The 72089-nt window shown below is 41.3% G+C and overlaps 3 protein-coding genes across 4 annotated transcripts in view; 1 reads left to right on the forward strand and 2 right to left on the reverse strand.

Annotated features, from left to right (window-relative positions):
* The window catches only part of LOC129864889 (uncharacterized), a 14689-nt gene extending 11786 nt beyond the window's left edge, over positions 1–2903 (reverse strand). The window contains exons 1-8 of one of the 2 annotated variants that reach the window (XM_055937194.1): positions 2720–2903; positions 2278–2316; positions 2111–2172; positions 1362–1504; positions 1044–1172; positions 783–894; positions 573–639; positions 429–475 (exon numbers count right to left, since the gene is read on the reverse strand). In XM_055937194.1, coding sequence (XP_055793169.1) covers positions 429–475; positions 573–639; positions 783–894; positions 1044–1172; positions 1362–1504; positions 2111–2172; positions 2278–2306 — 589 coding nt within the window. In that variant the 5' untranslated portion in view covers positions 2307–2316; positions 2720–2903. The remainder of the gene's footprint in view (positions 1–428; positions 476–572; positions 640–782; positions 895–1043; positions 1173–1361; positions 1505–2110; positions 2173–2277; positions 2317–2719) is intronic. The other variant, XM_055937195.1, reaches the window with a different exon arrangement.
* Positions 2904–28495: 25592 nt separating this feature from the next.
* Positions 28496–60300, reverse strand: LOC129864890 (globoside alpha-1,3-N-acetylgalactosaminyltransferase 1-like). Its single transcript, XM_055937196.1, has 7 exons — positions 58450–60300; positions 56551–56589; positions 56414–56473; positions 50679–50732; positions 46113–46145; positions 45706–45840; positions 28496–29582 (listed from the first exon to the last, which is right to left on the reverse strand). The coding sequence occupies exons 1-7, from the start codon at positions 58515–58517 to the stop codon at positions 28892–28894; spliced, it is 1080 nt and encodes a 359-aa protein (XP_055793171.1). The 5' UTR covers positions 58518–60300; the 3' UTR covers positions 28496–28891.
* An 11390-nt stretch (positions 60301–71690) lies between these two features.
* Positions 71691–72089, forward strand: part of LOC129864898 (transmembrane protein 178B) — a 241551-nt gene continuing 241152 nt past the window's right edge. The window contains exon 1 of the mRNA XM_055937212.1: positions 71691–72061. The gene's annotated coding sequence lies outside the window, so the exon portion shown is untranslated. The remainder of the gene's footprint in view (positions 72062–72089) is intronic.

Here is a 72089-nt window from a genome sequence, read left to right on the forward strand (position 1 = left end):
CTATAATGACCCAACACACCTCCAGGCTGTGTAAGGGCTATTTAACCAAGAAGGAGAGTGATGGAGTGCTGCATCAGATGACCGGGCCTCCACAATCACCTGACCTCAACCCAATTTAGATGATTTGGGATGAGTTTGACATTGCTTTTGGGCCTGAGCTACAGGCAGTTAGATTTGTGTATGTCATTACAGGCGAAATTGAAAAAAAGGGGAGAATCCAAGAGGATGAGGTTTTCTAGGAGGACAAAAAGCTTAATTCCAGACCGGTCAACATGTTTTAAATTTTGAAATGGCATAGCGTTCGCAAGTGCCACCATCATCAGACAGCTGTCTTCTTCTAAATATCAGAGTCCCATTCAACAAGAAGCTGCACCTGTAACAACATTAACTTATTGTCTAGTCGAGGCAATGGGCCAAAACGTTCCTACCTCTCTCGTGTGTTTGATTATGACTTGGCATGGCTGCTGAACCAGATCTACAAGAAAATGGAATAAAAATACATGAATGTAATTAGGTGTTAATATGGTCTCTGTATAAACATGTCCAGATACAAGACAGTGTTAGCCTGCTACCTGGTCTCCATAGAACACACATAGAACCTCAGCTCTCCACAAGACACGTCATTCCAGCCCCGACCACCTGTTGTCAAGGCAACAACAATCACACTTCAGTTATTTCAATGTGCTCAGAGTGTGTGTGTGTGTGTGTGTGTGTGTGTGTGTGTGTGTGTGTGTGTGTGTGTGTGTGTGTGTGTGTGTGTGTGTGTGCGCGTGTGTGTGTACCTCCAGTGTGTAGCTCCATACAGTTCTCCCCCTGTCCAGAGTTACTGGGCTCCTCCTCCTCCCAGTAAAAACCATCAATAGCTGAGCCGTCACTCCACAGCCACATCCCCTCCTTTTCACAGAAAAACATTCATTAATGGATTGAAAACACTTCATTGTTTTTAAACAGAAAGTACGTTGAGCTTTTGCCTCTGTAACCTGTAGACATTTGACAGATTGATTGACAGACTGACTGACTGATGAATTATTGACCCAGTTCACCTCAGCTGCATCGTAGCCTCCTATCCAGACCGGCTGGTCTGTGTGTCTCCTCACCAGATCCTGGACAAACACCTGTTGACCCGGGCTGTGAACCGACACCAGGTTCCCTCTGTGCTGGGAGCAGTACAACTAGAGGGACAGCCAGAGAACACTGTTAGCCCGCTGAGCTAAAGCCCAGTACCTCAGGGAGAAAATATCAATGCTAGCTAGAAATGGACATTTCCTGAAGTAAATGTCTGCTTGCTAGTCTTGAAGTATCAATGGTTGTGAAATAGTAGTAGTAATTAGTAATTAGTCTCTCCCAATTGCAAGTGTTACCTCTGCAGTGGCCCAGGTGGCCCAGACGGGGTAGAAGGAGAAGCAGCGATGCTCATTCTGATGCCACCCGGCTGGGCATGGTGACTGGGAGTCCACCCCTTCATCCTCTGTAGTGTTCACCAGCCCCGAGGCAGCATCCAGCCCTGGAACAACACACCGACAGTATGTACTGTTCAAGAGCTGTGCTTGACTTAGTTTACCTGGTACATTGGAAGCAATTAATGGAATAATCCCGAAAGTGCAAACTAAGCTGGATCAAGTAGCACCTCAAATACGTTATAGCATTTTGAGCTGTGTTTGAGCAGATACAATGCAATTTTACAGTAAACAAATTGACGACAGACTTTCAGCACGCTTATTGGGAAGGACATTCAAAAAGCACGGCACTAACACAAATGATAGATTTTTGGCAGAGTGAAATTGATAATAAAAAGATTGTTGGAGCTGTTTTGTTAGACTTCAGTGCGGCTTTTGACATTATCAATCGTAGTCTGATGCTGGAAAAACCTATGTGTTATGGCTTTACACCACCTGCTATATTGTTGATAAAGAGATACCTGTCATGCCATTAAGATTACTTTATTTTATTACAGAACACAGAGGGTGTTCTTTATCATTGAATTAAACTATTTACATAATATAAAGAGATACCTGTCTAACAAAGCAAAGATGGAATTCTTTAATCGGTTTGACAAATCATTGAATTCAACTGTTTACAAACACAGTTTGATTTCAAGTTTCATATTTACCTGTTGCGAGGTGCAGAGCCATCACTGCCCAACAAAGCAGCAGAGACATTCTGCCAACCGATCTACGGAGGTAACCATGACATTACATAACATAACTTCGTAATGAATAACTTTTAATAAAGTGTTGAAGGGATCATGAGAGATTCTGGCATCCTGGTTCTACTTACTCAGAGTCAGATGAACTGCTGGATGCCATTTTAATGTCTCTGCAGTATGAAGGAAGGAAGTGGTTATTTTGTGAGCCAATGCTAACTAGTATTAGCGCAATGACTGGAAGTCTACAGGTACGGTAGCATTGCTAATGTAGCTGTAGACTTCAAGTCATTGTGCTAGAATCTTAAATGATTCCTTCAACATAACTTCATTTAAAATGACATTGCGTAATAAAAAAACAAATTAACTTTTAAGTGACATAAGTTAACATGACATAACATGACGTAACATGACGTAACATGACGTAACATGACATGACATAACATAACATGACATAACATGACATATTATGACATAACATGACGTAATATGGCATAACATAACATGACATGACATAACATAACATTACATAACATGACATAACAGAGCAGCTCCATCTATAACGTAGTACATTACCTGTACGTGAATCAGAGAATGTTGAGAGTACCTGAGCTGGCTAGTAACACAGTGACAGTAGTAGTAGCTTGGTCTTGGTAGGATAGCTCAAAACGTCTGCTCTTTTCTACCTGCTTCTGGCTTGGATTAGTCACTGTTGAGGAGGAGGAGTGAAATGAGATGCAGTGAGGGGAAGAAATGAGGAAATGATAAGGTACTGCAGCACAGCAACCAGCCCATATCATCCTCTCTACACTAGTGGGTGTGTCCTAAAGGCCTCAGCCCTGCCCACTCTCATTATCAGTCAGATGAGAATCACATCAACAAACTGCTAGTTCAAACAACACATCTCCTGTTCTGACAGACTAGAATCACATCAACAACACATCTCCTGTACTGACAGACTAGAATCACATCAACAACACATCTCCTGTTCTGACAGACTAGAATCACATCAACAACACATCTCCTGCTCTGACAGACTAGAATCACATCAACAACACATCTCCTGTTCTGACAGACTAGAATCACATCAACAACACATCTCCTGTTCTGACAGACTAGAATCACATCAACAACACATCTGCTGCTCTGACAGACTAGAATCACATCAACAACACATCTCCTGTTCTGACAGACTAGAATCACATCAACAACACATCTCCTGTTCTGACAGACTAGAATCACATCAACAACACATCTCCTGTTCTGACAGACTAGAATCACATCAACAACACATCTCCTGTTCTGACAGACTAGAATCACATCAACAACACATCTCCTGTTCTGACAGACTAGAATCCCATCATCAACACATCTCCTGCTCTGACAGACTAGAATCACATCAACAACACATCTCCTGTTCTGACAGACTAGAATCACATCAACAACACATCTCCTGCTCTGACAGACTAGAATCACATCAACAACACATCTCCTGTTCTGACAGACTAGAATCACATCAACAACACATCTCCTGTTCTGACAGACTAGAATCACATCAACAACACATCTCCTGTTCTGACAGACTAGAATCACATCAACAACACATCTGCTGCTCTGACAGACTAGAATCACATCAACAACCTGCTAGTTCTAACAACACATCTCCTGTTCTGACAGACTAGAATCACATCAACAACACATCTCCTGTTCTGACAGACTAGAATCACATCAACTACCTGCTAGTTCTAACAACACATCTCCTGTTCTGACAGACTAGAATCACATCAACAACACATCTCCTGCTCTGACAGACTAGAATCACATCAACAACACATCTCCTGTTCTGACAGACTAGAATCACATCAACAACACATCTCCTGCTCTGACAGACTAGAATCACATCAACAACACATCTCCTGTTCTGACAGACTAGAATCACATCAACAACACATCTCCTGTTCTGACAGACTAGAATCACATCAACAAAACATCTCCTGTTCTGACAGACTAGAATCACATCAACAACACATCTCCTGTTCTGACAGACTAGAATCACATCAACAACACATCTCCTGTTCTGACAGACTAGAATCACATCAACAACACATCTCCTGTTCTGACAGACTAGAATCACATCAACAACACATCTCCTGTTCTGACAGACTAGAATCACATCAACAACACATCTCCTGTTCTGACAGACTAGAATCACATCAACAACACATCTCCTGCTCTGACAGTGTCAGGATCGTGTGGCGGATTAACGGACCAAAATGCAGCTTTTGGAAAATAAGCCATCTTCTTTTATTATACAACACGAAGATGAACACGACACAAAAACACTTTAACAAAACAACCGTGAAGCTACAAACGTTGTGCACAAACATACAGGCTACTAACGTTCTTACATAGACAATTACCCACACCCAATGAGAGCCTATGGCTACCCTAAATAAGGCTCCCAATCAGAGACAACCGAAATCAGCTGTCTCTAATTGGGAACTCATTCAGGTAACCATAGACTCTCCTAGATAACTAACCAACATAGACAACGCTAGACATATACACTCAACACAAAACCATCTACTACACCCCATAACCCCTTTACCAAATAAACACCCAAAACCAACAGAACATAAACATTCCCCATGTCACACCCTGACCTAACTAAAATAATAAAGAAAACAAAGAATAATAAGGCCAGGGCGTGACAGACAGACTAGAATCACATCAACAACACATCTCCTGCTCTGACAGACTAGAATCACATCAACAACACATCTCCTGTTCTGACAGACTAGAATCACATCAACAACACATCTCCTGTTCTGACAGACTAGAATCACATCAACAACACATCTCCTGTTCTGACAGACTAGAATCACATCAACAACACATCTCCTGTTCTGACAGACTAGAATCACATCAACAACACATCTCCTGTTCTGACAGACTAGAATCACATCAACAACACATCTCCTGTTCTGACAGACTAGAATCACATCAACAACACATCTCCTGTTCTGACAGACTAGAATCACATCAACAACACATCTCCTGTTCTGACAGACTAGAATCACATCAACAACACATCTCCTGTTCTGACAGACTAGAATCACATCAACAACACATCTCCTGTTCTGACAGACTAGAATCACATCAACAACACATCTCCTGTTCTGACAGACTAGAATCACATCAACAACACATCTCCTGCTCTGACAGACTAGAATCACATCAACAACACATCTCCTGTTCTGACAGACTAGAATCACATCAACAACACATCTCCTGTTCTGACAGACTAGAATCACATCAACAACACATCTCCTGTTCTGACAGACTAGAATCACATCAACAACACATCTCCTGTTCTGACAGACTAGAATCACATCAACAACACATCTCCTGTTCTGCCAGACTAGAATCACATCAACAACACATCTCCTGTTCTGACAGACTAGAGTCACATCAACAACACATCTCCTGTTCTGACAGACTAGAATCACATCAACAACACATCTCCTGTTCTGACAGACTAGAATCACATCAACAACACATCTCCTGTTCTGACAGACTAGAATCACATCAACAACACATCTCCTGTTCTGACAGACTAGAATCACATCAACAACACATCTCCTGTTCTGACAGACTAGAATCACATCAACAACACATCTCCTGCTCTGACAGACTAGAATCACATCAACAACACATCTCCTGTTCTGCCAGACTAGAATCACATCAACAACACATCTCCTGTTCTGACAGACTAGAATCACATCAACAACACATCTCCTGTTCTGACAGACTAGAGTCACATCAACAACACATCTCCTGTTCTGACAGACTAGAATCACATCAACAACACATCTCCTGCTCTGACAGACTAGAATCACATCAACTACCTGCTAGTTCTAACAACACATCTCCTGTTCTGACAGACTAGAATCACATCAACAACACATCTCCTGTTCTGACAGACTAGAATCACATCAACAACACATCTCCTGTTCTGCCAGACTAGAATCACATCAACAACACATCTCCTGTTCTGACAGACTAGAATCACATCAACAACACATCTCCTGTTCTGACAGACTAGAATCACATCAACAACACATCTCCTGTTCTGACAGACTAGAATCACATCAACAACACATCTCCTGCTCTGACAGACTAGAATCACATCAACAACACATCTCCTGTTCTGACAGACTAGAATCACATCAACAACACATCTCCTGCTCTGACAGACTAGAATCACATCAACAACACATCTCCTGCTCTGACAGACTAGAATCACATCAACAACACATCTCCTGTTCTGACAGACTAGAATCACATCAACAACACATCTCCTGTTCTGACAGACTAGAACCACATCAACAACACATCTCCTGTTCTGACAGACTAGAATCACATCAACAACACATCTCCTGTTCTGACAGACTAGAACCACATCAACAACACATCTCCTGTTCTGGCAGACTAGAATCACATCAACCTGCTAGTTCAAACAACACATCTCCTGTTCTGACAGACTAGAATCACATCAACAACACATCTCCTGTTCTGACAGACTAGAATCACATCAACAACACATCTCCTGCTCTGAAAGACTAGAATCACATCAACAACACATCTCCTGTTCTGACAGACTAGAATCACATCAACAACACATCTCCTGTTCTGACAGACTAGAATCACATCAACAACACATCTCCTGCTCTGACAGACTAGAATCACATCAACAACACATCTCCTGCTCTGACAGACTAGAATCACATCAACAACACATCTCCTGTTCTGCCAGACTAGAATCACATCAACAACACATCTCCTGTTCTGACAGACTAGAACCACATCAACAACACATCTCCTGTTCTGACAGACTAGAATCACATCAACAACACATCTCCTGTTCTGACAGACTAGAATCACATCAACAACACATCTCCTGTTCTGACAGACTAGAATCACATCAACAACACATCTCCTGTTCTGACAGACTAGAATCACATCAACAACCTGCTAGTTCAAACAACACATCTCCTGTTCTGACAGACTAGAATCACATCAACAACACATCTCCTGTTCTGACAGACTAGAATCACATCAACAACACATCTCCTGTTCTGAAAGACTAGAATCACATCAACAACACATCTCCTGTTCTGACAGACTAGAATCACATCAACAACACATCTCCTGTTCTGACAGACTAGAATCACATCAACAACACATCTCCTGTTCTGAAAGACTAGAATCACATCAACAACACATCTCCTGTTCTGACAGACTAGAATCACATCAACAACACATCTCCTGTTCTGACAGTCTAGAATCACATCAACAACACATCTCCTGTTCTGACAGACTAGAATCACATCAACAACACATCTCCTGTTCTGACAGACTAGAATCACATCAACAACACATCTCCTGTTCTGACAGACTAGAATCACATCAACAACACATCTCCTGCTCTGACAGACTAGAATCACATCAACAACACATCTCCTGTTCTGACAGACTAGAATCACATCAACAACCTGCTAGTTCTAACAACACATCTCCTGTTCTGACAGAAGACACAGAGCATACCCCTCAGTTTCTTGGCAATTTCTCGCATGGAACAGCCTTCATTTCTCAGAACAAGAAAAGACTGACGAGTTTCAGAAGAAAGTTCTTTGTTTCTGGCCATTTTGAGCCTGTAATCCATCCCACAAATGCTGATGCTCCAGATACTCAACTAGTCTAAAGAAGGCCAGTTTTATTTCTTCTTTAATCAACACAACAGTTTTTCAGCTGTGCTAACATAATTACAAAAGTGTTTTCTAATGATCAATTAGCCTTTTAAAACTATAAACTTGGATTAGCTAACACAACATGCCATCACAGGAGTGATCGTTGCAGATAATAGGCCTCAGTTCGCCTATGTAGATATTCCATAAAAAATAACCTATTTCCATCTACAATAGTCATTTACAACATTAACAATGTCTACACTGTATTTCTGATCAATTTCATGTAATTTTAATCGACAAAACATTTGCTTTTCTTCCAAAAACAAGGACATTTTTTAAGTGACCCCAAACTTTTGAATGGTAGTGTATATGAAAATAAAGGTAAATACATATATTAATTTCCAAATGTAGAAAGTTATGATTTACCAACAATTCATTAATTTAGTAACACCATCCTCATAAATTATACAATTAAATATATTCTGCACCGTAAACCTAAGTAAGCTGCCTATTTACATTGCAATTGTCCAGTAATGCAACAACACCAATGAATAACAGATCCCTCCAAGATTGTTGAGTGTTTTTAGCTGAAACACCGAGCTAACATATTCTTATTTTGTTCCAGATACTGTGTGAGGGCTTGGCTCCTCTAATACCTCACAGAGGTGGACCCATTAAAAAGAGGGTGCAGTCCTCCCTGAGGCAGGAGAGTTTCAGGCGAGTGGCGGACCGGTTCAAGCTGCTGCAGCTGAGCTAACATCCCAAAAATCTCCTCCCGAAATTTAGCGCAGATTTACCCCCGGGCCATCGATCAGTTTCACCCTTTCTCCCTCCTCTTGCGTGTAAATCATCTTGCTTCGTATTCAGGCCCAGCTATGAATAAAAACACAATTAGACGAACACTGTTAGCTTGCTAGCCAGTAGGATCCAAGCCTCAGGTCAAGTTGGAGCAGTCCCAGCCAGAGGGGCTAATTGTGACACGAGCTTGTAAAATGGTATGGATAATCCAAACGAAGAAATAAAAGCGCTGTAGATTAGGCTAAACACAGACTAAAACAAGCTAAGAATTCACATGCCAAACGTATAAAAAAACAACAGCAACACACTAATGTGACGTATTATACTAGAAGTGTTTGAGAACTCTATCACACAGGGTTTTCCAAGTGGTCTGAGCCTGGCAGTCAGTAAAACGTGAAGACACTTGCCAGCTGGTCTGTGCATGCTCTGAGAACGTGCCCTGTTCATCCATCTGGCCCAAAAGCCCTGCGAGTGATAACCATTCCCACGGGGGGACCAGGATGAATATGTATGAACTTTCCAATTTGTAAGTCGCTCTGGATAAGAGCGTCTGCTAAATGACTTAAATGTAAAAAATAACCTGTTTAAAAGTCTTACTCACGTCAGCCACATAGAGCAAGACACAGTTGTCTGGAACAGCAGGGGCTCTCATATATAGCTCAGTGTTCACCTCGGAGCGAGCATAGAAGGCATTTAGCTCATCAGGGTAGTCTGTGTCACTGGGCAACTCACGGCTAGGTCTCCATTTGTAATCCGTAATAGTCTGCAAGCCCTGCCACACCTGACTAGCGTCAGACCCGTTGTAGTTGGATTCCATCTTAATCCTACACTGAGAAAAACAAAACATTAAGAACACCTGCTCTTTCTATGACATAGACTGACCAGATGAATCCAGGTGAAAGCTATGATCCCATATTGATGTCACTTCAACCAGTGTAGGTAAAAGGGAGGAAACAGGTTAAAGAAAGATTTTTCTTGTGACAACAGGTCACAAATCTTGATGCTGTCATGGCACACCATGGTATTTCACCCAGTAGATATGGGAGTTTATCAAAATTGGGTTTGTTTTCAAATTCTTTGTGGATCTGTGTAATCTGATGGAAATGTGTCTCTCTAATATGGTCATACATTTGTCAGGAGGTTAGGAAGTGCAGCTCAATTCCCACCAAATTTTGAGGGCAGTGTCCACATAGCCTGTCTTCTCTTGAGAACCAGGTCTGCCTACGTCTGCATTTCTCAATAACAAGGCTCTCATCTCTCTGTAGGTGATGGCTTTGTTATGGAAGGTTTTATGAATCGCTTCCTTTAACCTTAATATTATTTGATCATGTATATTTTTCTGCTGTTTGTTCTTTGTTATAGGGCCAAAAAGACAGGAGAAGTGTTTTTTAAAAATTTCACGTTGAGTACTAAGGCAAACATTTCTTAAAACCTGTTTTCTTTGTCATTGTGCGGTATTGTGTGTAGATTGATGAGGGGGGAAAACATGATTTAATCCTTTTTAGAAAAAGGCTGTAACATAACAACATTTGGAAAAAGTCAAGGGATCTGAAAACTTTCCCAATGCACTATATATAGTGTATTTGTATTTATTACAGATCCCCAATAGTTCCTGCCAAGGCAGCAGGTACTCTTCCTGGTGTTTATTATGGATCCCCATTACTTCCTGCCAAGGCAGCAGCTGCTCTTCCTGGTGTTTATTATGGATCCTCATTAGTTCCTGCCAAGGCAGCAGCTACTCTTCATGGGGTCCAGCAAATGTCAGGCAGTTTATACAATTTAAAAACATTACCATACATCCACAGACTGTGTGCCCCTACTCCATCACTACCACATATTTACAGTACAAATACATTATGTACATGTGTGTATAGTGTGTATGTTAACGTGTGTGTGTGTGTGTGTGTCTGTACCTATGTTTGTGTTGCTTCACAGCCCCCGCTGTTCCATAAGGTGTTTTTTTATCCGATTTTTTAAATCTAATTTTACTGCTTGCTTTTTACTTGATGTGCAATAGAGGTCCGTGTAGTCATGGCTCTATGTAGTACTGTGTGCCTCCCATAGTCTGTTCTGTACTTGGGGACTGTGAAGAGACCTCTTGTGGCAGGTCTTGTGGGGTTCACATGGGTGTCCGAGCTGTGAGCCAGTAGTTTAGACAGACCACTCGGTGAATTCAACATGTACCTCTCATCAATAAAAGCAGTGATGAAGTCAATCTCTCCTCCACTTTCAGCCAGGAGAGATTGACGTGCATGTTATTAATATTAGCTCTCTGTGTACATCCAAGGGCCAGTCGTGCTGCCCTGTTCTGAATGAATTGCAATTTTGTGTCCTTTTTTTTTTTTCCTTTTTTGTGGCACCTGACCATAAGACTGAACAGAAGTCCAGGTACGACAAAACTAGAGCCTGTAGGACCTGCCTTGTTGATAGTGTTGTTAAGGTGCCTTGCTCAGGGGCACAACGGCAGTATCAGGCACCTGGGATTCTGATGCCAGCAATCCTTCTGTAACTGTATGGTCCTTCTCATAGGACTGTATATTACATTCTCAACAGTTTCTGACCAGAAATTACAGTCTACCAGAAAATATACAAAGCAGTACAGTTATTCAAATCTTAGCCAAGCCATGAATCACGACATCGTGATATTGTATTACCGGGTGCCTATTGTTTGTTGAAGAAAAAAATCTTTGTCCAAGCTGAGGTGAGTGATCGCTGTCCTGATTTCCAGACGCTCTTTTTTTGCCCTAAGATACGGTTGCAGAAACATTATGGACAAAATAAGTTACAAATAACACACAAAAAACACATAACAGCACAACTGGTTGGGCGCCTGTAAAACTGCTGCCATTTCTTCCGGCGCCATTTTCTACAGATCCACAGATGATGCAATCTCTATTGCAGTCCACACTGCCCTTTCCCACCTGGACAAAAGGAACACTTACGTGAGAATGCTGTTCATTGACTACAGCTCAGCGTTCAACACCATAGTGCCCTCAAAGCACATCACTAAGCTAAGGACCCTGGGACTAAACACCTCCCTCTGCAACTGGATCCTGGACTTCCTGACGGGCCGCCCCCAGGTGGTGAGGGTAGGTAGCAACACATCTGCCACGCTGATCCTCAACACTGGAGCCCACCAGGGGTGGGTGCTCAGTCCCTGTTCACCCACGACTGCATGGCCAGGCACGACTCCAACACCATCCTTAAGTTTGCAGACGACACAACAGTGGTTGGCCTGATCACCGACAACGACGAGACAGTCTATAGGGAGGAAGTCAGAGACCTGGCAGGGTGGTGCCAGAATAACAACATAAAGACTAAGGAGATTACTGTGGACTACAGGAAAAGGAGGATCGAGCACGCCCCAATTCTCATCGACGGGGCTGTAGCGGAGCAGGTTGAGAGCTTCAAGTTCCTTGGTGTCCACATCACCAACAAACTAACATGGTCCAAACACACCAAGACAGTCGTGAAGAGGGCACGACAAATCCTATTCCCCCTCAGGAAACTAAAAAGATTTGGCATGGGTCCTGAGATCCTCAAAAGGTTCCACAGCTGCAACATCGAGAGCATCCTGACTGGTTGCCTCACTGCCTGGTATGACAACTGCTCGGCCTCTGACCGCCAGGCACTACAGAGGGTAGTGCATACGGCCCAATACGCACTACCCTCTCGTTGGTTATTACTCGTTGGTTATTACTGCATTGTCGGAACTAGAAGCACAAGCATTTCGCTACACTCACATTAACATCTGCTAAGCATGTGCATGTGACAAATAAAACATTTATTTGATTTGATCACTGAGGCTAAGCTGCCTGCCATCCAGGACCTCTACACCAGGCGGTGTCAGAGGAAGGCCCTAAAAATTGTCAAAGACCCCAACCACCCCAGTCATAGACTGTTCTTTCTACTACTGCATGGCAAGCGGTAGCAGAATGCCAAGTCTAGGACAAAAAGGCTTCTCAACAGTTTTTACCCCCAAGCCAAAAGACTCCTGAACAGGTAATCAAATGGCTACCTGGACTATTTGCATTGTGTGCCCCCCCCAACCCCTCATTTACACTGCTGCTACTCTGTTTATCATATATGCATAGTCACTTTAACTATACATTCATGTACATAACTACCTATATTGGGCCGACCAACCAGTGCCCCCGCACATTGTCTAACCGGGCTATCTGCATTGTGTCCCGCCACCCACCACCCACCAACCCCTCTTTTACGCTACTGGTACTCTCTGTTCATCATATCTGCACAGTCACTTTAACCATATCTACATGCAAATACTACCTCAATCAGCCTGACTAACCGGTGTCTGTATGTAGCCTCTCTACTGTATATAGCCTCTCTACTGTATATAGCCTCTCTACTGTATATAGCCGCTCTACTGTATATAGCCTGTCTACTGTATATAGCCTCTCTACTGTATGTAGCCTCTACTGTATATAGCCTCTCTACTGTATGTAGCCTCTCTACTGTATATAGCCTCTCTACTGTATATAGCCTCTCTAGTGTATATAGCCTCTCTACTGTATATAGTCTCTCTACTGTATATAACCTCACTACTGTATATAGCCTCTCTACTGTATATAGCCTCTCTACTGTATGTAGCCTCTCTACTGTATATAGCCTCTCTACTGTATGTAGCCTCTCTACTGTATATAGCCTCTCTACTGTATATAGCCTCTCTACTGTATGTAGCCTCTCTACTGTATATAGCCTCTCTACTGTATATAGCCTCTCTACTGTATATAGCCTCTCTACTGTATATAGCCTCTCTACTGTATATAACCTCTCTACTGTATATAGCCTCCTTATAGCCTGTCTTTTTACTGTTGTTTATATTTCTTTACTTACATATTGTTCACCTAATACCTTTTTTGCACTATTGGTTAGAGCCTGTAAGTAAAGCATTTCACTGTAAAGTCTACTACACCTGTTGTATTCAGCATTTCACTGTACGGTCTACTACACCTGTTGTATTCAGCATTTCACTGTAAGGTCTACTACACCTGTTGTATTCAGCATGTCACTGTAAGGTCTACTACACCTGTTGTATTCAGCATTTCACTGTAAGGTCTACTACACCTGTTGTATTCAGCATTTCACTGTAAGGTCTAGCTACACCTGTTGTATTCAGCATTTCACTGTAAGGTCAACTACACCTGTTGTATTCAGCATTTCACTGTAAGGTCTACCTACACCTGTTGTATTCAGCATTTCAATGTAAGGTCTACTACACCTGTTGTAGTCAGCATTTCACTTTGAGGTCTACTACACCTGTTGTATTCAGCATTTCACTGTAAGGTCTACTACACCTGTTGTATTCAGCATTTCATTGTAAGGTCTACTACACCTGTTGTATTCAGCATTTCATTGTAAGGTCTACTACACCTGTTGTATTCAGCATTTCACTGTAAGGTCTACTACACCTGTTGTATTCAGCATTTCACTGTAAGGTCTACTACACCTGTTGTATTCAGCATTTCACTGTAAGGTCTACTACACCTGTTGCATTCAGCATTTCAATGTAAGGTCTACTACACCTGTTGTATTCAGCATTTCACTATAAGGTCTACTACACCTGTAGTTTTCAGCATTTCACTGTAAGGTCTACTTCACCTGTTGTATTCAGCATTTCACTGTAAGGTCTACTACACCTGTTGTATTCAGCATTTTACTGTAAGGTCTACTACACCTGTTGCATTCAGCATTTCAATGTAAGGTCTACTACACCTGTTGTATTCAGCATTTCACTATAAGGTCTACTACACCTGTAGTATTCAGCATTTCACTGTAAGGTCTACTTCACCTGTTGTATTCAGCATTTCACTGTAAGGTCTACACCTGCTGTATTCAGCATTTCACTGTAAGGTCAACTACACCTGTTGTAGTCAGCATTTCACTGTAAGGTCTACTACACCTGTTGTATTCAGCATTTCACTGTAAGGTCAACTACACCTGTTGTATTCAGCATTTCACTGTAAGGTCTACCTACACCTGTTGTATTCAGCATTTCAATGTAAGGTCTACTACACCTGTTGTAGTCAGCATTTCACTTTGAGGTCTACTACACCTGTTGTATTCAGCATTTCACTGTAAGGTCTACTACACCTGTTGTATTCAGCATTTCATTGTAAGGTCTACTACACCTGTTGTATTCAGCATTTCATTGTAAGGTCTACTACACCTGTTGTATTCAGCATTTCACTGTAAGGTCTACTACACCTGTTGTATTCAGCATTTCACTGTAAGGTCTACTACACCTGTTGTATTCAGCATTTCACTGTAAGGTCTACTACACCTGTTGCATTCAGCATTTCAATGTAAGGTCTACTACACCTGTTGTATTCAGCATTTCACTATAAGGTCTACTACACCTGTAGTTTTCAGCATTTCACTGTAAGGTCTACTTCACCTGTTGTATTCAGCATTTCACTGTAAGGTCTACTACACCTGTTGTATTCAGCATTTTACTGTAAGGTCTACTACACCTGTTGCATTCAGCATTTCAATGTAAGGTCTACTACACCTGTTGTATTCAGCATTTCACTATAAGGTCTACTACACCTGTAGTATTCAGCATTTCACTGTAAGGTCTACTTCACCTGTTGTATTCAGCATTTCACTGTAAGGTCTACACCTGCTGTATTCAGCATTTCACTGTAAGGTCAACTACACCTGTTGTAGTCAGCATTTCACTGTAAGGTCTACTACACCTGTTGTATTCAGCATTTCACTGTAAGGTCTACTACACCTGTTGTATTCAGCATTTCACTGTAAGGTCTACTACACCTGTTGTATTCAGCATTTCATTGTAAGGTCCACTACACCTGTTGTATTCAGCATTTCACTGTAAGGTCTACTACACCTGTTGTATTCAGCATTTCACTGTAAGGTCTACTACACCTGTTGTACTCAGCATTTCACTGTAAGGTCTACCTACACCTGTTGTATTCAGCATTTCACTGTAAGGTCTACTACACCTGTTGTATTCAGCATTTCACTGTAAGGTCTACTACACCTGTTGTATTCAGCATTTCACTGTAAGGTCTACACCTGCTGTATTCAGCATTTCACTGTAAGGTCAACTACACCTGTTGTAGTCAGCATTTCACTGTAAGGTCTACTACACCTGTTATATTCAGCATTTCACTGTAAGGTCTACTACACCTGTTGTATTCAGCATTTCACTGTAAGGTGTACACCTGCTGTATTCAGCATTTCACTGTAAGGTCAACTACACCTGTTGTATTCAGCATTTCACTGTAAGGTCTACTACACCTGTTGTATTCAGCATTTCAATGTAAGGTCTACACCTGTTGTATTCAGCATTTCAATGTAAGGTCTTCTACACCTGTTGTATTCAGCATTTCACTGTAAGGTCTACTACACCTGTTGTATTCATCATTTCACTTTAAGGTCTACTACACCTGTTGTATTCAGCATTTCACTGTAAGGTCTACTACACCCATTGTATTCAGCATTTCACTGTAAGGTCTACACCTGTTGTATTCAGCATTTCACTGTAAGGTCTACTACACCTGTTGTATTCAGCATTTCACTGTAAGGTCTACTACACCTGTTGTATTCATCATTTCACTGTAAGGTCTACACCTGCTGTATTCAGCATTTCACTGTAAGCTCAACTACACCTGTTGTAGTCAGCATTTCACTGTAAGGTCTACTACACCTGTTGTATTCAGCATTTCACTGTAAGGTCTACTACACCTGTAGTATTCAGCATTTCACTGTAAGGTCTACTTCACCTGTTGTATTCAGCATTTCACTGTAAGGTCTACACCTGCTGTATTCAGCATTTCACTGTAAGGTCAACTACACCTGTTGTAGTCAGCATTTCACTGTAAGGTCTACTACACCTGTTGTATTCAGCATTTCACTGTAAGGTCTACTACACCTGTTGTATTCAGCATTTCACTGTAAGGTCTACTACACCTGTTGTATTCAGCATTTCATTGTAAGGTCCACTACACCTGTTGTATTCAGCATTTCACTGTAAGGTCTACTACACCTGTTGTATTCAGCATTTCACTGTAAGGTCTACTACACCTGTTGTACTCAGCATTTCACTGTAAGGTCTACCTACACCTGTTGTATTCAGCATTTCACTGTAAGGTCTACTACACCTGTTGTATTCAGCATTTCACTGTAAGGTCTACTACACCTGTTGTATTCAGCATTTCACTGTAAGGTCTACACCTGCTGTATTCAGCATTTCACTGTAAGGTCAACTACACCTGTTGTAGTCAGCATTTCACTGTAAGGTCTACTACACCTGTTATATTCAGCATTTCACTGTAAGGTCTACTACACCTGTTGTATTCAGCATTTCACTGTAAGGTCTACACCTGCTGTATTCAGCATTTCACTGTAAGGTCAACTACACCTGTTGTATTCAGCATTTCACTGTAAGGTCTACTACACCTGTTGTATTCAGCATTTCAATGTAAGGTCTACACCTGTTGTATTCAGCATTTCAATGTAAGGTCTTCTACACCTGTTGTATTCAGCATTTCACTGTAAGGTCTACTACACCTGTTGTATTCATCATTTCACTTTAAGGTCTACTACACCTGTTGTATTCAGCATTTCACTGTAAGGTCTACTACACCCATTGTATTCAGCATTTCACTGTAAGGTCTACACCTGTTGTATTCAGCATTTCACTGTAAGGTCTACTACACCTGTTGTATTCAGCATTTCACTGTAAGGTCTACTACACCTGTTGTATTCATCATTTCACTGTAAGGTCTACACCTGCTGTATTCAGCATTTCACTGTAAGCTCAACTACACCTGTTGTAGTCAGCATTTCACTGTAAGGTCTACTACACCTGTTGTATTCAGCATTTCACTGTAAGGTCTACTACACCTGTTGTATTCAGCATTTCACTGTAAGGTCTACTACACCTGTTGTACTCAGCATTTCACTGTAAGGTCTACCTACACCTGTTGTATTCAGCATTTCACTGTAAGGTCTACTACACCTGTTGTATTCAGCATTTCACTGTAAGGTCTACTACACCTGTTGTATTCAGCATTTCATTGTAAGGTCTACTACACCTGTTGTATTCAGCATTTCACTGTAAGGTCTACTACACCTGTTGTATTCAGCATTTCACTGTAAGGTCTACTACACCTGTTGTATTCAGCATTTCACTGTAAGGTCTACTACACCTGTTGTATTCAGCATTTCACTGTAAGGTCTACACCTGCTGTATTCAGCATTTCACTGTAAGGTCAACTACACCTGTTGTAGTCAGCATTTCACTGTAAGGTCTACTACACCTGTTATATTCAGCATTTCACTGTAAGGTCTACTACACCTGTTGTATTCAGCATTTCACTGTAAGGTCTACACCTGCTGTATTCAGCATTTCACTGTAAGGTCAACTACACCTGTTGTATTCAGCATTTCACTGTAAGGTCTACTACACCTGTTGTATTCAGCATTTCACTGTAAGGTCTACTACACCTGTTGTATTCAGCATTTCATTGTAAGGTCTACTACACCTGTTGTATTCAGCATTTCACTGTAAGGTCTACTACACCTGTTGTATTCAGCATTTCACTGTAAGGTCTACTACACCTGTTGTATTCAGCATTTCACTGTAAGGTCTACTACACCTGTTGTATTCAGCATTTCACTGTAAGGTCTACACCTGCTGTATTCAGCATTTCACTGTAAGGTCAACTACACCTGTTGTAGTCAGCATTTCACTGTAAGGTCTACTACACCTGTTATATTCAGCATTTCACTGTAAGGTCTACTACACCTGTTGTATTCAGCATTTCACTGTAAGGTCTACACCTGCTGTATTCAGCATTTCACTGTAAGGTCAACTACACCTGTTGTATTCAGCATTTCACTGTAAGGTCTACTACACCTGTTGTATTCAGCATTTCAATGTAAGGTCTACACCTGTTGTATTCAGCATTTCAATGTAAGGTCTTCTACACCTGTTGTATTCAGCATTTCACTGTAAGGTCTACTACACCTGTTGTATTCATCATTTCACTTTAAGGTCTACTACACCTGTTGTATTCAGCATTTCACTGTAAGGTCTACTACACCCATTGTATTCAGCATTTCACTGTAAGGTCTACACCTGTTGTATTCAGCATTTCACTGTAAGGTCTACTACACCTGTTGTATTCAGCATTTCACTGTAAGGTCTACTACACCTGTTGTATTCATCATTTCACTGTAAGGTCTACACCTGCTGTATTCAGCATTTCACTGTAAGCTCAACTACACCTGTTGTAGTCAGCATTTCACTGTAAGGTCTACTACACCTGTTGTATTCAGCATTTCACTGTAAGGTCTACTACACCTGTTGTATTCAGCATTTCACTGTAAGGTCTACTACACCTGTTGTACTCAGCATTTCACTGTAAGGTCTACCTACACCTGTTGTATTCAGCATTTCACTGTAAGGTCTACTACACCTGTTGTATTCAGCATTTCACTGTAAGGTCTACTACACCTGTTGTATTCAGCATTTCATTGTAAGGTCTACTACACCTGTTGTATTCAGCATTTCACTGTAAGGTCTACTACACCTGTTGTATTCAGCATTTCACTGTAAGGTCTACACCTGCTGTATTCAGCATTTCACTGTAAGGTCAACTACACCTGTTGTAGTCAGCATTTCACTGTAAGGTCTACTACACCTGTTATATTCAGCATTTCACTGTAAGGTCTACTACACCTGTTGTATTCAGCATTTCACTGTAAGGTCTACACCTGCTGTATTCAGCATTTCACTGTAAGGTCAACTACACCTGTTGTAGTCAGCATTTCACTGTAAGGTCTACTACACCTGTTATATTCAGCATTTCACTTTAAGGTCTACTACACCTGTTGTATTCAGCATTTCACTGTAAGGTCTACTACACCTGTTGCATTCAGCATTTCAATGTAAGGTCTACTACAACTGTTGTATTCAGCATTTCACTATAAGGTCTACTACACCTGTAGTATTCAGCATTTCACTGTAAGGTCTACTTCACCTGTTGTATTCAGCATTTCACTGTAAGGTCTACTACACCTGTTGTATTCAGCATTTTACTGTAAGGTCTACTTCACCTGTTGTATTCAGCATTTCACTGTAAGGTCTACACCTGCTGTATTCAGCATTTCACTGTAAGGTCAACTACACCTGTTGTAGTCAGCATTTCACTGTAAGGTCTACTACACCTGTTATATTCAGCATTTCACTGTAAGGTCTACTACACCTGTTGTATTCAGCATTTCACTGTAAGGTCTACACCTGCTGTATTCAGCATTTCACTGTAAGGTCAACTACACCTGTTGTAGTCAGCATTTCACTGTAAGGTCTACTACACCTGTTATATTCAGCATTTCACTGTAAGGTCTACACCTGCTGTATTCAGCATTTCACTGTAAGCTCAACTACACCTGTTGTAGTCAGCATTTCACTGTAAGGTCTACTACACCTTTTGTATTCAGCATTTCACTGTAAGGTCTACTACACCTGTTGTATTCAGCATTTCACTGTAAGGTCTACTACACCTGTTGTACTCAGCATTTCACTGTAAGGTCTACCTACACCTGTTGTATTCAGCATTTCACTGTAAGGTCTACTACACCTGTTGTATTCAGCATTTCACTGTAAGGTCTACTACACCTGTTGTATTCAGCATTTCATTGTAAGGTCTACTACACCTGTTGTATTCAGCATTTCACTGTAAGGTCTACTACACCTGTTGTATTCAGCATTTCACTGTAAGGTCTACACCTGCTGTATTCAGCATTTCACTGTAAGGTCAACTACACCTGTTGTAGTCAGCATTTCACTGTAAGGTCTACTACACCTGTTATATTCAGCATTTCACTGTAAGGTCTACTACACCTGTTGTATTCAGCATTTCACTGTAAGGTCTACACCTGCTGTATTCAGCATTTCACTGTAAGGTCAACTACACCTGTTGTAGTCAGCATTTCACTGTAAGGTCTACTACACCTGTTATATTCAGCATTTCACTGTAAGGTCTACTACACCTGTTGTATTCAGCATTTCACTGTAAGGTCTACTACACCTGTTGTATTCAGCATTTCACTGTAAGGTCTACACCTGCTGTATTAAGCATTTCACTGTAAGGTCAACTACACCTGTTGTAGTCAGCATTTCACTGTAAGGTCTACTACACCTGCTGTATTCAGCATTTCACTGTAAGGTCAACTACACCTGTTGTAGTCAGCATTTCACTGTAAGGTCTACTACACCTGCTGTATTCAGCATTTCACTGTTAGGTCAACTACACCTGCTGTATTCAGCATTTCACTGTTAGGTCAACTACACCTGTTGTAGTCAGCATTTCACTGTAAGGTCTACACCTGCTGTATTCAGTGCATGTGACAAATAAACTTTGATTTGATTTGATTTAATTTTTCCTGCCATGTGACATCAGCTGTTTATGTCCTTACACACTGAGTGTTTTTTTTGTCTTGCCCATTCACCATCGGAATGGCACACATCCATGTCTTAAATGTGTCGAGGTCTAACAATCCTTCTTTAACCCGTCTCCTTCCCTTTGTCTACAACTGATGGAAGTGGATTTAACAAGTGACATCAATAAGGGATCATAGCTTCCTGGATTCACCTGGTCAGTCTGTTATGGAGAAAGCAGGTGTTCATACTGTTTTGTACACTCAGTGTAGTTTTAATGTTGTGAAAGTATTGATAGTTTAACTTCCCTTTTTAACATTTGGCAAAAGTTGTAGGCTACTCACTTTCCAACGGCAAACACTGTGGTTGCTATGGTGAGGTTCATGGACTTGTAGATTATGTCGAGGAGGTCAGGGTCAAAGGTTCCTTCCCAGACGATGGGTGCCAACCATGGGGTGACTGCCATCACATCAGTACGACTAAAGAAACAAAACAAGATCAAGCCTGGCTGTATTGTACTGATTATTACCTCAATGTTTACAGATATACAGATCAAGCCTGGCTGTATTGTACTGATTATTACCTCAATAGTTTTGCAATTTAAGGTCCATGAAAAGACGTGTGGTGTACCAGGCTACACGCTGATGTGAAAGATAACAACGATATGTAACTAACATAAGATAACAACACTACTCACCCCACCAAGACACTGGGCTGCTTGTACAATAGCCTGGGAGAACAAAATGCAATTCATTAGTTAAAACCTCTCTAGGGTATGTGGGACAGTAGCGTCCCACCTCGTCAACAGCCAGTGAAACTGCAGTGCGCCAAATTCAAAACAACAGAAATCCCATAATTTAAATTCCTCAAACATACAAGTATTTTACACCATTTTAAAGATACACTTATTGTAAATCCAGCCAAAGTGTCCGATTTCAAAAAAGTTTTACGACAAAAGCACACAAAACGATTATGTTAGTTATGCGCCAGAAAAACACAGCCATTTTTCCAGCCAAAGAGAGCAGTAACAAAAAGCAGAAATAGAGATAAAATGAATCACTAACCTTTGATGATCTTCATCAGATGACACTCATAGGACTTCATGTTACACAATACATATATGTTTTGTTCGTTAAAGTTCATATTTATATACAAAAATCTGAGTTTAGGAGGGACGCTACTGTCTCACTTGGCAAAAAGCCAGAGAAAATGCAGAGTGCCAAATTCAAATGAATTACTATGAAAATTACTATAAAAATCGAACTTTCATTAAATCACACATGAAAGATACCAAATTAAAGCTACACTGGTTGTGAATTCAGCAAACATGTCAGAATTCAAAAAGGCTTTTCGGTGAAAGCAAACGATGCTATTATCTGAGGATAGCACAATAGTAAACAAAGACAGAGAAGCATATTTCAACCCTGCAGGCGCGACACTGTGAAAAGTGAAAATGAAAATATAATTCATGCCTTACCTTTGACGAGCTTCTGTTGTTGGCACTCCAATATGTCTCATAAACATCACAAATTGTCCTTTTGTTCGATTAATTCCGTCAATATATATCCAAAATGTCAATTTATTTGGCGCGTTTAATCCAGAAAAACACCGGTTCCAACTTGCTCAAACGTGACTACAAAATATCCCAAAAAATGTCAAGCTACTTTTTTATTACAACTTTAGGTATTTTTTAACGTTAATAATCGATAAAATTGAAGACGGGATGATCTGTGTTCAATACAGGATTAAAACCAACAATAGCTAGCATTCTGGTCACGCGCTTCTATCTAACAGGACACTTCAAGTGACTCTCGTTCAAGATGGCCGTACTTCTTCATTACACAAAGGAATAACCTCAACCAATTTCTCAAGACTGTTGACATCCAGTGGAAGCGGTAGGAACTGCAAGCAGGTCCCTTAGAAATCTGGTTCCCCAATGAAAATAATTGTAAAGAGAGTGACCTCAAAAAAAAAAACCTGAATGGTTTGTCCTCGGTGTTTCGCTTGCTAAATAAGTTATGTTATACTCACAGACAGGATTCAAACAGTTTTAGAAACTTCAGAGTGTTTTCTATCCAGATCTACTAATAATATGCATATCTTATCTTCTGGCGATGAGTAGCTTGCAGTTTAATTTGGGCATGCTTTTCATCCAAGATTCCGAATGCTGCCCCCTACCCTAGAGAAGTTAATCAACATCCACATCATCGGCACCCGTGGAACAGTGGGTTAACTGCCTTGCTCAGGAGCAGAACGACAGACAGGTTAACTTGGCGTTCTAGGGTACGGGGATTATGGTGGTCTGCTTGAAACATCTGGATATTACAGACTGGGCCAGGGAGAGGTTGAAAATGTCAGTGAAGATACTTGCTAGCTGGTCAGCGCATGCTCTGAGTACACGTCATGGTAATCCATCCCGGCCCTGCAGCCTTGTGAATGTTAACCTGTTTAAAGGTCTTACTCACAATGGCTACAGAGAGTGTGATCACACAGTCGTCTGGGAACAGCTGGTGCTCTCATGCATGGTTCAGTGTTGCTTGCCTCGACGCGAGCATGAAGGCATTTAGCTCGTCTGGTAGGCTCGCGTCACTGGTGCAGCTTGCGGCTGGGTTTCCCTTTGTAATCCGTAATAGTTAGCAAGCCCTGCCACATCTGACGAGCATCAGAGCCGGTGTAGTAGGATTCAATCTTAATCCTGTAATAATGCTTTGCCTGTTTGATGGTTCGTTGGAGGGCTTCGTGAGACTTCTTATAGGTGTCTACATTTTTGTTCTGCTCCTTGAAAGCGGCAGCTCTAGCCTTTAGCTCAGTGCAGATGTTGCCTGTAATTCATGGCTTTCGTTTAGGATATGTACGTACAGTCACTGTGGGGACTACGTCGTCGATGCATATTCCAATCGGTGCTAGCAAAACAGTCCTGAAACTTAGTGTCTGCTTCATCGGCACATTTCCGTATTGAGCGCATCGCTAGTACTTCCTGTTTTGAGTTTTTGCTTGTCTGTTGATAAATGTATTTTGTCTGCTTGAGATTGGATTGGAGTATGCGGTTTGATGGCTGGTCTGGTGGAATAGTTAACTGTTTGTCTGTGTCCTTGTGTTGGGGAAGGGGAAGTGTCTGGTGGAATAGTTAACTGTTTGTCTGTGTCCTTGTGTTGGGGAAGGGGAAGGGTCTGGTGGAATAGGTAACTGTTTGTCTGAGTCCTTGTGTTGGGGAAGGGGAAGGGTCTGGTGGAATAGTTAACTGTTTGTCTGTGTCCTTGTGTTGGGGAAGGGGAAGGGTCTGGTGGAATAGGTAACTGTTTGTCTGAGTCCTTGTGTTGGGGAAGGGGTTGGGTCTGGTGGAATAGTTAACTGTTTGTGTACTTGTGTAGGGGAAGGGGAAGGGGTTGGGTTTGGTGGAATAGTTAACTGTTTGTGTACTTGTGTTGGGGAAGGGGAAGGGGTTGGGTTTGGTGGAATAGTTAACTGTTTGTCTGTGTACTTGTGTTGGGGAAGGGGAAGGGGTTGGGTTTGGTGGAATAGTTAACTGTTTGTCTGTGTTCTTGTGTTGGGGAAGGGGAAGGGTCTGGTGGAATAGTTAACTGTTTGTCTGTGTCCTTGTGTTGGGGAAGGGGTTGGGTCTGGTGGAATAGTTAACTGTTTGTCTGTGTCCTTGTGTTGGGGAAGGGGAAGGGTCTGGTGGAATAGGTAACTGTTTGTCTGAGTCCTTGTGTTGGGGAAGGGGAAGGGTCTGGTGGAATAGTTAACTGTTTGTCTGTGTCCTTGTGTTGGGGAAGGGGAAGGGTCTGGTGGAATAGGTAACTGTTTGTCTGAGTCCTTGTGTTGGGGAAGGGGTTGGGTCTGGTGGAATAGTTAACTGTTTGTGTACTTGTGTTGGGGAAGGGGAAGGGGTTGGGTTTGGTGGAATAGTTAACTGTTTGTGTACTTGTGTTGGGGAAGGGGAAGGGGTTGGGTTTGGTGGAATAGTTAACTGTTTGTCTGTGTACTTGTGTTGGGGAAGGGGAAGGGATTGGGTTTGGTGGAATAGTTAACTGTTTGTCTGTGTTCTTGTGTTGGGGAAGGGGAAGGGTCTGGTGGAATAGTTAACTGTTTGTCTGTGTCCTTGTGTTGGGGAAGGGGTTGGGTCTGGTGGAATAGTTAACTGTTTGTCTGTGTCCTTGTGTTGGGGAAGGGGTTGGGTCTGGTGGAATAGTTAACTTATTATGGCTGCAGCCCGACGCCGGTACACTTATGACAACAGCCAGCTCAAGTGCAGGGCGCGAAATTTAAAATATATATTTTTTAAATATTTAACTTTCACACATTAACAAGTCCAATACAGCATATGAAAGGTACACATCTTGTGAATCCAGCCAACATGTCCGATTTTTAAAATGTTTTACAGGGAAGACACAATATGTAAATCTATTAGCTAACCACGTTAGCAAAAGACACCACTTTTTTTACTCCACCAGTTTTTTACTCCATCAGTAGCTATCACAAATTCGACCAAATAAAGATATAAATAGCCACTAACCAAGAAACAACTTCATCAGATGACAGTCTGATAACATATTTATTGTATAGCATATGTTTTGTTAGAAAAATGTGCATATTTCAGGTATAAATCATAGTTTACATTGCAGCTACAATCAGAAATTGCACCGAAAGCAGCCATAAAACTTACAGACACCAACGTCAAATACCTAATTACTCATCATAAAACATTTCTGAAAAATACATAGTGTACAGCAAATGAAAGACAGGCATCTTGTGATTCCAGCCAATATTTCCGATTTATTAAGTGTTTTACAGCGAAAACAAAATGTAGCGTTATATTAGCTTAGCACAATAGCCAGAAACACTTGGGCGCCAACGACCAGTTCACATCTACGACAGATATATGAAATAGCATCATAAAATGTTTCTTACTTTTGCTGATCTTCCATCAGAATGTTGGACAAGGTGTCCTTTGTCCAGAACAGTCGTTGTTTGGATTTAGAACGGCAACTTTCCCTCTTCATTTAGCATGCACACTAGCCGAGTGGCACGACGCTCTCCATGTCAACAAACGGAAGAGAACGGAACACGGCAAAACTCCCGAAAATTTTTCAATAATCTGATGAAACTATATTGAAAAAACATACTTTACGATGATATGGTGACATGTATCAAATAAAATCAAAGCCGGAGATAATAGTCGCCTATAACGGCAGCTAAACAAAAGGCAATCCCACTGTCCACCTCGCGCTCTTCAGAGTACCGAAAATGGTGGACACGTCATTCCAAGATGATGTGTTCCATCTCAGACCAAGATAATCACCTCATTTCTTCTCTCACAGCCTCTTGATACTCAGGGGAAGGTGTATGACGTGCATGTATACTAATAGATCTCATGACCATTTATAGGCAGGAAGTAGAAGAGAACCTCGGTTTCAGACTTTCCACTTCCTGGTCAGGAAGTGTGCTGAAGAATGACTTCTGTTTCACTCAGAGAAATAATTCAAACGGTTTTAGAAACTAGAGAGTGTTTTCTATCCAATAGTAATAATAATATGCATATTGTACGAGCAAGAATTGAGTACGAGGCCGTTTGAAATGGGCACCTTTTATCTGGCTACTCAATACTGCCCCTTGCAGCCCAAACAGGTTACCTGTTTGTCTGTGTCCTTGTGTTGGGGAAGGGGTTGTGTCTGGTGGAATAGTTAACTGTTTGTCTGTGTCCTTGTGTTGGGGAAGGGGTTGTGTTTGGTGGAATAGTTAACTGTTTGTCTGTGTCCTTGTGTTGGGGAAGGGGAAGGGTCTGGTGGAATAGTTAACTGTTTGTCTGTGTCCTTGTGTTGGGGAAGGGGTTGGGTCTGGTGGAATAGTTAACTGTTTGTATGTTTCCTTGTGTTGGGGAAGGGGAAGGGGTTGGGTCTGGTGGAATAGTTAACTGTTTGTCTGTGTCCTTGTGTTGGGGAAGCGGTTGGGTCTGGTGGAATAGTTAACTGTTTGTCTGTGTCCTTGTGTTGGGGAAGGGGAACATTGACATTGATTATCCCTTGCATAATATTGATTATCCCTTACATAATATTGATTATCCCTTACATAATATTGATTATCTCTTACATAACATTGATTATCCCTTACATAATATTGATTATCCCTTACTTAATATTGATTATCTCTTACATAACATTGATTATCCCTTACATAACATTGATTATCTCTTACATAACATTGATTATCCCTTACATAACATTGATTATCCCTTACGTAACATTGATTATCTCTTACATAATATTGATTATCCCTTACATAATATTGATTACCCCTTACATACCATTGATTATATCGTACATAACATTGATTATCCCTTACGTAACATTGATTATCCTTTACATAATATTGATTAGATGGTACAACTTGAATTGAAGGATTTCCCCTTTTGCCTTGCCATTGGCAGGATGCTTTTACACAAGGAAGTGAATCCTCCATAATACCTTATTTAAAGGGGTATTTTTCTTTGTTTTCATGTTTGTTTTCATGTTTGTTTTCATGTTTGTTTTCATGTTTGTTTTCATGTTTGTTCTCATGTTTGTTTTCATGCTGTTTACAGTATATGTCTAGTGGTCAGAGGTTGTTTCTGGACGGGAATTCCAGCTCCACGTTGACCTTCTGCCAATGTTGTTTTCATGCTGTTTACAGTATATGTCTAGTGGTCAGAGGTTGTTTCTGGACAGGGATGCCAGCTCCACGTTGACCTTCTGCCAATGTTGTTTTCATACTGTTTACAGTATATGTCTAGTGGTCAGAGGTTGTTTCTGGACAGGGATGCCAGCTCCACGTTGACCTTCTGCCAATGTTGTTTTCATGCTGTTTACAGTATATGTCTAGTGGTCAGAGGTTGTTTCTGGACAGGAATGCCAGCTCCACGTTGACCTTCTGCCAATGTTGTTTTCATACTGTTTACAGTATATGTCTAGTGGTCAGAGGTTGTTTCTGGACAGGAATGCCAGCTCCACGTTGACCTTCTGCCAATGTTGTTTTCATGCTGTTTACAGTATATGTCTAGTGGTCAGAGGTTGTTTCTGGACAGGAATGCCAGCTCCACGTTGACCTTCTGCCAATGTTATTCTTCATGGAAATTCAGTCCACCACTGGGTCTTGTCTGATCTACACATCTATAGATGGAACCGGTGCAATATTCCCTATTTCTCCATCTCTCTACTAAACCACTGGTTTGTTACTCATACACCGCATACCTTTGTCACATGGATAGATGTTGTTTTTAGTTGGACTATAGAAAATATAACAAGTAGTGAAATAACACAAACATTCTGAAAGTGGTTAAATATTTATTTCAAGAAAAATACACATAATCGTAATATTTTTTTAAACATAATATTTATTGAGATTGTTCCCAATAATCAACATACACAGTAGATAGGCTACAGAATACAGGATGAATAAGGTTATAAAACAATTATATTTTCCTCTAAGTGGAGAACGTTATGATCCCCAAACTACAGCAGTGACTGATATACAGTACATTTAAAATAGTACTTTTATGTCAGTGTATATATTTCACCAACAGAAAATGAACGGCGCCGGACAGCTGTATACCCAATGTGACCTTTTATGCCTTTCCCTAACCATAACCCAAACCTCAGGGAAACTATACCTGAACTTAACCTAACATTAACCATAACCCAAACCTCAGTGAAGCTATACCTGAACTTAACCTAACATTAACCATAACCAATTAAGTTTTTCTTCTGCCGGTCGAATATCCAATTCCTAGTCCTATACATTGGGACGAATTTCAGCATAGTTTTTAATGACAGAAGAGAAGCGAATGACTTTGACCTCTTTGGCGTTGGTCTTCTTGTCGTCCCACTGGTACTCTGGAGACAACAGCTTGCTGGGCTTGTTGTAAAGCAGGTACCTGTTGAGGTGACTCTCCTCCTGCCAGGCAGCCTCGATGGAATTCCTTGCATCCTCTTCAAGCTGGTTACGACATACCTTTGTTAGTGTGTACACATCCTCCACGAACCCTCCGAACACAGCCCCGGCATAGTAGTAGTCTCCCTCATCCATGGGGATGTAGGCTGTCGAGGCTGGACGCCGTTCGTATGTGAAGTGGTCACGGGTCGCCTGGTAAAACCATGGGTGAATCACAGCAACCAGCCTGCCCAGAGACTCGGCCCCCCAGCGAGCGTGGAACTTGCTGTCCACGTCCAGACAGAAGATGTAGTCAGCCTCCCTGCTGATGTGACGTTCGATGGCTGTCTGGATGATCTCCATCCTCCGGGCTGATATCTCCTGCCAGCGGTTTGAACCTGGGACCTGGATCACACTCAAATGTCTCCCCTGGGACATGTTGACTGATGGAACATCGTCGGGACGATCTGTGAAAACATAGTAGCGCACGTTGAAGTCGACCATGAAGTGCTTCTCTGCTGTCTCCAGGAAATCTCGGAGAAAGAGGACGTATCTGTCAGAATTTAAGACACACAAAAGAGAACGGTGATTAAGTTCCTCTCCCAAGGACACAACGGCAGTCGGTGGCACCTGAGATTCTGATGCCAGAAACCCTCCCGACTGCATCCTTTTTAGTGGGACAGAATCCTGAGCTTTTATGACCTACAGTTGTTCTTCCTTTAAAAGTTACGTCGCGACCGTTAGTGGTAGATGGTGTCATTCAGTCATTGCACCATACTAACACAAGGGGGTGCTGATCTATCAGTAGTCTAAACTGTGGCACAAATTGACTGTCTTTCTTGTAAATGAATGGAGGTGTTTTCAGTCTGAGAGTCTCTGTTCTCTGGCAGTAGAGTCCTGCGTCAGGTAACAGCAAGGACAACTGTCGGTGGTCATGGAGTTAAGAGAGAACGACGGTAAATACAAAATGGGGGAATTACACTTGACATGTGGACTGACGATTTTCTAAAAAATAGGCACGGTGGGGCTTTTGGTTTCTCTCCCTCTAAAAACATAAATAAATAATTCAAAATTTAAACTATCTAGTGCCATTTTTGTTTGTCAAAGCGACCAGGGTTTGTTTGCTCCTGCCTGTTTTCCTGTTCCTGTTTTCTAGTCCTTCCTGGTGTTGACCGTTCTACCTGCCCTGACCCTTAGACTGCCTTACCTGACCCTTAGACTGCCTTCCCTGACCCTGAGACTGCCTGCCCTGACCCTGAGACTGCCTGCCCTGACCCTGAGACTGCCTTCCCTGACCCTGAGACTGCCTGCCCTGACCCTTAGACTGCCTGCCCGTTCTGTACCTTACCCCACCGTTCTACCTTCCCTGACCCTGAGACTGCCTGCCGTTCTGTACCTTACCCCACCGTTCTGGATTATTGACCTCTACCTGCCCTGACCCTGAGACTGCCTGCCCGTTCTGTACCTTACCCCACCATTCTGGATTATTGACCTCTGCCTGCCCTGACCCTGAGACTGCCTGCCCGTTCTGTACCTTACCCCACCGTTCTACCTTCCCTGACCCTTAGACTGCCTGCCCGTTTTGTACCTTACCCCACCGTTCTGGATTATTGACCTCTACCTTCCCTGACCCTGAGACTGCCTGCCCTGACGCTGAGACTGCCTGCCCGTTTTGTACCTTACCCCACCATTCTGGATTATTAACCTCTGCCTGCCCTGACCCTGAGACTGCCTGCCCTGACCCTTAGACTGCCTGCCCGTTTTGTACCTTACCCCACCGTTCTGGATTATTAACCTCTGCCTGCCCTGACCCTGAGACTGCCGCCGTTTTGTACCTTACCCCACCGTTCTGGATTATTGACCCCTGACCTGCCATTTGCCTGCTCCTGTTGTTAGCAGTAAACTGTTTATTCAACTCTGTCTGTATCTGGGTCATACCTCAAACGTGACAGTGTGATGACATGCACAAATGAATGAGTGATTGATGTAGTGTATATTTAAGTAGGCCTTTATGCCAATAATTAAGTTACACTATAGAAAAACGATACTATTAATCAAGTTAATTAAGCTACATTTCTAACAATCTATCACATACTGCATAGTCCGTTCTATTCAGGGCTCCCTTTAACTCTTAGGCCTACAGCTCCATGTCATTTCAATAACTTAGCTTCTCAAAGATGCCCTCTGGTGGTCAAACTAGCACTAACTACCATTAATGGCAACAATGGCTGACACTTAAATAATGTGCCATTGAATTTTGCACTAGCCCGCAAACTGTGCTGCAGTATGATGCAACTTTTAAAGGAAGAACCACTGTATCATGTTACCACAGGTATTTACTGTGTACTTTTTAAACAATTACACTTTTTTACCTTCTAAAAAACCCTCATCCACTCCCATTTATGCTTTGGTCACGAATACTGTGCGAGTATAGGATGAGTCTACAACATTCCTTGGGTATGAGTTAACACAATATTAACTTTTAAAAGTGAGATTTTCACTGGACAATTACTTAAAACTCTCATGACTTCCAACATTCTATTTACTGTTAATTAATGCAACACAAATCTTTCGCCAACAAGTTAGACAAACACATAGAGCGTATTACATTTTAGTCTACATATCTGCTACTCAAATCTGAAATCAGAACAGAAATATCTTCAACCAATCAACTACCTTCGCTCTCAACTTTTCTAAACTTCAGTTTTTTTTTACCACTGGAGAAAAACGTAGAGCATGTGAAATCTTACACACAGCTCAGACGTCGAATTGAATAGAAATCAAGAGCGGGCTGGCATGGTTTAGAGCTTGTTTTGAAATAGCAATTTGGTTCAATACAACTGCTCTCAACACTGCAGACTTCCTCAATGGTTTTGGGTTCAATTCAGGCATAACAGCGACCCTTTTTTTATTGGCCTCTGCCAATCTAACGACCCTTTTTTTAAATGTTCACTTAAAATGACATACACAAATCTAACTGCCTGTAGCTCAGGACCTGAAGCAAGGATATGCATATTCTTGATACCCTTTCAAAGGAAACACTTTGAAGTTTGTGGAAATGTGAAATTAATATAGGATAATATAACACATTAGATCTGGTAAAAGATAAACATCTGTTTTATTTTTTGTATCTTTTGTACCATTATCTTTGAAATGCAAGAGAAAAGCCGTAAAGCATTATTTCAGCCCAAGTGCAATTTTGATTTTGGCCACTAGATGACAGCAGTGTATGTGCAAAGTTTTAGACTGATCAAATGAACCATTGCATTTCTGTTCAAATAGATGTATTAAGACTGCCAAAATGTGCCTAATTGGTTTATTAATAAATTGTCAAGTTCATAATTGTGCACTCTCCTCAAACAATAGCATGGTATTCTTTCACTGTAATAGCTACTGTAAATTGGACAGTTAGATTAACAATAATTAAAAATTTCTGCCCATATCAGATATGTCTATGTCCTGGGATTTTTTTAGAGGTTAAAAAGTTTATTGCACTAAAAATGCAAAGAAAGATGATTAACATGCCTGTGCAGCACAGCAACAGTGAATTTGATCGGTTTAATGTGTCTCGGATAACATAACGTGTCTTCAGATTTCTTAACTCCCTTTTATTAAATAAAAACAAACAGTCTACTCATTCCTAAAATTAACCATGAGATATGTTAGTTATATTCCTGTGCAACATAGATGTTGCACTATTTTCTACCGTGATTTTTGAATCATTTGTAGTGCCTATCGTTAATTAATGTTTAAACATCTGTTTTGAGAAGTCATGTTTTTACTTTTAGTTGCTGGTTTCAGTATGGTACTATTTCTACATGTTGTGTCTGGTCTGGTCAAAATCTTATTGAGATGTTATCTACATGTTGGGTCTGGTCTGGTCTGGTCTAAATCTTATTGAGATGTTATCTACATGTTGTGTCTGGTCTGGTCTAACTCTTATTGAGGTGTTATCTACATGTTGTGTCTGGTCTGGTCTAAATCTTATTGAGGTGTTATCTACATGTTGTGTCTGGTCTGGTCTAAATCTTATTGAGGTGTTATCTACATGTTGTGTCTGGTCTGGTCTAAATCTTATTGAGGTGTTATCTACATGTTGTGTCTGGTCTGGTCTAAATCTTATTGAGGTGTTATCTACATGTTGGGTCTGGTCTGGTCTGGTCTAAATCTTATTGAGGTGTTATCTACATGTTGTGTCTGGTCTGGTCTAAATCTTATTGAGGTTTTATCTACATGTTGTGTCTGGTCTAAATCTTATTGAGGTGTTATCTACATGTTGTGTCTGGTCTGGTCTAAATCTTATTGAGGTGTTATCTACATGTTGGGTCTGGTCTGGTCTGGTCTAAATCTTATTGAGATGTTATCTACATGTTGTGTCTGGTCTGGTCTGGTCTAAATCTTATTGAGGTGTTATCTACATGTTGTGTCTGGTCTGGTCTAAATCTTATTGAGGTGTTATCTACATGTTGGGTCTGGTCTGGTCTGGTCTGGTCTAAATCTTATTGAGGTGTTATCTACATGTTGGGTCTGGTCTGGTCTGGTCTAAATCTTATTGAGGTGTTATCTACATGTTGTGTCTGGTCTGGTCTAACTCTTATTGAGGTGTTATCTACATGTGTCTGGTCTGGTCAAACTCTTATTGAGGTGTTATCTACATGTTGTGTCTGGTCTGGTCTAAATCTTATTGAGGTGTTATCTACATGTGTCTGGTCTGGTCTAAATCTTATTGAGGTGTTACCTACATGTGTCTGGTCTGGTCTAAATCTTATTGAGGTGTTATCTACATGTGCCTGGTCTGGTCTAAATCTTATTGAGGTGTTATCTACATGTGTCTGGTCTGGTCTAAATCTTATTGGGGTGTTATCTACATGTGTCTGGTCTGGTCTAAATCTTATTGAGGTGTTATCTACATGTGTCTGGTCTGGTCTAAATCTTATTGAGGTGTTATCTACATGTTGTGTCTGGTCTGGTCTAAATCTTATTGAGGTGTTATCTACATGTTGTGTCTGGTCTGGTCTAAATCTTATTGAGGTGTTATCTACATGTTGTGTCTGGTCTGGTCTGGTCTAAATCTTATTGAGGTGTTATCTACATGTTGTGTCTGGTCTGGTCTAAATCTTATTGAGGTATTATCTACATGTCTGGTCTGGTCTGGCCTAAATCTTATTGAGGTGTTATCTACATGTTGTGTCTGGTCTGGTCTAACTCTTATTGAGGTGTTATCTACATGTCTGGTCTGGTCTGGTCTAAATCTTATTGAGGTGTTATCTACATGTTGTGTCTGGTCTGGTCTAAATCTTATTGAGGTGTTATCTACATGTTGTGTCTGGTCTGGTCTAAATCTTATTGAGGTGTTATCTACATGTGTCTGGTCTGGTCTAAATCTTATTGAGGTGTTATCTACATGTGTCTGTTCTGGTCTAAATCTTATTGAGGTGTTATCTACATGTTGTGTCTGGTCTGGTCTAAATCTTATTGAGGTGTTATCTACATGTTGTGTCTGGTCTGGTCTAAATCTTATTGAGGTGTTATCTACATGTTGTGTCTGGTCTGGTCTAAATCTTATTGAGGTGTTATCTACATGTTGTGTCTGGTCTGGTCTAAATCTTATTGAGGTGTTATCTACATGTTGTGTCTGGTCTGGTCTAAATCTTATTGAGGTGTTATCTACATGTGTCTGGTCTGGTCTAAATCTTATTGAGGTGTTATCTACATGTTGTGTCTGGTCTGGTCTAAATCTTATTGAGGTGTTATCTACATGTGTCTGGTCTGGTCTGGCCTAAATCTTATTGGGGTGTTATCTACATGTTGTGTCTGGTCTGGTCTAAATCTTATTGAGGTGTTATCTACATGTGTCTGGTCTGGTCTGGCCTAAATCTTATTGAGGTGTTATCTACATGTGTCTGGTCTGGTCTAAATCTTATTGAGGTGTTATCTACATGTGTCTGGTCTGGTCTAAATCTTATTGAGGTGTTATCTACATGTGTCTGGTCTGGTCTAAATCTTATTGAGGTGTTATCTACATGTTGTGTCTGGTCTGGTCTAAATCTTATTGAGGTGTTATCTACATGTTGTGTCTGGTCTGGTCTAAATCTTATTGAGGTGTTATCTACATGTTGTGTCTGGTCTGGTCTAAATCTTATTGAGGTGTTATCTACATGTTGTGTCTGGTCTGGTCTAAATCTTATTGAGGTGTTATCTACATGTCTGGTCTGGTCTGGTCTAAATCTTATTGAGGTGTTATCTACATGTTGTGTCTGGTCTGGTCTGGTCTAAATCTTATTGAGGTGTTATCTACATGTTGTGTCTGGTCTGGTCTAAATCTTATTGAGGTGTTACCTACATGTTGTGTCTGGTCTGGTCTGGTCTAAATCTTATTGAGGTGTTATCTACATGTTGTGTCTGGTCTGGTCTAAATCTTATTGAGGTGTTATCTACATGTTGTGTCTGGTCTGGTCTAAATCTTATTGAGGTGTTATCTACATGTGTCTGGTCTGGTCTAAATCTTATTGAGGTGTTATCTACATGTTGTGTCTGGTCTGGTCTAAATCTTATTGAGGTGTTATCTACATGTTGTGTCTGGTCTGGTCTAAATCTTATTGAGGTGTTATCTACATGTTGTGTCTGGTCTGGCCTAAATCTTATTGGGGTGTTATCTACATGTTGTGTCTGGTCTGGTCTAAATCTTATTGAGGTGTTATCTACATGTGTCTGGTCTGGTCTGGCCTAAATCTTATTGAGGTGTTATCTACATGTGTCTGGTCTGGTCTAAATCTTATTGAGGTGTTATCTACATGTGTCTGGTCTGGTCTAAATCTTATTGAGGTGTTATCTACATGTGTCTGGTCTGGTCTAAATCTTATTGAGGTGTTATCTACATGTTGTGTCTGGTCTGGTCTAAATCTTATTGAGGTGTTATCTACATGTGTCTGGTCTGGTCTAAATCTTATTGAGGTGTTATCTACATGTTGTGTCTGGTCTGGTCTAAATCTTATTGAGGTGTTATCTACATGTTGTGTCTGGTCTGGTCTAAATCTTATTGAGGTGTTATCTACATGTTGTGTCTGGTCTGGTCTGGTCTGGTCTAAATCTTATTGAGGTGTTATCTACATGTCTGGTCTGGTCTGATCTAAATCTTATTGAGGTGTTATCTACATGTTGTGTCTGGTCTGGTCTAAATCTTATTGAGGTGTTATCTACATGTCTGGTCTGGTCTGGCCTAAATCTTATTGGGGTGTTATCTACATGTGTCTGGTCTGGTCTAAATCTTATTGAGGTGTTATCTACATGTGTGTCTGGTCTGGTCTAAATCTTACTGAGGTGTTATCTACATGTTGTGTCTGGTCTGGTCTAAATCTTATTGAGGTGTTATCTACATGTTGTGTCTGGTCTGGTCTAAATCTTATTGAGGTGTTATCTACATGTCTGGTCTGGTCTGGTCTAAATCTTATTGAGGTGTTACCTACATGTTGTGTCTGGTCTGGTCTGGTCTAAATCTTATTGAGGTGTTATCTACATGTTGTGTCTGGTCTGGTCTAAATCTTATTGAGATGTTATCTACATGTTGTGTCTGGTCTGGTCTAAATCTTATTGAGGTGTTATCTACATGTGTCTGGTCTGGTCTAAATCTTATTGAGGTGTTATCTACATGTTGTGTCTGGTCTGGTCTAAATCTTATTGAGGTGTTATCTACATGTTGTGTCTGGTCTAAATCTTATTGAGGTGTTATCTACATGTCTGGTCTGGTCTGGTCTAAATCTTATTGAGGTGTTATCTACATGTTGTGTCTGGTCTGGTCTAAATCTTATTGAGGTGTTATCTACATGTTGTGTCTGGTCTGGTCTAAATCTTATTGAGGTGTTATCTACATGTTGTGTCTGGTCTGGTCTAAATCTTATTGAGTTGTTATCTACATGTCTGGTCTGGTCTGGTCTAAATCTTATTGGGGTGTTATCTACATGTCTGGTCTGGTCTGGTCTAAATCTTATTGAGTTGTTATCTACATGTCTGGTCTGGTCTGGTCTAAATCTTATTGAGTTGTTATCTACATGTTGGGTCTGGTCTGGTCTGGTCTAAATCTTATTGAGTTGTTATCTACATGTTGTGTCTGGTCTAAATCTTATTGAGTTGTTATCTACATGTTGTGTCTGGTCTGGTCTAAATCTTATTGAGGTGTTATCTACATGTTGTGTCTGGTCTGGTCTAAATCTTATTGAGGTGTTATCTACATGTGTCTGGTCTGGTCTAAATCTTATTGGGGTGTTATCTACATGTGTCTGGTCTGGTCTAAATCTTATTGAGGTGTTATCTACATGTGTCTGGTCTGGTCTAAATCTTATTGAGGTGTTATCTACATGTTGTGTCTGGTCTGGTCTAAATCTTATTGAGGTGTTATCTACATGTGTCTGGTCTGGTCTAAATCTTATTGAGGTGTTATCTACATGTGTCTGGTCTGGTCTAAATCTTATTGAGGTGTTATCTACATGTTGTGTCTGGTCTGGTCTGGTCTAAATCGTATTGAGGTGTTATCTACATGTTGTGTCTGGTCTGGTCTAAATCTTATTGAGTTGTTATCTACATGTTGTGTCTGGTCTGGTCTAAATCTTATTGAGGTGTTATCTACATGTTGTGTCTGGTCTGGTCTAAATCTTATTGAGGTATTATCTACATGGCTGGTCTGGTCTAAATCTTATTGGGGTGTTATCTACATGTCTGGTCTGGTCTGGCCTAAATCTTATTGAGGTGTTATCCACATGTGTCTGGTCTGGTCTAAATCTTATTGAGGTGTTATCTACATGTCTGGTCTGGTCTAAATCTTATTGAGGTGTTATCTACATGTTGTGTCTGGTCTGGTCTAAATCTTATTGAGGTGTTATCTACATGTTGTGTCTGGTCTAAATCTTATTGAGGTGTTATCTACATGTTGTGTCTGGTCTGGTCTAAATCTTATTGAGGTGTTATCTACATGTTGTGTCTGGTCTGGTCTAAATCTTATTGAGGTGGTATCTACATGTTGTGCCTGGTCTGGTCTGGTCTAAATCTAAATATTTTTTCCCTGTGCGTAATAAACGCTATCCTGAACTTTCTGCCTCCTGCGCCTGACTCCGCACCCACTACACCCAGAGCATTACAGTGACTTTCAAGCTTACAGGACGGGATCGCTGAGTACTGAAGCGCGTAGCGCATAAAAATAGTGTTCTCTGTAGTGATGAATCACACTTTACCATCTGGCAGTCCGACGGACGAATCTGGGTTTGGCGGATGCCAGGAGACACCCTGGTTCGAAATAAGGCTGTATCACAACCGGCCGTGATTGGGAGTCCCACAGTGCGGCGCACAATTGGCCCAGCGTTGTTCGGGCTTGGCCGGTGTAGGCCGTTATTGTGAAAAATAATTTATTTTTAACTGACTTGCCTACCTAAATAAAGGTTAACTTCTTTTAGCTAAGGGGCAGAATGTTTATGTTTGGAAAAATAACGTTCCCAAGGTAAACAGACTATTTCTCAGGTCCAAATGCTAGAATATGCATATAATTGACAGATTAGGATAGAAAACACTCTAAAGTTTCCAAAACTGTCAAAATATTGTCTGTGAGTATAACAGAACTGATTGTGCAGGCGAAAACCTGAGGAAATCCAACCCGGAAGTGCCTTTTATTTGGAAAAATCCCTGTTCCGTTGCCTGCCCCTCCTCCATTAAAAGTGGTATCAACCAGATTCATTTTCCAATGGCTTCCTCAGGCTGTGACCATGTTTTAGACATAGTTTCAAGATTTTATTTTGAAAAATGAGCAATATTTTTCAAAACGCGTCAGATGTCATTTGATTAGTTCCTGCGCGCGAGAGATGTAGCTCGACATTTTCTTTCTCTGTACATTTACATCATTTAGCAGACGCTCTTATCCAGAGCAACTTACAAATTGGACAAGTCAGTTAAGAACAAATTCTTATTTACAATGACGGCCTAGGAACAGTGGATGAACTGCCTTGTTCAGGGGCAGAACGACAGATTTGTACCTTGTCAGCTCGGGGATTTGAACTTGCAACCTTTCAGTTACTAGACCAACGCTCTAACCACTAGGCTACCCTGCCACCCCATATGACCACAGTGATAATATGCTGCCAGAGATGAATATCATAGAGACATTAAACATTAATACAGAGATGAACATCACAGAGACATTAACATTAATACAGAGATGAACAGCACAGAGACATTAATACAGAGATGAACATCACAGACACAAAACTAGTATTGAATAGTTTACCGTCCGGTTGAAATATTATCGATTATGTATGTTAAAAACAACCTGAGGATTGATTATAAAAAACCTTTGACATGTTTCTACGAACATTACGGATACTTTTTTGAATTTTCGTCTGCCTTTCAGGACTGGAACGAGCCTGTGGTTTTCTGAACATAACGCGCAAACCAAATGGTGGTTTTTGGTTATAAAACTCATCTTTACCGAACAAAAATAACATTTATTGTGTAACTGGGAGTCTCGTGAGTACAAACATCCGAAGATTATCAAAGGTAAGCGATTAATTTTATTGCTTTTCTGACTTTCGTGACCAAGCTAATTTGCGGCTAGCTGTTCTTACTGTTTTGTCTAGTGATTGATAAACTCACAAACTCTCGGATTGCTTTCGCTGTAAAGCATATTTTCAAAATCTGACACGATAGGTGGATTAACAACAAGCTAAGCTGTGTTTTGGTATATTTCACTTGTGATTTCATGATTATAAATATTTTTTGTATTATTTTTAAATTTGGCGCTCTGCAATTCAGCGGTTGTTTACGAAAATGATCCTGCTAAAGGGATCCGTGCGGCAAGAAGTTAAATAAATAAACAATTTAAATATAAAACATTTGCAAAGTTTTAGACTGATCCAATGAACCATTGCATTACTGTTTAAAATGTTGTAAAATACCCGAGCTCTGAAGCAAGCTTCCAGAAAATTTGAACGGACATGGCGCTACACCAAACTGGAAGTCTTCCGACTAGCTTGGAAAGACAGTACCGTGCAGTATCGAAGAGCCCTCCCTGCTGCTTGATCATCCTATTTTCTTAATTGAGGAAAATAAGAACAATCAGAAATTTATTTTTGATACTGTCTCAAAGTGTACTAAAAATAATCATTCCCCAAGAGAGGATGGCTTTCACTTCAGCAGTGTTAAATTCATCAACTTCTTTGAGGAAAAGATCATGATCATTATAAAGCAAATTACGGACTCCTCTTTAAATCTGCGTATTCCTCCAAAGCTCAGTTTTCCTGAGTCTGCACAACTCTGCCAGGATCTAGGATCAAGGGAGACACTCAAGTGTTTTAATGCTATATGTCTTGACACATTGATGAAAATAATCATGGCCTCTAAACCTCCTTGCTGCATACTGGACCCTATTCCAACTAAACTACTGAAAGAGCTGCTTCCTGTGTTTGGCCCTCCTATGTTGAACATAATTAACGGGTCTCTATCCACCGGATGTGTACTAAACTCACTAAACCTGGCAGTAATAAAGCCTCTCTTGAAAAAGCCAAACCATGACCCAGAAAATATAAAAAACGATCGACCTATATCGAATCTCGATTTCCTCAACATAAAAAAATGAAAAAGCTGTTGCACAGCAACTCACTGCCTTTCTGAAGACAAACAATGTATACGAAATGCTTCAGTCTGGTTTTAGACCCCATCATAGCATTGAGACTGCACTTGTGAAGGTGGTAAATGACCTTTTAATGGCGTCAGACCGAGGCTCTGCATCTGTGCTCGTGCTCCTAGACCTTAGTGCTGCTTTTGATACCATTGATCACCACATTCTTTTGGAGAGATTGGAAACCCAAATTGGTCTACAAGGACAAGATCTGACCTGGTTCAGATCATATCTGTCGGGAAGATATCAGTTTGTCTCTGTAGATGGTTTGTCTTCTGACAAATCAACTGTACATTTCCGTGTTCCTGAAGGCTCCGTTTTAGGACCACTATTGTTTTCACTAAGTATTTTACCTCTTGGTGATGTCATTTGGAAACATAATGTTAACTTTCTCTGCTATGCAGACGACACACAGCTGTACATTTCGATGAAACATGATGAAGACCCAAAATGTCCCTCCCTGGAAACCTGTGTTTCAGACATAAGGAAGTGGATGGCGGCAAATGTTCTACTTTTAAACTCGGACAAAACAGAGATGGTTGTTCTCGGTCCTAAGAAAACAAAGAGATCGTCTGTTGAATCTGACAATTAATCTTGATGTTTGTAGAGTCGTCTCAAATAAAACTGTGAAGGACCTTGGTATTACTCTGGACCCTGATCTCTCTTTTGACGAACATATCAAGACTATTTCAAGGACAGCTTTTTTCCATCTAGGTAACATTTCAAAAATCAGAAACTCTCTGTCCAAAAATGATGCAGAAAAATGTATCCATGCTTTTGTTACTTCTAGGTTAGACTACTGCAATGCTCTACTTTCCGGCTACCCGGATAAAGCACTAAATAAACTTCAGTTAGTGTTAAATACGGACGCTAGAATCTTGACTAGAACCAAAAAATGTGATCCTATTACTCCAATGCTAGCCTCACTACACTGGCTTCCTGTTAAGACAAGGGCTGATTACCAGGTGTTACTGCTAACCTACAAAGCATTACATGGGCTTGCTCCTACCTATCTTTCCAATTTGGTCCTGCCGTATATACCTACACGTACGCTACGGTCACAAGACGCAGGCCTCCTTACTGTCCCTAGAATTTCTAAGCAAACAGCTGGAGGCAGGGCTTTCTCCTATAGAGCTCCATTTTTATGGATTGGTCTGCCTACCCATGTGAGAGACGCAGACTCGGTCTCGACCTTTAAGTCTTTATTGAAGACTCATCTCTTCAATAGGTCCTATGATTGAGTGTAGTCTGGCCCAGGACTGTGGAGGTGAACGGAAAGGCACTGGAGCAACGAACCGCCTTGCTGTCTCTGCCTAGCCGGTTCCCCGCTCTCCACTGGGATTCTCTGCCTCAAACCCTATTACAGGGGCTGAGTCACTGGCTTACTGGTGCTCTTCCATGCCGTCCCTAGGAGGGGTGCGTCACTTGAGTGGGTTGAGTCACTGACGTGATCTTCCTGTCCGGGTTGGATCCCACCTCTTGGGTTCGTGCAGTGGGGGAGATCTTCGTGGGCTATACTCGGCCTTGTCTCAGGATAGTAAGTTGATGGTTGAAGGTATCCCTCTAGTGGTGTGGGGGCTGTGCTTTGGCAAAGTGGGTGGGGTTATATCCTGCCTGTTTGGCCCTGTCCGGGGGTATCATCGCACCAGGCCACAGTGTCTTCCGACCTCTCCTGTCTCAGCTTCCAGTATTTACGCTGCAATAGCTTATGTGTCGGGGGGCCAAGGTCAGTCTGTTATATCTGGAGTATTTCTCCTGTCTTATCCGGTGTCCTGTGTGAATTTAAGTATGCTCTCTCTAATTCTCTCCTTTCTTTCTTTCTTTCTTTCTTTCTTTCTTTCTTTCTTTCTTTCTCTCTCTCTCTCTCTCTCTCTCTCTCTCTCTCTCTCTCTCTCTCTCTCTCTCTCTCTCTCTCAGAGGACCTGAGCCCTAGGACTCCTTGATGACTCCTTGTTGTCCCCAGTCCACCTGGCCGTGCTGCTGCTCCAGTTTCAACTGTTCTGCCTGCGGCTATGGAACCCTGACCTGTTCACTTTACTATTATTTGACCTTGCTGGTCATTTATGAACATGTGAACATCTTGGCCATGTTCTGTTATAATCTCCACCCGGCACAACAAGAAGAGGACTGGCCACCCCTCATAACCTGGTTCCTCTCTAGGTTTCTTCCTAGGTTCTGGCCTTTCTAGGGAGTTTTTCCTAGCCACCGTGTTTCTACACCTGCATTGCTTGCTGTTTGGGGTTATAGGCTGGGTTTCTGTATAGCACTTTGTGACATCAGCTGATGTAAGAAGGGCTTTATAAATACATTTGATTGATTGATTGATTGATTGTATAAAATCTGCCCAAATGTGCCAAATTGTTAAATTGATACATGTTCAAGTACATAACTGTAGAGAACATACAAAAATGATAATGTAATAAAAATGTTTAGTTTACACACTCCCTGTAATGTCATAAATGATGGATAATTAGCTTCCCTACAGAAAATAAAATACACGAACCACACATCTAGGTGGGCGGGTGGGATGGGTGGGGAGCCAGAGACAGGAGTGGGGTTAAACTGTAGAACCTAGTTCCTACTTTTGAATATAAAAATTGATTTTATCAAACAAAACTATGCTACATTTTTATCTCTGGGACCTTCAGGATGACAAATCAGAGCCAGATTACTGACTGTAAGTACATTATTTACCTTCAGAGGTGAATGTATCAAACCAGTTGCCGTGATACATTTTTGTTATTGTTGTGCTCCTCAAACTACTGTAATAGCTTCTGTAAATTGGACAGTGTAGTTAGATTAACAAGAATTTAAGCGTTATGCCCATATAAGACATGTCTATGTCCTGGGAAATGTTCCTGTTACTTACAATGTCATGCTAATCACATTAGCGCACGTTAGCTCAACCGTCCCGTGGTGGGGGACACCCATCCTGTTAAGGGCCTTCTACACCTTTATTAAAAATACAATATTCTATATTCATTAACATTTTTATTGAATCTCTTCTATAATTTTAAATGATATTCTGATTAAATCTCTTCAGTTCGTATTGAATTGGTTCTAAGTGGCGAAGTGGTCTTATTGCCTGGGGTTACATTTTTTTTTCTGCCTTAACCAGGAGCCACATAGGGTAGCGCACAATTGGCCCAGCACCGTCTGGGTTAGGGGAGGGTTTGGTCGGGGCTTTTCCTATGCTTATCACACTCTAGCAACTACTTGTGGCGGACCAGGTGCCTGCAAGCTGACTTCGGTCATCAGTCGAACGGTGTTTCCACCACAACACTGCTGCCAGTGTGTTAAGAAGTACTGCGGCTAGGCGGGTCATGTTTCGGAGGACGTCATGGGACCTTCGCCTCTGCCCGTTAAGGAGTAGCAGCGATGAGACAAGGTAAAAAAAAATGGGGGAAAAACTACAACAACCAAAAACATACAGTACCAGTCAAAAGTCTGGACACACCTACTCATTCAAGGGTTTTTCTATAATTTGTACTATTTTCTATGTTGTAGAATAATAGTGAAGACATCAAAACTATGAAAAAACACATATGGAATCATGTAGTAACCAAAAAAGTGTTAAACAAATCAAAATATATATTTATATTTGAAATTCTTCAAAGTAGCCACCCTTCACCTCGATGACAGCTTAGTATAAATAAAGAAAAAAACTTGAATGAGTGGGTGTGTCCAAACTTTTGACTGGTACTGTATATTTATAGGAAAGGAAAAGCAGGGGAAGGGTTAACACTGAAGAGAAAAAATAGATCCAATCAGGATTTTTTTGAGTGGTCTCCAGGGAGAGAAATCTAGCTAGCTAAGTCAGCCATTGACTAGGCCCTCAGAAGCAAGACAGAAGGCAACTGTATTGTGGCAAAATGTTGGAGTGACAGGTAAATCAACTAGTCACAAAATCTAACTTCTGTCTTCTTGAAGTCCTAGACACGTCACTCCTGAGTGCGAAGAGCAGTAACCTAATTTCCCCAGGGTCTAGCTAGCTTCTGTTGTAGTGTGCAGCGGCTGCAGCCACAAGTGTTATCGAGGATGATTTTGCTAATTTGTTAAAGTGCCTGAACAGAGTGCTGGGCCACCAGTGGTAGAAAACGCTATCTCAGGCACCGCTTCATTTGGATTGAGATCTGGTGACTGAGATGGCTATGTCATATGGTTTACATCGTTTTCATGCTCATCAAACCATATACTGACCACTTGTGTCCTATGGATGGGGGGCATTGTTGTTCTGGGGGCATAGCTGTGGTAGCAAAAAGAATGACCGAAATAATGGCCATCCCAGCCTTTTTTTACATGACCGTTAGCATAATTGGATGCTAATTGCTTAATTAACTCACACCTGAATCCACACCTGTGTGGAAGAACCTGCATCCAATATACTTTGTATCCCTCATTTACTAGTGTTTTCCATTATTTTGTCAGTTACCTGTACATAACATAAGGGTTTAAGGTGCCTTGCTCAAGGGCACAGCGGCGGTATCAGGCACCTGAGATTCTGATGCCAGCAACCCTCTGTAACTGTATGGTCATTCTCATAGGACTGTATAGAACATTCTCAACAGTTTCTGACCAGAAATTACAGTCTACCAGAAAATATACAAAGCAGTACAGGTATTCAAATCTTAGCCAAGCCATGAATCATGACATCATGATATTGTATTACCTGCCGTGTGACATGAGCTGGTTATGTCCTCATACACTGAGTGTTTTTTTTGTCTTGCCCATTCACCAATCGGAATGGCACACATACACAATCCATGTCTTAAATGTGTCGAGGTCTAACAATCCTTCTTTAAACCTGTCTCCTCCCCTTTGTCTACAACTGATGGAAGTGGATTTAACAAGTGACATCAATAAGGGATCATAGCTTCCACCTGGATTCACCTGGTCAGTCTGTTATGGAGAAAGCAGGTGTTCATAATGTTTTGTACACTCAGTGTAGTTTCAATGTTGTCAAAGTATTGATAATTTAACTTCCCTTTTGAACATTTGGGAAAAGTTGTAGGCTACTCACTTTCCAACGGCAAACACTGTGGTTGCTATGGTGAGGTTCATGGACTTGTAGATTATGTCGACGAGGTCAGGGTCAAAGGTTCCTTCCCAGATGATGGGTGCCGACCATGGGGTGACTGCCATCACATCAGTACGACTAAAGAAACAAAACAAGATCAAGCCTGGCTGTGTTGTACTGATTATTACCTCAATGTTTACAGATATACAGATCAAGCCTGACTGTATTGTACTGATTATTACCTCAATGTTTACAGATATACAGATCAAGCCTGACTGTGTTTTACTGATTATTATCTCAATAGTTTTGCAATTAAAGACCCTTGAAAAGATATGCGGTATACCAGGCTACACGCTGATGTGGAAGATAACAACGATATGTAACTAACATAAGATAACAACACTACTCACCCCACCAAGACACTGGGCTGCTTGTACAATAGCCTGGGAGAACAAAATGTAATTCATTAGTTAACTGCGTCATTGTAATGAAGAGATGTTGTTACTCTCATAAATAGTTGCTAGTGCCAAAAAGGGTTTTCATCTTTTCTACTGTATTGGAAACCTTTTTTATATTGGTTCTTTGGATAATCCTTTATATAACTATTTTTAGAACTGCTGAGGTTTGTGTGTGTGTTTTCTGTGATTGTTTGTTCTCAACAATGTTAAACGATGAAATGTCAGGTAGAATATGAATATTAAAGTCTGGTTTGAGTTGTCAAGAACATTTTAAATTGTTTACTTTATTGGATTCCCAATTGTATTTTTGTACAGTATATTTATAGTAATCTATATTATTTATTTTATATTATTCAAGCCTTAGAATAAAAAATATACTGACTTTGTTGTGCGTACTAAGAATATAGTATGGTTTGGTAAGTTTTTAGTTAATAGTACCTAACTAAATCAAGGTAATCAGTTTCCAAAAATGGTTTGAGTAAGGTCCTGAGAATTTGAGTTTCATTGAAGTTAATATTTTGAGATGGTACAACTATTGCACTACTCAATGAAGTTGAGTAAAGATAAAGCATAGCAATTAAATATGCAGCAATTACATTATTTAAACATATTTTTATGATAAGTACATAAAAAAAAAAAGTTCGTATAAGTACATGTAATTCAAAAAATATTTAGGTGTAACCTTACTTTTTACTTTAACTAACATTTTTCGAGGTAATCTGTTTCTTAAAAACATTTGAGTTCACGGAACTTATCTGGTTTCACAGTGAACATGGAGTGAGCTATTCTTATAAATCTGCTAGAGAACTAGTTTGGATTTAAGTATAGCTTTTGTATTACTGAAGCCTTTAGTGAGAGGTCTAATGCTTTAGTGTATAAATAGGCCCGTTTAATTTTTTCTGGCATAACGTTCCAAGTAAAATGTAATATTTTTTGCTCCTGTAATAAAAAAAAACTAGTTGGTAGGTGTAGTCAAGGCCATAAGGAAATAGGTAAACTGGGGTATGACTAAAGAGTTAATCAGGGGGATTTTTACACAAATAGACAGATATTTTCCTTTCCATTGTAGCAAGATCTCATCTATTTTTGTTAACTTTCTATTAAAATATATTGGAGCGAGAAAATGTCTTTCTTTCGGGATATGAATACAGAGTATGTCAACTTCGCTGTCAGACCATTTTATTGGTAAACTACACGGGTAATTACATTTTTTTTAGTGATCCAATACGTAATATACGTAATATAGTACACTTGTTTAAATTTGGTTTGAATAATTGGTTTGAATAATTGTCTAGATACTCTATGAGGCTGTGTAGGATTTATAAGAAAACATTAATCGTCAGTGGACAATGACACCTTTGGTTTTCAGCCCTTGATATTATTGTTGGATCTGATTTTCAGCAAAAATTTTGATGGCAAAAATAAATAGATATGCCGATAGTGGACACCCTTGTTTTACTCCTCTTGACAGTTTAATACTTCCTGAGAAGTAGCCGTTATTTACTATTTTCCACCTAAGGTCACTTTAACATAACTTTAACCTATTGTATTAGAGATTCTCCAAAATTGAAATATTCCAGGCATTTATATCTAAACTACAGGCGTACTTTATCAAAAGCCCTTTCAAAGTCAGCTATGACTTTCATGGTATTCTGTTGTTGTTACGGGAATTTAATAATTCCTTTATGTACTCATTAATTAAAATCAATCTGTCTATTTATAAGAATTTGTAAGATACTTATTAACATAAAATTGACAGGATACAGTCTTATTAAAATTACATAATAGTATTTATTCTCGGAGCACGCTCCCATTTAACCATGAACAACAGTTTATATACAAGATATGACATCATTGGTTACAGAATAAATCTCCTCTTGACCAAGATAAAACAGGTTCAAAAGTAAACAATAGATATTATTGTCCCGGCTTCCACCAAAGATGGCTCCTCTCCTTGTTCGGGCGGTGCTCGGCGGTCGTCGTCGCCGGCCTACAAGCTGCCACCAATCCATTTTTTTTATTTTCATTTGTGTCTGTCTATATTGTTTACACCTGTGTGTTATTAGTTGATTTCGGTATATTTACCTCCGCTGCCTGTTAGTCTTTGTGCGGGATTGTTTTCTGTGTTAGTAGCGGTGCGTGTCTGCACCACGGGGGTTATTTTCTTGCGGCAGATGTGCCGTTTGGTAGTGAGTTTAGGAGTAGAGGTTTCTCCTCCATGTGTAGCGTTTTATTCCCTGTGTGTGTGGCAACCTCGTTTGGTGCGTGTTTCAGTCCCATGTTGTAGTTGAGTTTGGACTGCTCAATAAACATTATTTTGCCACAGGGATTTCCTTGCTCTCCTGGTCCTGATTCCTGCACCTCCCGCCGTTGCGGGAATAATAATAATATTAATAATAATTATAATAATAATAATAATAATAATAATATAAGAATGATTATATTATTTCTCTTTACAACATTTTAAAATAAAAACTCTTGAATGAGTATTACTTATTTTCCACCATAATTTGCAAATTAATTAATAAAAAATCCTACAATGTGATTTTCTGGATTTTTTTTCTCATTTTGTCTGTCATAGTTGAAGTGTACCAATGATGAAAATTACAGGTCGCTCTCATCTATTTTAAGTGGGAGAACTTGCACAATTGGTGGCTGACTAAATACTTTTTTGCTCCACTGTATACTGTATATACTGTATATATAAAAAGTATTGCAAATCTTTATTATTTTCCACAATGTGTAATGTAGGCAGTTCATACAGAACTATAGTATGTATTTTATTAATAAAAATGACGCTGAACAAAACAAAAACAAACCGTGAAGCTAAAGGGCTAATGTGCCCTAAACAAAGTCACCTTCCCACCAAGACAGGTGGAAAAAAGGGCTAATGTGCCCTAAACAAAGTCAGCTTCCCACCAAGACAGGTGGAAAAAAGGGCTAATGTGCCCTAAACATAGTCAGCTTCCCACCAAGACATGTGGAAAAAAGGGCTAATGTGCCCTAAACAAAGTCACCTTCTCACCAAGACAGGTGGAAAAAAGGGCTAATGTGCCCTAAACAAAGTCAGCTTCCCACCAAGACAGGTGGAAAAAATGGCTAATGTGCCCTAAACAAAGTCAGCTTCCCACCAAGACAGGTGGAAAAAGGGCTAATGTGCCCTAAACAAAGTCAGCTTCCCACCAAGACAGGTGGAAAAAAGGGCTAATGTGCCCTAAACAAAGTCAGCTTCCCACCAAGACAGGTGGAAAAAAGGGCTAATGTGCCCTAAACAAAGTCAGCTTCCCACCAAGACAGGTGGAAAAAAGGGCTAATGTGCCCTAAACAAAGTCACCTTCCCACCAAGACAGGTGGAAAAAGGGCTAATGTGCCCTAAACAAAGTCACCTTCCCACCAAGACAGGTGGAAAAAAGGGCTAATGTGCCCTAAACAAAGTCACCTTCCCACCAAGACAGGTGGAAAAAAGGGATAATGTGCCCTAAACAAAGTCACCTTCCCAACAAGACAGGTGGAAAAAGGGCTAATGTGCCCTAAACAAAGTCACCTTCTCACCAAGACAGGTGGAAAAAAGGGCTAATGTGCCCTAAACAAAGTCACCATCCCATTAAGACAGATGGAAAAAAGGGCTAATGTGCCCTAAACAAAGTCACCTTCCCACCAGGACAGGTGGAAAAAAGGGCTAATGTGCCCTAAACAAAGTCACCATCCCACCAAGACAGGTGGAAAAAAAGTGCTAATGTGCCCTAAACAAAGTCACCCTCCCACCAAGACAGGTGGAAAAAAGGGCTAATGTGCCCTAAACAAAGTCAGCTTCCCACCAAGACAGGTGGAAAAAAGGGCTAATGTGCCCTAAACAAAGTCACCTTCTCACCAAGACAGGTGGAAAAAAGGGCTAATGTGCCCTAAACAAAGTCACCTTCCCACCAAGACAGGTGGAAAAAAGGGCTAATGTGCCCTAAACAAAGTCAGCTTCCCACCAAGACAGGTGGAAAAAAGGGCTAATGTGCCCTAAACAAAGTCACCTTCCCACCAAGACAGTTGGAAAAAAAGGGCTAATGTGCCCTAAACAAAGTCACCTTCCCACCAAGACAGGTGGAAAAAAGGGCTACCTAAGTATGGTTCTCAATCAGAGACAACGATAGACAGCTGCCTCTGATTGAGAACCACACCCGGCCAAACACAAAGAAATAGACAACATAGAAATAAAGAAACTAGAATGCCCACCCTACCCCACCCATCCTGTCACACCCTGGCCTAACCAAAACAGAGAATAAAAGCCTCTCTATGGCCAGGGCGTGACAGGATGTCTATATATGTATGTGTATCTGTGTGCATATGTGTATGTACGTGGACATTAATTGTTTTGTTCTAGAAATTGTTGCTGATGTACTCAGAGACAGATTCATTGCGGTGAAGAAACTAACGTCCATGGGCGTGGCGTAGCGTTTGGCCAGGAGCATGGAGTTTGGACAGCCAGTCAAATGGTGAATGATGGCAGAGTAAAATACATAAACCCACCTTTCCGGAGAGATGATGTTCTGTACTCTGCTCCTGAATATGGGCTTATTCAAGCTGTATGAATAGAAAGACATAGTAAAATGATTAATGACAACTATGGCTATACAGTATACATAGTACACATACTGAATCTATTGTAACTATTATCTATGCCAGCTACATAGACCATCAGACTGTTAAATAGCCATCACTAGCCAGCTACCACCCGGTTACTCAACCCTGTACCTTAGAGGCTGCTGCCCTATATACATAGACATGGAATCACTGGCCACTTTAATAATGGAACACTAGTCACTTTAATAATGTTTACATTCTGCTTTACTCGTCTCATTTGTATATACTGTATTCTATTCTACTGTATTTTAGTCAATGCCACTGATAATGCTAATTATAATATTCATATATTTCCTAATTCCATTCTTTTACTTTTAGATTTGTGTATATTGTTGTGAATTGTTAGATATTACTGCACTGTTGGAGCCAGGAACAAAAGCATTTCGCTACATCCGCAATACCGTCTGCTAAATATGTGTATGTGACCAATAACATTTGATTTGATTATTAGTAATGGGCACCGATATGGAAACTCTATATCGATGTCAGCTACATTTATTTCAAGCTGATATCAATATCATATTGGTTTTATGAATAACCAATTTATATATCATATTGGTTTTATGAATAACCAATTTAAATATCATATTGGTTTTATGAATAACCAATTTAAATATCATATTGGTTTTATGAATAACTTGAGGCTGTGCTAGCGAATCGGAAGCCTTTTCCCTGGAGCTAAACAACAAATTATGTTACAGAGACAAGATCAAAGTCTGTCGTTGCCAAATGTTTTCCTTCCAAGTTATTTTTTCATTTCAAGTAGAATAGCAGCCTTTTTGATAAATATAATAGTAATAACATTGTATCTAAAAAATTATAAAAATAAATTAATCCTGAACACTTAGCTAACTCTCCCAACTTCACACACACACAGGAGGGTGAAGCGGCAGCAGAGGGAGAAAATATATTATAAAGTAGAGAATCCCAAACACGTCCAGAAGTTAAATTTGTTTTGCCACCAGGAAGAGGAGTCCGATGTTTTCGTTCCGTTGGGAATAACATTTCAACTGTGTCAATGTTTCATTGTCTGTTCACCTCCATGGCTTTGGGAAGTCCAGACAACTGTATGCTGATTCCCCATTAGGACAACTGTGAATTATCTAGCAGCATAACTTTTATCTACATTTCTAAAATCTGTTTTTTGCTTTGTCATTACGGGATATTGTGTGTAGATTGATGAGGGGAAAACCATTTACTCCATTTTAGAATGAGGCTGTAATGTAATAAAATGTGTCAAAAGTCAACGGGTCTGAACACTTCCTGAGTATAGTAAACACGTGCAGAAGGTAAAAAATAAAATTCCACCAGGAAGAAGAGTCCGATGTTTTCGTTCCGTTGGGAATAACATTGCAACTGTGTCAATGTTTCATTGTCTGTTCACTTCCATGGCTTTGGGAAGTCCAGACAACTGTATGCTGATTCCCCATTAGGACAACTGTGAATTATCTAGCAGCATAACTTTTATCTACATTTCTAAAATCTGTTTTTTACTTTGTCATTACGGGATATTGTGTGTAGATTGATGAGGGGAAAACCATTTACTCCATTTTAGAATGAGGCTGTAATGTAATAAAATGTGTCAAAAGTCAACGGGTCTGAACACTTCCTGAGTATAGTAAACACGTGCAGAAGGTAAAAAATAAAATTCCACCAGGAAGAAGAGTCCGATGTTTTCGTTCCGTTGGGAATAACATTGCAACTGTGTCAATGTTTCATTGTCTGTTCACTTCCATGGCTTTGTGAAGTCCAGACAACTGTCTGCTGATTCCCCATTAGGACAACTGTCTGCTGATTGCCCATTAGGACAACTGTCTGCTGATTCCCCATTAGGACAACTGTCTGCTGATTCCCCATTAGGACAACTGTCTGCTGATTCCCCATTAGGACAACTGTCTGCTGATTCCCCATTAGGACAACTGTCTGCTGATTCCCCATTAGGACAACTGTCTGCTGATTCCCCATTAGGACAACTGTCTGCTGATTCCCCATTAGGACAACTGTCTGCTGATTCCCCATTAGGACAACTGTCTGCTGATTCCCCATTAGGACAACTGTCTGCTGATTCCCCATTAGGACAACTGTCTGCTGATTCCCCATTAGGACAACTGTCTGCTGATTCCCCATTAGGACAACTGTATGCTGATTCCCCATTAGGACAACTGTATGCTGATTCCCCATTAGGACAACTGTATGCTGATTCCCCATTAGGACAACTGTATGCTGATTCCCCATTAGGACAACTGTATGCTGATTCCCCATTAGGACAACTGTATGCTGATTCCCCATTAGGACAACTGTCTGCTGATTCCCCATTAGGACAACTGTCTGCTGATTCCCCATTAGGACAACTGTCTGCTGATTCCCCATTAGGACAACTGTCTGCTGATTCCCCATTAGGACAACTGTCTGCTGATTCCCCATTAGGACAACTGTCTGCTGATTCCCCATTAGGACAACTGTCTGCTGATTCCCCATTAGGACAACTGTCTGCTGATTCCCCATTAGGACAACTGTATGCTGATTCCCCATTAGGACAACTGTATGCTGATTCCCCATTAGGACAACTGTCTGCTGATTCCCCATTAGGACAACTGTCTGCTGATTCCCCATTAGGACAACTGTCTACTGATTCCCCATTAGGACAACTGTCTGCTGATTCCCCATCAGGACAACTGTATGCTGATTCCCCATTAGGACAACTGTCTACTGATTCCCCATTAGGACAACTGTCTGCTGATTCCCCATTAGGACAACTGTCTACTGATTCCCCATTAGGACAACTCTATACTGATTCCCCATTAGGACAACTGTATGCTGATTCCCCATTAGGACAACTGTATGCTGATTCCCCATTAGGACAACTGTCTGCTGATTCCCCATTAGGACAACTGTCTGCTGATTCCCCATTAGGACAACTGTCTGCTGATTCCCCATTAGGACAACTGTCTGCTGATTCCCCATTAGGACAACTGTCTGCTGATTCCCCATTAGGACAACTGTCTGCTGATTCCCCATTAGGACAACTGTCTGCTGATTCCCCATTAGGACAACTGTATGCTGATTCCCCATTAGGACAACTGTATGCTGATTCCCCATTAGGACAACTGTCTGCTGATTCCCCATTAGGACAACTGTCTGCTGATTCCCCATTAGGACAACTGTCTACTGATTCCCCATTAGGACAACTGTCTGCTGATTCCCCATCAGGACAACTGTATGCTGATTCCCCATTAGGACAACTGTCTACTGATTCCCCATTAGGACAACTGTCTGCTGATTCCCCATTAGGACAACTGTCTACTGATTCCCCATTAGGACAACTCTATACTGATTCCCCATTAGGACAACTGTATGCTGATTCCCCATTAGGACAACTGTCATTTTACAATGAGGCTGTAATGTAATGAAATGTGTCAAAAGTCAAAGGGTCTGAATACGTCCTGAATGCACTGTATAAGTAGCTTTAGAAATAAGATTTATTACATCAATAACTTGCTAACATCAGATAATATTCTGTATATTAGCCATTTATGAGACTAAGATAATTCCTTTAATGATACTGCAGTAGCAATAAGGAAATAACTTCTACAGAAGAGACAGGAATGTTTATGGGGGAGGTGTTGCTTTATTTATTCAGAGCCATTTCCCTGTAATGCTGAGAGAAGATCTCATGTCAAGTGTTATTGAAGAGGTGGCAGGTTTAACTTGCCTCATCTAAAGCCTTTTAGGGGTATTTATATAGGTCACCAAGTGCTAACAGTCAGTATCTAGACAATGTGTGTGAAATGCTTGATAGTATACGTGACGGTAAACAGAGAATCTACTTTCTTGGGGACCTGAATATTGACTGGTTTTCATCAAGCTGTCACATGCAATACATGTACAATTGTGTCAAGGCTTAAAAATCCTTCTTTAACCCGTCTCCTCTCCTTCATCTACATTGATTGAAGTGGATTTAACAAGTGACATCAATAAGGGATCATAGGTGTCACCTGGATTCACCTGTCAGTTTATGTCATGGAAAGACACTGTGTCCTTAATGTTTGTACACTCAGTGTGTAAATGCAACATGTTAAGTGTTGGTCCCATGTTTCATGAGCTGAATTTCTTTCCCCAGAAATGATCCATACGCACAAAAAGCTTATTTCTTTCAAATGCATTTATATCCCTGTTGGTGATCATTTCTCATTTGCCAAGATATACTCCATCCACCTGACAGGTGTGGCATATCAAGAAGCTGATTAAACAGCGTGATTGTTACACAGGTGCACCTTGTGCTGGGGACACTAAAAGGCCACCCTAAAATGTGAAGTTTTGTCCCACAACACAATACCACAGAGGTCTCAAGTTTTGAGGGAGTGTGCAATTTACATGCTGACTGCAGGAATGTCAACCAGAGCTGCTGCCAGATAATTTAATGTTAATTTCTCTACCATAAGCCGCCTCCAACGTCCTTTTAGAGAATCTGGCAGTACGTCCAACAGGCTCCAGCCTCGGTGTGAGCCGAATTAGGAGGAACTGGTATTCACTGAGCAAGCGGTGTGACATCCGATACACACATGGTTTTGATCAAGTATTGTAGTCTGTTTGACAATTTTTGACAACGTGAAAACAACCAAACGGAAAAAAATTACATTGTAACAAATAATCAAACCCTGATTCAACTACAGCAAACAATCTGAGAGAAAATGCCCCCCAGACCCTTTGCATACCATCGGGACAACATCAGACTGATTTACATTGCTAGTCGGGTCATGGGGTCGGGTATTTCTGATGGGTCATGGGGTTGGGTATTTCTGATGGGTCATGGGGTTGGGTATTTCTGATGGGTCTGTGGTTGGGTATTTCTGATGGGTCATGGGGTTGGGTATTTCTGATGGGTCATGGGGTTGGGTATTTCTGATGGGTATGGGGTTGGGTATTTCTGATGGGTCTGGGTTTAGGTATTTCTGATGGGTCATGGGGTTGGGTATTTCTGATGGGTCATGGGGTTGGGTATTTCTGATGGGTCATGGGGTTGGGTATTTCTGATGGGTCTGGGTTTGTTGGAACCAAAGCTGATGGTTGTTGGTTTGCTCTTAGTGGGACTATAATTTGTTGGTTTTCTCTAATTGTACCTCCGAACCAGTTTGAATACAAGGGGAAGCTTGTTGATGGCCCATCAGCAGGCCGTTAAGTTTGCTACGTTGAAGGCCTACGAGAGGGTTTTGATCCTCCAGGAACTGTCATATGCTCTTCTTAATAATAGTGTAGGGTAACAGCAACGATGAACCAACATCACAATATGACTTGTTCACATCCTTATTGGTGCCATGACGATGTTAGACTCCATCTATCAACAGCCAATAATACCCTTGAGAGAAATGATAGATATGACTGTGAAGTTGTAAATATTAGTTTCTCAGCTTGTCCTGTCAGGTCTATAGTGTTGAGGAGCGCATTAAGGTGTTGAATGACTGAATGTAATCCCATAATAGGCCATTAGAACCACTAGTAACTGTGTACAGTACATCTCTGTCAATTATTTAACGGGAAACATTAAGGAAATAGGAAAGAGTGTTTAGAAGTACCAAGTATCATGACTTGTTGTGAGAATTTCTCAGTTTATATCAACTAACCTGGTGTTCCTCTGGTCCTCGTCAACTGGGATATCTCTGTTGGAAGCCTCACACCAAAACCTGTGAATATGAATCAAATCAGAAAATCCATAGCACAGTATAGCATCATTAATAAATGAACAGAAACTTGGGCTTACCCATTGAGCCTTTCATTGAAGAAGCTGTAATGAACATACCTATCGGAAGAGAGGAGAGAATCAGTTAAAGTCTGCCATGAAAACATTTAATTTATTTCACAACATGTGCTGCTGACACTGCTTTTCATCCACATCAGATGTGCAGCTTGTCTTTGAAGCATAATTTATTAATGAGCATTCTGAAAGTCATTTTCCTGTTCCTCCTCTGTGACCAGCTCTAGTACAGATTCATGAGCATTCTGAAAGTCATTTTCCTGTTTCTCCTCTGTGACCAGCTCTAGTACAGATTCATGAGCATTCTGATAGTCATTTTCCTGTTTCTCCTCTGTGACCAGCTCTAGTACAGATTCATGAGCATTCTGATAGTCATTTTCCTGTTTCTCCTCTGTGACCAGCTCTAGTACAGATTCATGAGCATTCTGAAAGTCATTTTCCTGTTCCTCCTCTGTGACCAGCTCTAGTACAGATTCATGAGCATTCTGATAGTCATTTTCCTGTTCATCCTCTGTGACCAGCTCTAGTACAGATTCATGAGCATTCTGAAAGTCATTTCCCTGTTCCTCCTCTGTGACCAGCTCTAGCACAGATTCATGAGCATTCTGAAAGTCATTGGGCAAGTTTGCCATTTTAGATGCGTTTTAAACATTTCTTCCCATTCTAAGTTTTGTCCCCTTTAATAAAGTTTAAACACACAGTATCTTTAGATCCTTTAGTTGCGTTCCATTGATGCTTTGCATTTCCACATTAGGCCAAATATTAGAGATCTGACTATTCTACATTGTGCAAAGGATCTCAGTGTTTCCCAAACTCAAACTTCTTAATTGTTTTCACAGCGCTGTGTTTTGAATTCCATTCTCAAGTTTATCAAACGTTACAATTATAAGCACATTTGCGCTTCCGTACGATTGCATAGAACAAGGCTGCTCATTCATTCGCAGTGGTTACACACAGCAGGCGAATTATAGGATTTCAAGTCCTTCCAAGCGATCTGTCCTTGCGGTCCGAATGCAGTGACAAATAGAACAATATCCAGCGTGTGTCCGTACCGGAGCTTTCCTTCCGATAGTAATCCTTCACGGAGTCTTTTGACTTGATTGTAGTGGCTTCCTTACCAATTGACCGTAGCCACGGCCCAAGTCTGAAGGTTGTTTCAGATACATACGGTCCACATTCGAAGATCCCAAACGGCCAAAACATTCAATGAGATCCAGGGACAACCACATATCACAGTCACAGTCAGTACATTCATCTTCAGATAGCTAGATGGGACAACCACATATCACAGTCAGTACATTCATCTTCAGATAGGGATATGGTGCAACATAGATATACATAGATAGCTATCTGAAGATTAATGTACTGACTGTGATATGTGGTTGTCCCACCTAGCTATCTGAAGATGAATGTACTGACTGTGATATGTGGTTGTCCCACCTAGCTATCTGGAGATGAATGTACTGACTGTGATATGTGGTTGTGCCACCTAGCTATCTGAAGATGAATGTACTGACTGTGATATGTGGTTGTCCCACCTAGCTATCTGGAGATATATTTCAGATCAAGTGCACCTTTATTGTACATGGGATAAGCTAGTGACGTTACTATTTGCAATTATCTTTCAGTGCCACTACAAGTACACCGAATGTGTATAGAGAACACTCAAATATAATCTGACAAGTACAGTTTAAGGTGGTTAGATAAGGTGGGTATTACAAACACACATAGGTGGGTCAGTATACTTTACTTAGTACACTTAGTTGACATGAAATAGTACTATAACATCACTTTAATTCAACTTCAATTTTATTTAATACAGATTTCATTGTTCCAAAATAACACCATTTACATCCACACATAGTACATGCATAGTAATTAGATAAAATATAGAAACATACATACCCCAGAAGCAAGAAGATTCCAACAATGAGAAGGAGAACCAACTGCTTTACATTTGAACTGAAACGCATTGTTCCTCCAATAGTGTCAGCAAAGTATTTAGTTTATCCTACACTAGAAGCAATATCCAATCAAATGAAGATCTCTCCAATGAAACCAGTGGATCTCTTCAGCAAAGCCTAGTCAAATGAGGAGGAGGAGGAGTCTCGGCCCTTTGACCTGTACCTCCATGGACTTATACACACATCACCACGGTAACCCACACCCAAACCAGAAGTAACCTGAAAATAGAGTCCTTTACCAACCAACCCTAACCAGTTGTACATGTAGTGTCCATCCAAATAAGACAGTAGACTCAAATAAGGTCAAATATGACCAAATAATGTCTAATAAGGCTTCAGATTTAGTATTAATTAGAATTCCTAATTAGCTACTCTTCTTGGGGAGCTAACAGGAAACATCACAACAAATACATAACATACATATACATACATATACATGGCACTACATTTACATTACAATGTAGTCATTTAGCAGACGCTCCCATTGATTGGTCACAAGTATAATATTAAATAACTCTTTCACCAGTAAGTAAATCCTTGGTGAGAACTTATGACCCAGTTAAAGTTTTTTTGTTGTCAGTTAAAAGTGGTTCTTGTGGTTTTAAGTCAGGCGTGAAATTGATAATCTGTCCTTTGCTTGCAAATGCTGTTTCTCTATCTGGTCAGCTCTCCCTTAACCCAGTCTCAGGGGCTCTTAAAGGGGCAGACACCCATTTAACATGAACATCCCTCCTAACCTCTCAAAGACAAAACAACTTGGACATGTGTTCAACAGCAGTAATAATAATAATAATAATTTAAGGGTGCACACACCAGTCAGAGTAATACAGAGTGAGCCTTCTGGCTGCACTGATGAACTCTCATTTTGCCACTGAGTCATCATGACTTCAGTACTACAGATGCATCAGGTAAATTATGTGATATTTGCATGTTAAATAACCTTGTTGTTTGAAAAGGTACAAAGCCACGGTTGGTGATATACTGTATTTCCCTCTCTCTCCGTCTCTTGGGTTAACCAACTCTATTCCTCTCTCCGTCTCTTGGGTTAACCAACTCCATCCCTCTCTCCGTCTCTTGGGTTAACTTGCTCCATTCCTCTCTCCGTCTCTTGGGTTAACTTGCTCCATTCCTCTCTCCGTCTCTTGGGTTAACTTGCTCCATTCCTCTCTCCGTCTCTTGGGTTAACTTGCTCCATTCCTCTCTCCGTCTCTTGGGTTAACTTGCTCCATTCCTCTCTCCGTCTCTTGGGTTAACTTGCTCCATTCCTCTCTCCGTCTCTTGGGTTAACTTGCTCCATTCCTCTCTCCGTCTCTTGGGTTAACTTGCTCCATTCCTCTCTCCGTCTCTTGGGTTAACTTGCTCCATTCCTCTCTCCGTCTCTTGGGTTAACTTGCTCCATTCCTCTCTCCGTCTCTTGGGTTAACTTGCTCCATTCCTCTCTCCGTCTCTTGGGTTAACTTGCTCCATTCCTCTCTCCGTCTCTTGGGCTAACTTGCTCCATTCCTCTCTCCGTCTCTTGGGTTAACTTGCTCCATTCCTCTCTCCGTCTCTTGGGTTAACTTGCTCCATTCCTCTCTCCGTCTCTTGGGTTAACTTGTTCCATTCCTCTCTCCGTCTCCTGGGTTAACCAACTCCATTCCTCTCTCCGTCTCCTGGGTTAACCAACTCCATTCCTCTCTCCATCTCCTGGGTTAACCAACTCCATTCCTCTCTCCGTCTCCTGGGTTAACCAACTCCGTTCCTCTCTCCATCTCCTGGGTTAACCAACTCCATTCCTCTCTCCATCTCTTGGGTTAACCAACTCCATTCCTCTCTCCGTCTCCTGGGTTAACCAACTCCGTTCCTCTCTCCATCTCCTGGGTTAACCAACTCCATTCCTCTCTCCATCTCTTGGGTTAACCAACTCCATTCCTCTCTCTATCTCCTGGGTTAACTTGCTCCATTCCTCTCTCCATCTCCTGGGTTAACCAACTCCATTCCTCTCTCCATCTCCTGGGTTAACCAACTCCATTCCTCTCTCCATCTCCTGGGTTAACTTGCTCCATGCTGTTTGCTTGTGTTAACGTTGCTAGATTTGACATGAACCATGCTAGGTTTGTTAGTCATAGTTTGTCACCATTGTTACATCCTACTCAAACTATTGATTAACCACAGTTACAGAATCACGCAGACATATTTATTATTTTGTGGAAGTTTACTGCCAAAGTACTTGCATAAACAAACACATACACTTCCTGGTTCACCTCCACTGTGCATATTAACCGGAGGGCCGCCAGTTAGATGCAGTGATTATAGGGAACGTGACTTCGCCAGGTTCTGTGTAAAACGTCAATGTACACAGGAATATTTGAATTGTTTCGGTGTTAGTTATGTAAACTAAAGAGGTTTTACATAGTTATTGCATTTCGATAATGTTGGATATACTCACAGTACCTGAGTGTTGGTTATTCATGTTGTGTATTAATTGTGTGTGTGTAATTTAGTTACCTGGTAAAGTGAAGTCCTCCCCTGTTTTTATACGAGTTGGTTTATTCCTAAGGGCGGCAAGGCGGGCTACTCTGTTAACGTTTTAGAACCCCTACTCATTCCAGGGGTTTTCTTTATTTTCAGACCTTCAGGAGGGGCACAATGCTGTTGGAGACAACATCTCCAATATTCAAGCTTTCGTGAGCTAATCCTTAATAATGCCCACACCAGTAGAAATCCACTTTTTTCTGAACAGAAAGATAATGGCCACAACTTACCCATGATGTTGCACCACGATTTATGTCAATAAGTCATCTTTTTTAGGCAGTGTGACATATATGGACTTGCAGTGACAAATTCTAACTGTCCATTCCATGCAAAGACCATGTGAATGCGGTGTCATTTCCAATTATATGACATACAAATTATTGTCATCCTACGTTTGGTTTCAAGGCTGGGTTTTATTTGAATGTTACCTCCCACCAGTATGTCATTGTTTATCAGTCAGAAATATCTGTAAAGTTATTCATCTTTGCAAATGAGATGAGCCAAAACAGCCTTGTTTCCACTTGGTCGTCTGATCCATGGAAACAAATTAAAAAAAGGGAGGGGCAAACTTATGTTTTTGACATTTTTCATTATCATGATCAGAAAATTATCAAAATTTCACTTATTTTTTTAGCTAGACTGTATTAAATAAATATACTAATATTTTATATATACACTACCGGTCAAACGTTTTAGAACACCTACTCATTCAAGGGTTTTTCTTTATTTTTTTACTATTTTCTACATTGTAGAATAATAGTGAAGACATCAAAACTATGAAATAACACATATGGAATCATGTAGTAACCAAAAAAGTGTTAACCTGTTGGGGATGGGGGCGCTGTTTAGACTATTTATGCTAATGTGGCTAATTTTTTAAACGGCTTCCCACAAAATCCTTGATCGTACAATATGCATATTATTATTATTATTGGATAGAAAACAGTCTATAGTTTCTATAGGAGTTGAAATTTTGTCTCTAAGTGGAACAGAGCCCATTCTACAGCAATTTCCCTGACATGGAGTCAGATTTGAGAAACGTTGGCCACTTTTCTGAAGTCATTTAAAAGGGCACTGTCGTTGCTATGACTATACGGACACTTCTTACGTCTTCCCCTGGATGCCTTTACGTGATGACGATTCCAACGGGCTCGATTGCTCGTTCACGGGCCCTACAAATGAAAAAAACCTTTAGCTAGCAAGTCTTTTCTTGCTGCGTAACGCGCGTGGAAGACACCGACCCTCTCCTGTTCCAAGCGTTAGTTTAGCCTGTTATATTTCTCCGGTCATCTTTTCACTCGTTATAGGAGTTACAAACATCACAAAGTAGTTAATTTAAAGCGTTTTATAGCAATTTATATCCGTTTAGTGCGATTTTGGGACATTTATTTTTGCAACGATGTGAAAAGTTGGGCACGCTTTTCAGTTCATCCCGAACGTAGTTGACATTTCCACATGGCAAGAGGACAGCTTTCCACCAAAAGACGATTTCTCCCAAGAAAGGATCCTTTGCCCAAGATACTGATGGAAGAACAGCTCAAGGTAGGACATTTTTATTATGATAAATCGTGTTTCTGTCGAAACATTTTAGTGGCTTAGGACGCCATGTTTTTTGACGTAGCTTCGCTTGGCGCAAACTGTATTGAAAAGTAAGGATAAAATTAAAAAATGTAATAACGCAATTGTATTAAGAATTAAATTGTCTATCAATCCCTGTCCACCCTATATTTTTTAGTCACGTTTATGAGTATTTATGTATAAGAGTAGATCACTGTCTAAGTGGCGCAAGGACGTTTTCTTTACCAGCTTGTCTACATTTCACATTGTCTAACCATGATTTTGGTGGCTAAATATAAACATTTTCGATCAAACTGTATATGCATGTTGTAATGTGATGTTACAGGAGTGTCATCGGAAGAATTCTGAGAAGGTTAGTGAAAAAATTAATATCTTTTGGCGATGTTGACTTTTATCGCTCACTTTGGCTAGAATCAATGCTGGGCTGCTAATTGCTATGTGCTAAGCTAATATAACGATTTATTGTGTTTTCGCTGTAAGACACTTAGAAAATCTGAAATATTGTCTGTATTCACAGGATCTGTGTCTTTCGATTCGTGTATGCTGTGTATTTTTACGAAATGTTTGATGATTAGTAGTTAGGTAAACACGTTGCTCATTGTAATTATTCTAGTCCATTTGTGATGGTGGGTGCAATTGTAAACTATGCCATATACCTGAAATATGCACTTTATTCTAACAAAACCTATCCCATACCATAAATATGTTATCAGACTGTCATCTAATGAGTTTTTTTGTTGGTTAGGGGCTATAAATATCTTAGTTTAGCCGAATTGGTGATGGCTACTGGTGTTGGTGGACAAATAAAAGATGGTGGATTATGCTAATGTGTTTTTAGGTAATAGATGTACATCTTTACATATTGTGTCTTCCCTGTAAAACATTTTAAAAATCGGAAATGTTGACTGGATTCATAAGATCTGTGTCTTTCATTAGCTGTATTGGACTTTAATGTGTGAAAGTTAAATATTTTAAAAAAATATTTTTTTTGAATTTCGCGGCACTGGTTTTTCAGTGGGGGGGGGGGGGGTGTGCCGCTAGCGCCACGCTGATCCTAGACAGGTTAAACAAATAAAAATGTATTTTAGATTTTAGATTCTTCAAAGTAGCCACCCTTTTCCTTGATGAAAGCTTTGCACACTCTTGGCATTCTCTCAACCAGCTTCACCTGGAATGCTTTTCCAACAGTCTTAAAGGAGTTCCCACATATGCTCAGCACCTTTTGGCTGCTTTTCCTTCACTCTGCGGTCCGACTCATCCCAAACCATCTCAACTGGGTTGAGGTCAGGTCATCTGATGCAGCACTCCATCACTCTCCTTCTTGATCAAATAGCCCTTACACAGCCTGCAGGTGTGTTGGGTCATTGTCCTTTTCAAAAACAAATGATAATCTCACTAAGCGCAAACCAGATGGGATGGCGTTTCGCTGCAGAATGCTGTGGTAGCCATGCTGGTTAAGTGTGCCCTGAATTGTAAATAAATCACAGGCACCAGCAAAGCACACCCACAACATCTTACCTCCTCCTCCATGCTTCACGGTGGAAATCACACATGCGGAGATCATCAGTTCATCTACTCTGCATCTCACAAAGACACGGCGGTTGGATACAAAAATCTCACTTTTGGACTCATCAGACCAAAGGAGAGATTTCCACCGGTCTAATGTCCATTGCTCATGTTTCTTGGCCCATCAAGTGTCTTCTTCTTATTGGTGTCCTTTAGTAGTGGTTTCTTTGCAGCAATTTGACCATGAAGGCCAGATTCACATAGTCTCCTCTGAACAGTTGAAGTTGAGATGTGTCTGTTACTTGAACTCTCTGAAGCATTTATTTGGCCTGCAATTTCTGAGGCTGGTAACTCTAATGATCTTATCCTCTGCAGCAGAGGTAACTCTGGGTCATCCTTTCCTCTGGCGGTCCTCATGAGAGACAGTTTCATCATAGCACTTGATGTTTTTTGCGACTGCACTTTCAAGGTTCTTGACATTTTCCGGATTGACTGACCTTCATGTCTTAAAGTAATGATGGACTGTCGTTTCTCTTTGCTTATTTGAGTTGTCCTTGCTATAATATGGACTTGGTCATTTTCCAAATAGTGCTATATTCTGTATAACACCCCTACCTTGTCACAACACAAATGATTTGCTCAAACGCATTAAGAAGGAAATACATTACACAAATTAACCTTAAAGAAAGCACACCTCCAATCCAGGTGACTACCTCATGAAGCTGGTTGAGAGAATGTCAAGAGTGTGCAAAGCTGTCATCAATGTCTGCTTTGACTATGACAGTAAATAATGAATAATTGAATAATGAATGTATTTCTTGAGAAGGGTGGAGGTCAGCTAATAGACAGGAAGCTGATAGACAGGAAGCTGATAGAGTCAGCTGATAAACAGGACTGTCTCCAAAATAGCACTCTATTCCCTATACAGAGGCCTACTTTTGACCAGGGCCCCGGAGCCATTCAGGACACACACTAGCATTAGTAGTACAGTCATGTCCCCTCTTCTCCAGCTGAGGATGTATCCATTTAAAAGACAGTGCCAGGGATAAAGAATGAGACAAGGTAAACACATAAGCCAATAGCTAGCCGCAAATGGGCTATATTGTATGAAGTAAACAAGTGGAGATAGATGACAGGAAGGGTTGACAGGAAGTGCGTAATGGGGGAGCAGCTAACAAGCTCACAACAAGCAGAGCCAGAAGGTGACCCATATGGCAGCATGTTCCCTGTTTGTTTATTTAACTCGGCAGTTAAGAACAAATTCTTATTTACAATGACGGCCTACCCACGGTAGGACACGCCCCTATGGGACTCCCAATCACCGGGGCCGGATGTGATACAGCCTGGAATCGAACCAGGGACTGTAGTGACGCCTCTTGCACTGAGATGCAGTGCCTTAGACCTCTGCGCCACTCAGGAGCCCAATATATAGTGCACTGCTTTTGACCCGAGCACAAATAGAACCCTATTTCCTATATAGTGCACTGCTTTTGACCCGAGCACAAATAGAACCCTATTTCCTATGTAGTGCACTATGACTGATCAACAGTACTACTCCATTTAGGGAATAGGGTGCCATTTGAGATGAATCTCCAGCCTGTCTGGGCTTTTGATTTCAGAAATGACATTAAAATTTAACTGCTAAACTGTCACTCAGGCTGTGGGATGGAACATAACTCCTCTCCCTTTGGCAGTTCTATCTTGACGGAAAGTGTTATAGTTGGGTATGGAAATCTCAGAGTTTTTGGTGGCCTTCCTAAGCCAGGATTCAGACACGGCAAGGACATCAGGGTTGGCAGAGTGTGCTAAAGCGGTGAGTAAGGCAAACTTGGGGAGGAGGCTTCTGATGTTGACATGCATGAGGCCAAGGCTTTTTCGATCACAGAAGTCAACAAATGAGGGTGACTGGGGACATGCAGGGCCTGGGTTTACCTCCACATCACCCGAGGAACAGAGGAGTAGTAGGATGAGGGTGCGGCTAAAGGCTATCAAAACTGGTCGCCTAGAGCGTTGGGGACAAGGAATAAAAGGAGCAGATTTATGGGCCTGGTAGAATAGATTCTGGGCATAATGTGCAGACCAGGGTATGGTGGGGCACGGGTACAGCGGAGGCAAGCCCAGGCACTGGGTGATGATAAGAGAGGTTGTATCTCTGGACATGCTGGTCTCAATGGGTGAGGTCACCGCATGTGTGGGGGGTGGGACAAAGGAGGTATCAGAGGTACGGAGAGTGGAACTACGGGGTCCATTGCAAACCAAAACAATGATAACTAGCCTGAACAACAGTATGTAAGGCATATTGATATTAGAGAGAGACATACAATAAGGCATAAAGTGATTGCAGGTCATGATTGGGAGAGCTAGCTAAAACAGCAGGTGAAATAACAGCAGCTAGTCAGCTAACACAGCAACAGAAGGTAAAAATGGCGACGACTGGGCAGAGAGGGTCGGATTAACTACACACTGATCCTGAGTTAAGGCACAGAGCCGACAGATAAAACACAAATAAACAGAATGGAGTACCGTGAATTAATGGACAGTCAAGCAGGCATCAGCTATGTAGCCAAGTGATCATAGTGTCCAGGGGGCAGCCGTAGATGGAGTAGTGAGGCCTCCACTAAGCTAGCACGCGTTTAAAGTTAGTAGCCCGGGGGGGTGGTCTGCTCAGACGGAGGGGGTCTGCTCAGACGGAGGCCGGTTGAGGGCACCGGTTGAGGGCACGTCTGCAAACCAGACGTGGTCGTGTCGACAGAGAATCCAAGCCGGATAGCGATGGCGAAAGAGAGGTTGTGAATTGTAGAATTGTGTTTGCTAACTGGTGCTAGCTTCCTGGCTGCGCTAGCTGCAAGATAAGCTAGCAGTTAGCAGACCGGGGCAGGCAAGTTAGCCTTTGGGGGACGTCGCGATGGGGGGGAAGTCTGTTTTTGCCTCTTCGTGCGGTGACGTCGATAGACCAGTCGTGGAATTAGTAGGGTTCCAGGTAGCTCTAGGTAGCTAACAGGCCTAGTAGGTTAGCAGAATGGGCCTTCAGCGGGCGTCACGCCTGAGGGGCCTGTTGGAGTCCCCGGGCAGATTATGTCGGTATTCCAGTCGTAGAGGATAGGCGGGGTTCCGTGCTCCGTACCGGCAATAAATGGGTCCGGGTCTTGTAGCCCAGGAGTGGGCTTCAGTGGTAGCACAGGAGCCCTAGCCAATTAGCTTCAGGCTAATTGGTGCCTGCTCCGGTGCCTGCTCCGGGATGGAAACGCTAGCCAGGAGTGGTCACCCGGGATTGTGGTTAGCTAGTTGCGAAGATCCAGATGAAAATGTTCAGAGTTTGCGGTAGGAATCCGGGGATATGGAGAGAAATAGGTCCGTTATGCTCTGGTTTTAGTCACGTTGTTCGAACTAGCGAGAGCTTTCCGAGCTAAAGGTTAGCTGATGACCGCTAGCAATGGTTTGCTAACTGATAGCTGGTAGGCAGTTAGCTGGCTATCTTCAGTAGATGGATTCCAGATCAGAAGTAAATAGAAATACTTTAGAAAAAAGCAGATCCACGCCACATTGGGTGAGGCGGGTTGCAGGAGAGTATTTAGAAGTTGAGGTTTAAGAAAGTATTTTTAAAAGATATGCGAAGAAAAAGATGTAAAAAGATATATACAAGGGACACGGGACACGACAGGACAAAGACGTCTACACTGCTACGCCGTCTTGGAAGAAGACATGTTGTCATAGTCAGAGCAGAGGAACATTAATGTCATAGTCAAAGCAGAGGGACATTAATGTCATAGTCAAAGCAGAGGGACATTAATGTCATAGTCAAAGCAGAGGAACATTAATGTCATAGTCAAAGCAGAGGGACATTACTATCATAATCAAAGCAGAGGGACATTACTGTCATAGTCAAAGCAGAGGGACATTAATGTCATAATCAAAGCAGAGGGACATTACTGTCATAGTCAAAGCAGAGGGACATTAATGTCATAATCAAAGCAGAGGGACATTACTGTCATAGTCAAAGCAGAGGGACATTACTGTCATAGTCAAAGCAGAGGAACATTAATGTCATAGTCAAAGCAGAGGAACATTACTACTGTCATAGTCAAAGCAGAGGGACATTACTATTGTCATAGTCAAAGCAGAGGAACATTACTACTGTCATAGTCAAAGCAGAGGGACATTACTGTCATAGTCAAAGCAGAGGGACATTACTGTCATAGTCAAAGCAGAGGAACATTACTACTGTCATAGTCAAAGCAGAGGAACATTACTACTGTCATAGTCAAAGCAGAGGGACATTACTACTGTTATAGTCAAAGCAGAGGGACATTACTACTGTTATAGTCAAAGCAGAGGGACATTACTATTGTCATAGTCAAAGCAGAGGGACATTACTGTCATAGACATTACTGTTATGTTGTCCCTCCAGACCAGTCAGTATTGTCCCTGTTATGTTGTCCCTCCAGACCAGTCAGTATTGTTCCTGTTATCTTGTCCCTCCAGACCAGTCAGTCTGTTATGTTGTCCCTCCAGACCAGTCAGTATTGTTCCTGTTATGTTGTCCCTCCAGACCAGTCAGTATTGTTCCTGTTATGTTGTCCCTCCAGACCAGTCAGTATTGTCCCTGTTATGTTGTCCCTCCAGACCAGTCAGTATTGTTCCTGTTATGTTGTCCCTCCAGACCAGTCAGTATTGTTCCTGTTATGTTGTCCCTCCAGACCAGTCAGTATGCTGCCTGTTATGTTGTCCCTCCAGACCAGTCAGTATTGTTCCTGTTATGTTGTCCCTCCAGACCAGTCAGTATTGTTCCTGTTATGTTGTCCCTCCAGACCAGTCAGTATTGTTCCTGTTATGTTGTCCCTCCAGACCAGTCAGTATTGTTCCTGTAATGTTGTCCCTCCAGACCAGTCAGTATGCTGCCTGTTATGTTGTCCCTCCAGACCAGTCAGTATTGTTCCTGTTATGTTGTCCCTCCAGACCAGTCAGTATTGTTCCTGTTATGTTGTCCCTCCAGACCAGTCAGTATTGTTCCTGTTATGTTGTCCCTCCAGACCAGTCAGTATGGTTCCTGTTATGTTGTCCCTCCAGACCAGTCAGTATGGTTCCTGTTATGTTGTCCCTCCAGACCAGTCAGTATTGTTCCTGTTATGTTGTCCCTCCAGACCAGTCAGTCTGTTATGTTGTCCCTCCAGACCAGTCAGTATTGTTCCTGTAATGTTGTCCCTCCAGACCAGTCAGTATTGTTCCTGTTATGTTGTCCCTCCAGACCAGTCAGTCTGTTATGTTGTCCCTCCAGACCAGTCAGTATTGTTCCTGTTATGTTGTCCCTCCAGACCAGTCAGTATTGTTCCTGTTATGTTGTCCCTCCAGGCCAGTCAGTATTGTTCCTGTTATGTTGTCTCTCCAGGCCAGTCAGTATTGTTCCTGTTATGTTGTCCCTCCAGACCAGTCAGTATTGTTCCTGTTATGTTGTCCCTCCAGACCAGTCAGTATTGTTCCTGTTATGTTGTCCCTCCAGACCAGTCAGTATGCTGCCTGTTATGTTGTCCCTCCAGACCAGTCAGTATTGTTCCTGTTATGTTGTCCCTCCAGACCAGTCAGTATTGTTCCTGTTATGTTGTCCCTCCAGACCAGTCAGTATTGTTCCTGTTATGTTGTCCCTCCAGACCAGTCAGTATTGTTCCTGTTATGTTGTCCCTCCAGACCAGTCAGTATTGTTCCTGTTATGTTGTCCCTCCAGGCCAGTCAGTATTGTTCCTGTTATGTTGTCTCTCCAGGCCAGTCAGTATTGTTCCTGTTATGTTGTCCCTCCAGACCAGTCAGTATTGTTCCTGTTATGTTGTCCCTCCAGACCAGTCAGTATGGTTCCTGTTATGTTGTCCCTCCAGACCAGTCAGTATGGTTCCTGTTATGTTGTCCCTCCAGACCAGTCAGTATTGTTCCTGTTATGTTGTCCCTCCAGACCAGTCAGTCTGTTATGTTGTCCCTCCAGACCAGTCAGTATTGTTCCTGTAATGTTGTCCCTCCAGACCAGTCAGTATTGTTCCTGTTATGTTGTCCCTCCAGATCAGTCAGTCTGTTATGTTGTCCCTCCAGACCAGTCAGTATTGTTCCTGTTATGTTGTCCCTCCAGACCAGTCAGTATTGTTCCTGTTATGTTGTCCCTCCAGGCCAGTCAGTATTGTTCCTGTTATGTTGTCTCTCCAGGCCAGTCAGTATTGTTCCTGTTATGTTGTCCCTCCAGACCAGTCAGTATTGTTCCTGTTATGTTGTCCCTCCAGACCAGTCAGTATTGTTCCTGTTATGTTGTCCCTCCAGGCCAGTCAGTATTGTTCCTGTTATGTTGTCCCTCCAGGCCAGTCAGTATTGTTCCTGTTATGTTGTCCCTCCAGACCAGTCAGTATTGTTCCTGCTATGTTGTCCCTCCAGACCAGTCAGTATTGTTCCTGTTATGTTGTCCCTCCAGACCAGTCAGTATTGTTCCTGTTATGTTGTCCCTCCAGGCCAGTCAGTATTGTTCCTGTTATGTTGTCTCTCCAGGCCAGTCAGTATTGTTCCTGTTATGTTGTCCCTCCAGACCAGTCAGTATTGTTCCTGTTATGTTGTCCCTCCAGACCAGTCAGTATTGTTCCTGTTATGTTGTCCCTCCAGGCCAGTCAGTATTGTTCCTGTTATGTTGTCCCTCCAGGCCAGTCAGTATTGTTCCTGTTATGTTGTCCCTCCAGACCAGTCAGTATTGTTCCTGTTATGTTGTCCCTCCAGACCAGTCAGTATTGTTCCTGTTATGTTGTCCCTCCAGACCAGTCAGTATTGTTCCTGTTATGTTGTCCCTCCAGACCAGTCAGTATTGTTCCTGTTATGTTGTCCCTCCAGACCAGTCAGTCTGTTATGTTGTCCCTCCAGACCAGTCAGTATTGTTCCTGTTATCTTGTCCCTCCAGGCCAGTCAGTATTGTTCCTGTTATGTTGTCCCTCCAGGCCAGTCAGTATTGTTCCTGTTATGTGGTCCCTGTTGTACTCCACTTATAATAGATTGGTCTTGATGTTGTTGATATAGGTTTAGGGGGGGAACCCATGAGATATAATAAACCGGTTTTAGTCCAGTGAAGAAATGGAGTGTAGTAATATAGTTTTTCATTAAGCTTTAAAACATGTACCACTACATCAGTGCAGCCCGTTTTGTATTGGCATATCTGTCGTAGCACACTGTCAGTCACAGTAGATAGACGACTCTCCGTCCGTCATCTCCACTGGTGTGACAGGTGGCTTTCAGCCTCGTCATCAATTATGCAGCAGCGCCCCCTGTCTTCTTCGTGGACAACTACGTAGTCAGGGATATCAAATGGTCCCCTTGGATCAATGACTCCTTTCATTTCTGACTGAAGACTGGGCAGGTGCTATGTTGGGTTTTAGACTTTGTTCTTATGAGGCTATTCCGTCAAAAACAAAACAAAAAGCACAGGCCATTTTTTCTATAGAGGCGTAATATGTTTGGAAACCTAAATCCTCTCCTCGCCTTACAAGTAGAGAGGGGTTGGGGGGGGTACTATTTCTTTAATAAGGTGTTTTTGTTAATAAACAATGAATTTAGACACCATGACGTCACCGCTGTAGACTATGTGCACCCGAAAAGGAGTGTACACACTAGTCTATATGGGTTAGGAGCCTAACTGCCAGAGGGGTTTTAAACCCGACAGTAACGATAACGCATACTGTTTTAGCCTACATATATATCCCTCTGAGGAATTAATCCCGGCGGCGACATCTGCCGCGTCAAATAACATCTTTACGCAACGCTTCCTGGCGCTTGTCAATGTCGCCTAGTGCAGCAAGGGATCAGAGTCTCTCCGTGCAATTAATATTTGAAGGCGAAACTTTAGCCTCTTCCGGTTACTGGAACGTTTGAAGACATTTGGAACGTAGCGTTGAAATAATCCCATTGGAACATAAAGCTACGCCGAAAGTCGCATCGTTCCGGTGAGTTGATGCGCGTCCAACCCCTCTA

The sequence above is a fragment of the Salvelinus fontinalis genome, chromosome 11, assembly GCF_029448725.1.
Source record: "Salvelinus fontinalis isolate EN_2023a chromosome 11, ASM2944872v1, whole genome shotgun sequence".
NCBI classification, from domain to species: Eukaryota; Metazoa; Chordata; class Actinopteri; order Salmoniformes; family Salmonidae; genus Salvelinus; species Salvelinus fontinalis.

Coding starts and splice junctions, on each gene's coding strand:
- LOC129864890 (XM_055937196.1), bottom strand. CDS start 58,517: ATGCGTTTCAGTTCAAATGTAAAGCAGTTGGTTCTCCTTCTCATTGTT. Junction 56,474..56,550: donor TTCAATGAAAGGCTCAATGG/GTAAGCCCAAGT, acceptor TCATATTCACAG/GTTTTGGTGTGAGGCTTCCA. Junction 29,583..45,705: donor ACAGTGTTTGCCGTTGGAAA/GTGAGTAGCCTA, acceptor AAATTCTGACAG/ATACGTCCTCTTTCTCCGAG.